Here is a 72,089-nt window from a genome sequence, read left to right as displayed (position 1 = left end):
CTTCTTAGGATCCACTTTTATGCCTTCACCCGATACAACATGCCCCAAAAAGGCAACTGAGCCTAACAAAAATTCATATTTTGAAAATTTAGCATATAACTGATTGTTCTTCAAAGTCTGAAGCACAATCCGAAGATATTGATCATGCTCCTCTTAACTGCTGGAGTAAATCAAGATGTCATCAATGAATACAACCATAAATGAATCCAGATAGGTCTTGAACACCTGATTCATGAAATCCATAAATGTTGTTGGGGTATTTGTCAACCCAATTGACATCACTAGGAAATTGTAATGCCCATACCAAGTCAGAAAAGTTGTCTTAGGGACATCAGATGCCCTAATCTTCAATGGATGGTAACCAAACCTCAAGTCGATCTTTAAAAACACCTTGTCACCCAGAAGCTGATCGAATAAGTCATCAATTCTTGGCAGTGGATACTTGTTCTTGATAGTAGCCTTGTCCAACTGCCGATAATCTATACACATCCGTATTGAGCCATCTTTCTTCTTTACAAATAGTACTGGTACACCCCAGGACGAGACACTGGGTTTAATGAATCCTTGATCAAGAAAGTCTTGTAATTGCTCCTTCAATTCTTTCAATTCCGGCGGGGCCATATGGTATGGTGGAATAGAAATGGGCTAAGTGCCTGGAGCCAAATCAATACAGAAGTCTATATCTCTGTCGGGTGGCATCCTCATCAAATTTGTAGGAAATACTTCTAGAAATTCACGAACAACTGGTATTGAGTCCATAGAAGGAACATATGCACTGGAATCGCGAATATAAGCCAAATAGGCTAGACACCCTTTCTCGACCATATGTCGAGCCTTCATATAAAAAATAACCCTGTTGGTAGAATGATCAGGAGTTCTTTTCCACTCTAACCGAGGTAACCCGGCATGGCTAAGATCACCATCTTGGAATGAAAATCCAATATAGCACGATAAGGTGACAGCCAATCCATACCCAAGATGACATAAAAATCTACCATATCAAGAAGTAGAAGATCCACACTAGTCTCAAGACTCCCAATAGTAACCACACACGAACGATAGACATGATCTACCATGATAGAATCTCCCACCGGAGTGGACACACACACAGGATCACTCAGAGAATCACGAGGCATCATCAGATATGAAGAAAAATAAGAGGACGCATAGGAATAAGTAGATCCTAGATCAAATAGAACTGAAGCATCTCTATGGAAAACTGGAATAATACCTGTAATCACGGTATCGGATGACTCGGCCTCAGGAGTTGGGCCCCACCACTATGAACTACGTCCCTAGGACAGCCTCTAACTGGCTGGCCTCTACCTCTAACGGCCTAACCTCCACCTTTAATGGTCTGACCTCCACCTCTAGCTTTCTGACCCCTACCTCTAGCTGGCTGAGCAGACAGTGAAGTAACCGGTGCTGGAATCATAGAACGAGAACCCTGCTGCTGCATGCTGCCCTAAGACCTGTGGAAAAATCTAGCAATGTGCCTCGGATCACCACAAGTATAACATGACCTCGGCTATTATGACTGTTGACCCTGAAATTGTCCTTGTCGACCTGAGTAACCACCTTGGAAACCTTGGATCGGAGGTGCACTAATCGGAGTTGGTGGTGCACTGTAGGATGCCTGGAGTGCTGAATGAAACGGCTTGGGTGGATGACCCCTACCAAAATTACCCCTGCCTCCAGATAAGGCACCACTAAATCCACCAAACTGTCGAGGCCTCTTATCAGACTCCTGCCCTCTTTCCTGTGCAAGAACCATCTCGATCCTCCTAGCAACATTAGCAACCGCCTGAAAGGAAATCTCACTTTCGGTCTCCTTGGCCATCTGAAGCCTGATAGGGTGAGTAAGTCCCTCAATAAACCTCCTCACTCTCTCTCCCTCAGTAGGAAGTAAAAGGAGAGCATGACAGGCTAGATCCACAAAACGGGTCTCGTACTGAGTAACAGTCATATTGCCCTGCTGGAGACGCTCAAACTGCGTGCGGAAATCCTCTCTCAATATGATAGGGAGGAACTTCTCTAGAAATATCCGTGAGAACTGCTCCCAAGTCAGTGTAGGCGACCCAGCTGGTCTGGTCTACATAAAATCTCTACACCACCTCTTGGCGGAACCCGTCATCTAAAATACAGCAAAATCGACCCCATTGGTCTCAACTATACCCATATTCCGCAGCACCTTATGGTAGCAGTCAAGATAATTATGTGGGTCCTCAGAAGGTGTACCACTTAAGTGAACTAGAAAGAGCTTAGTAAACTTATCCAGTCTCAATAAGGCCTCAGAAGACATGGCGGGCCTATCACCGGCCTATGCCGCAACACCTGGCTAAACTACCCCAACTAGCGGGGCTGCTGGAGCCTAATACTGGGGAGACATCTGCTCCGGAGCGGGAGTAGTGGGAGTTTGTGCTCCTCCCCCAGCCTGTGAGATGGCTGGTGCTACTGGAAACGTACCATTCTAGGCCACGCCATCCATAAGACTCACCAAACGGACTAGAGCGTCCTGAAGCACTAGAGTAGCTATGAATCCTTCGGGGGGACCTGAACTGGTCCAACTGGTATAGTCTGAACTGGAACCTCCTCCTGAAGATCCACCTGAGGTTCTACAACAGGTGCTGCTGCTCGAGCTCTAGACTGAGCTCTACCTCTGCCTCGGCCTCTAGCACGACCTCTACCTCTGGTCATAGTTTCCATCTGGTGCTCTAGTCCCTGTCCATCGGTAGATGTATTACATTTTCTCACCATCTGCGAGAGAATAAGAATAGAATGGTTCAATCATCGATGATAGAATAAAATCGCACGACAAAAAAAGAAATAAGTGATATTGTTCCTAAACTTTATAGCCTCTAAAAGATAAGTACATACATCTCTATACCGATCCTTCAGACTCTACTAAGTTTGCTCGTGACTCGTGAGACCTAAGTAACCTAGTGCTCTGATACCAACTTGTCACGACCCGAAATTTCCACCTTCAGGACCGTGATGGCTCCTAACATTTCACTTGCTAGGCAAGCCAACATTAAAATGATCTTAACCATTTTTAAGAAAATTACATTAAATAGAAGTCAATTACTAAAATAAAGTGCGGAAGATCATAACTATCGAATCATCAAAATACATCCCCAAATCTGGTATCACAAGTGCACGAGCTACTAGAATAATACAAATAAAGGTCTGAATAAAATTCAAATTATTTGAAAGATAATACACAACTAAGATAAGATAGAGGGGGACTTCAGAACTGCGAACGATATGTAGTTATACCTCAAGTCTCCTCGGAGTAGCTAAATCCGAGCACGTCTATGGTACGCCGCTGGGACCAACTCCAAAATCTGCACAGGACGTGCAGAGTATAGTATGAGTACAACCGACCCCATGTACTCCATAAGTGTCGAGCCTAACCTCGACAAAGTAGTGACGAGGCTTTGACAAGACACGTATGTAAATAACATGTACAAGTATATACAAATACGAAACAACAATAATACAATAAATAATAATTTATAAATTTGGGAGGGAACATGCGAAGGGGAATGATATAGAAATTTCAGCAGGAGGAGTGTCACGTAATAGCCAATTAATTCATCAACAATAAAATGAGCAACTGATAATATGAAAATGGCATGGCACCACCCTTCGTACTTTTACTCTCATTTCTCCCATAAACTGATAAATAAATAATAATAATAATAATAATTGGCACGGCATCACCCTTCGTGCATTAACTCTCTTTTGGCACGGCATCACCCTTCGTGCTTTTACACTCTCTGAAAATGACACAGCATCACCCTTCAAGCTTTAACACTCAAAAATGGCACGACAACACCCTTCGTGCTTTTACACTCTTTCTCACCATAACAATGATAGTATAAATTATAAAATAAAACAAATAGCATGGCATCAACCTTCGTGCTTTTACACTCTTCCTTACCATAAAAATAATAATATAAATTTGGAAGAGTATTTAAATACGGGGATATACACTTATCAATCAATTCAATATCAGAATACCGACTTCATCTTCCAAAATATTCAGCAATAATTAAATCAATAATATTTTCATGAATAATGATCAAATAATCAATAATAAACTTAAGCGGGAATATCTTCATTAAATAGGCAATTATTCTCGATAAAACAATTCCACCCACATGCTTTGAATCAACCACAATGCATAAGTACTCGTCACCTCACATATACGTCGTACCCGCACATTAAATCACGTAGCAAATAGGCAAATAAGTCATACTCCCTCAACTCAAGGTTAACCACGACACTTACCTCGCTTTGCAACCAAATTCAAGATTTCAATAAACCTTTGCCTCGCGAATTCGTGTCCGAAATCCTCAAATCTAGTCATAAACACTTCAATATATTCAATACAAATCGTAGTAATTAATTCCATATGAATTTACTAATATTCCGGATTAAAATCCAAAATTCATCTCAAAAATCAATAGTGGTGCCCACGTCTCGAATCTCGAAAAAATTTACGAAATCCGAACTCTCGATCCGAGACGAGTACAACCATACAAAAATTATTGAATTCCGACTTCAGATTGGCTTTCAAATCTTCATTTTACATTTTTGGAAGATTTATAAAAATCTAATTTTTCTTCCATAAATTCACGGATTCATAATGTAAATGAGTATGGAATCATGAAATATAATCAATATAGGTTAAGGAACACTTACCCCAATGTTTTTCCCGTGAAAATCGCCCAAAAGTTGCCTTACCCGAGCTCAAAATCTTGAATAATGAAAAATTGGACGAAATCCCATTTCTAGAACTTAAGTTCTGTTGTCCAAGGATTTCTTCTTCGTGAACACGACAGCACCCTCGCGTTTGCGAAGCACATTTTGTGCTGCCCCAGATTTCTTCTTTGCGAACGCGAGGGCAATCTCGCAAACGCGATGCCTTGCCAAACTTGGCCTTCGCGAACGCGAAGCCTAATCACCCGGTGCCCGGCCAGGCCTCGCCCTTCTACGCAAACGCTCCCACGCGTTCGCGATGAACACTGTCGTTTACCCCTTTGCAAACGCGGTCCCCTCTTCGCATACACGAAGTAAATTTTGCCTGCCTCTAGTTCCTCTTTACGAACACGAGACACCTATCACGAACGCGGAGAAGGAAACTAGACAGTGCATCAGAAAAATTCCAGCAAATTTCCAAGTCCAAAATTCAACCCGTTAAACATCTGAAACTCACCCGAAGCTCTCGGGACCTCAACCAAATACACCACCAAGTCTTAAAATATCATACGAACTTACTCGGGGTATCAAATCATACTAGTTTATAGATATGTATAATGTAGTCTTGTCCCACATTGGAAAAAGAGTAATAACTCCTTGTAGTGTATACCTATAAATAGGACCTCTTGTATTGTATTTATTATCCAATATCAATAACATACTTCCTCCCGTTCCTTCTCACATGGTATCAGAGCATTAGTGCGAAAAGATCGTTGTGCGTCATTCCAGCGTTAACCGGGAAGAAAGAACTTAGTCATCGTGTAATATTTTTCGGTGACCTAAGGCTTGTCTAAGTAAAAGTCATTTTCTGATGGTGTTGTGTTAAAACCAACACCACCACGAGGTAGATTACCCTCCAACGACCAACCCCTGCAAATTTATCCGGCAGAAAAGCCACCATGCTCCTCCACGCGCCGGCAACAGCAACTTTTCCTGCGAGGGTTTTGGCCACTTTCCGGCCACTTTTCGCAAAGCTTCTTCAGGATAGCCTGCTCTCCTCAAAATTCTGAGCCTACCCATCTAATTCAAATCAAATCCCGACTACTTTTATATTTTCCAGCGTGAACAGTGACCTTTACGACCATTTTTGAAAATATTTCTTCAGGACAGCTTGCTAGCAAGGTAATTCCGAGTCTATCCATCCTGGTTACGACAAATTCCGACAACTTTGGAATTATCCAGTGAGCTACAGTGTTTCCAGCGTGAACAGTGTTTTCGGCGCAGAACAGTGTTCTGTTTTCCTACTATAAACAGTATTTTTCAAGCTATTTCTTCAGTTTTCTCACACGAGTTACTTATTTCCACTATTTCAAGTTAACCATACTACTACAAATTGTAGCGACATGAGAACCGATGCTTTGAATATTCGGATGGTTTCTTTAGTAGATTATATTAAGTTCCTTCAGTACAAAGCATGTAAACAGACATCTTCTGAGATAGCTTCTGTTGTTCAAACAGGTAATAGCGTGACTTGTTTCTCCCAATCTTCATCCTCTGAGTCTTGGGTCATCGATTCAGGTGCATCAGATCATATTTCTATTAACAAATCTCTTTTCACTACTATTTTGTATTCTCAATCTCTTCCAAAAGTCACAATGGCCAATGGGTCTCAAACCATGGCAACTTCAATAGGCCAAGCAAGCCCATTTCCTTCCTTACCTTTAGATTTAGTCCTTTATGTTCCTAATAGTCCTTTTAATCTCATAGTTGTTAGTCGCTTAGCCAAATCACTTAAATGCATTATTTTATTTATTGATGACCAAGTTTTTATACAGGAACGCAGTACAGGACGAATCATTGGTACCGGGCGTGAATCAAACGGACTTTATTACCTTATCCTTGCTAAATCACATGGACTCACATCTTGTCTTCCTTTTACAACTTGTCATGTTACTGATTCACCAGATTTATTACATAAACGGTTGGGACATCCCAGTTTGTCAAAACTTCAGAAAATGGTATCTGGTTTATCTCACTTGTCAGCTCTAGAGTGTGAATCATGTTAACTCGGTAAGCATACTCGCTCTCATTTCTCTCGGCGTCTTGATAATCGAGCAGAGTCACCTTTTACTTTAGTCCATTCAGATGTTTTGGGTCCTAGTCGGGTCAGTTCCACCTTGGGATTCCGCTACTTTGTCAGTTTCATTGATGATTATTCCAGGTGCACTTGGATATTTTTGATAAAAAATTGATTTGAGCTGTTTTCTTTTTTCCAGACCTTCCACGCTGAAATTCAAAATCAATTTGGGGTTTCTATTCGCACATTTCGTAGTGATAATGCCCGAGAGTATTTGTCTTCCCCATTTCAGCAGTTTATGAAATCTCATGGGATTATTCATCAAACATCTTGTCCGTACACATCTCAACAAAATGGGATAGCTGAAAGAAAGAATAGACATCTTATTGAAACTTCTTGTACCCTACTCATACAATCTCATGCTCCGTTGTGCTTTTGGGGGGATGCATTTCTTACATCTTGCTATCTTATTAATCGTATGCCATCTTCAGCTATCCAGAACCAAGTTCCATTCTTTGTCATGTTTCCCCACTTACCTTTGTTCTCTCTTCCACCCCGTATCTTTGGAAGTACTTGTTTTGTCCATAACCTTACTCCAGGAACAGATAAGTTAGCTCCTCGTGCTCTTAAGTGCATATTTTCGGGTTTCTCGAGAACACAAAAGAGGTATCGATGCTACTCTCCTGACCTCCAGCGGTACCTTATATCCGTTGATGTTACATTCTTTGAAACCCAATCATACTTCATGGGTTCAGGTCATCACTTAGATATTTCTGAGGTACTACCAGTTTTATTTTTTGGAGATTCAGTCACTCCAGCTCTACCACCTATAGCTCCAGTTCCACCACCTACAGCTCCAGTTGTAGCTCCACCACCTATAGCTCCAGTTCCTCCACATAATCCAGTTCAACCTTCTACAGCTCCATCACTCTTGAATTATCATCGTCATCTACATCCAGTATCAGTCCCAGGTGATTCACGCCCCACATCAGATTCTGCACCTACTGTGGCCTTATCTCCTCTTAGTCAATCAATTGCACTCTGCAAAGGTGTACAATCCACACTTAATCTTAATCCCCACTATGTTGATTTAAGTTATCATCGTCTGTCATCACCTCATTATGCTTTTATATCTTCTTTGTCCACTGTTTCTATCCCTAAGTCTACAGGTGAAGCACTATCTCATCCAGGATGGCGACATGCTATGATTGACGAGATGTCTGTTTTACATGCGAGTGGCACTTGGGAGCTTGTTCCTCTTCCTGCAGGTAAGTCTACTGTTGGTTGTCGTTGGGTTTATGCAGTCAAAGTCGGCCCGGATGTCCAGGTTGATCAGCTTAAGGATCGTCTTGTTGCAAAAGGATATACTCAAATTTTTAGGCTTGATTATAGTGATACTTTCTCTCCCATGGCTAAAGTAGCATCTGTTCGTCTCTTTTAGTCCATGGATGTTGTACGCCATTGGCCTCTTTATCATTTAGACATTAAGAATATTTTTCTCCATGGTGATCTTGAGGAAGAAGTTTATATGGAGCAACCACCTGGTTTTGTTGCTCAGGGGGAGTTTAATGGTTGTGTGTGCAGATTGCACAGGTCACTATATGGTTTGAAACAGTCCCCTCGATCTTGGTTTGGTAAGTTCAGCACAATTATTCAGGAGTTCGGCATGACTCGTAGTGAGGCTGATCACTCTGTGTTTTATCGGCATTCTACTCCTAATATGTGTATTTATCTAGTGGTTTATGTTCATGATATTGTTTTTACTGAAAATAATCAGGATGGTATTACTAATTTGAAGCAGCATCTCTTTTAGCACTTCCAAACTAAGGATCTGGGCATATTGGAGTATTTTCTAGGTATTGTGGTCGCTCAATCCAGCTCAGGTATTGTTATTTCACAACGAAAGTATGCCTTAGACATTCTCGAGGAGACTGGAATGATGGGTTGCAGACCTATTGACTCTCCTATGGATCCGAATGCTAAGCTTCTGCCTGGATAGAGGGAGCCTCTTAGAGACCCTACGAGATATAGGAGGTTGGTTGGAAAATTGAATTACCTCACGGTGACTAGACCTGACATTTCTTTTTTGGTGAGTGTTGTAAGTCAATTTATGGATTCTCCCTATGATAGTCACTGGGATGAAGTTATTCGCATTCTTCAGTATATAAAGTTAGCTCCAGGCAAAGGATTACTATTCGGGAATCGAGGCCACGAATATATTGTTGGGTACACAGATACTGATTGAGAAGGATCACATTTTGATAGACGTTCTACGTCTGGATATTGTGTTCTAGTAGGAGGTAATTTGGTCTCGTAAAAAAACAAGAAACAGAATGTAGTTGATCGATCTAGCGCCGAAGCCGAATATCGGGTTATGGCTATGGCAACGTGTAAGTTAGTTTGAGTCAAGCAATTGCTCAAGGAGTTAAAGTTCGGAGAAATCAGCAAGATGGAACTGGTGTGTGATAACCAAGATGCTCTTCATGTTGCGTCAAATCCGGTGTTCCATGAGAGGACTAAATACATTGAGATCGACTGTCACTTTGTAAGAGAAAAAATACTTTCAGGAGATATTGTTACAAAGTTTGTAAAATCGAATGATCAACTAGCAGATATTTTCACTAAATCTCTTAGTGGTTCTCGTATTAGTTACATATGTAACAAGCTCGGTACATATGATTTGTATGTACCGGCTTGAGGGGGAGTGTTAGTTTACAGATATGTATAGTGTAGTCTTGTCCCACATTGGAAGAGGAGTAATATCTCCTTGTAGTGTATAGCTATAAATAGGGACCTTTTGTATTGTATTTATCATCCAATATCAATAACATATTTTCTCCCATGCCTTCTCACATCAAACAACACCAAAATTACAATTCACACCTCGATTCGGACTTTTGATTTTCAAACTTTTCAATTTGCAAAACTCGTGTCAAAACATTTTAAACGAATCCGGAATAACTTTAAATTTGGCACACGAGTCATAAATGACATAACTGAGCTATTTAAATTTTTAGAATCGGACTCCGACCCCGATATCAAAAAGTCAAATCCGTGGTCAAACTTTTGGAAATCTTTAGCCTTTAAATTACTAGTTTCCATTAAATGGTCATAACTTGAGCTATGAAACTCTAAATTAAATTCCGGGCATACGCCCAAATCTCAAATCACGATACGGACCTACCGGAACAGTCAAAATATTAATCCGGGTCTGTTTGCTAAAAATATTGACCAAAGTCAACTTAATTGAGTTTTAAGGCTCTATTTCACATTTTAATCCATTTTTCATATAAAAACTTTCCGAAAAATTATACGGATTGTGCATGCAAATCGAAGAATGATGAATAGTGCTATTTGATGTCTCAGAACACATAAATAATTATTATATTTAAAGATGACCTTTTGAGTCATCACAAACATACATATTAAAAATAAATTTCATACAACTAATTATATAATATACAACTTATTTATAACCTATCCAGAATTTTCATACATTATTCTTACCCAGTTAAATACAACTATAACATCATACAACTTAAATATAATTTTTATACAAATTTTATACAATATATCCTTTGTATGTATTTTGTATATATTTTATTTGTGGTGTGTTCTTCAACTTCTTCTTCGAATTTCAATCTGAAAATCCAGCCAAATCAAATCTAAACTTCACCAAATACCCTAAAAATCGAGATATAAACTTCATAGAATATTCTCAATCATTTGTAATAATACCTAATCCAAACAAAAAATATTTTTTTTAAATCTGAATTCGAATTTAAAGCTTTGAAGCTTTAAAATGGCTGTCAATGGTGGAGAGTCAAACACCTTCAAAATTTATTGATTGACAATTTCAATTCGAACAATCCAGCCAAATAATTAATATACATTACTGCTTGTCCGCCATCGGAACACCAAGAAGAAAAGAGGAAGCCCAGAAAAGCTCCAAACTCCAGCCATGGCAAAATTCAAATCGATAAAAACTTAATCCATTTATTCGTCATTGTTAGAGAAAATTATGAGTTTTAAAAGAAAAAACCTTGTAGAATCGGTGTAGAAAGAGGGTTGATTTCAAAGAGAAAAAGAGGAAAATTCTTTAGAAAAATTGGGGTTTGTCTGGGTAAGTAAGGAATTGTGAGAATGTTTCGGGATTTACTAAATTAAAAGGCTACAATCAAGGGATACACATTTAAAACTAATTTGTATATAATTGATAAATTGTATATGATCATGTAATTAAGTTGAAATTAGGGAAGATAAGTAAGTTTCATATGTCGTATAAGTAGGTAAAAATTCCTTATTCAATTTGATGATGGTACCCTGTCACTTTTTTCGCTAAATATGGAGAAAGCCCAGATACCTATTCGAATTCGAATTTCTAGTTTGAGCCAAAAAGAACTTTAAATTCACCGATAGGGTAAAAGTGATAATTTACCTATTAACGCATATTAAAATTTACTGATAGGGTAAAAGTATCTGTACATTATTGGTGTATAATAATTAAATCAATCTATTATTATATGTAATTATAGACTCTTTGATAATTCAAAAAAATGTAGAAGTTAATACGAGCTTCCGTAATGGATTGGTAGTTGCAAGTTCAATACGTGTAGATTGGGGACCAAATATCACATTTTATTATTTCTTGGGTAGTGGCCTTCTCTCGATAAGGCCAAACAATTAAAGATATGGAGTAAATGAAATTAGTTAGGTTGGTTGATAATTGTTAGAGTGCCATATATACAAGACGGAGCAGACATAAAAACTTAAGAAATTTAAGGAACAGATATAATTGTGGAGTACTAAACATTATTGGATGTTATTGCATTTTTTATTTTTTTATTTAAGATATAAGAGTACAGATAGATCTTTATAATCTTTTATAAAGCATTGTAGAGGCTAGATAGGTATCTACGAGAGCTGCATATATCTACCGGTACTAGTGAAGGTTGGCCCGCTGAGCACGATTTTCTTTTGTAGTTTCTGTTTTTTTTTAATTATTTGTCTATACGTTAAATAATTGATTCAATATAAAGATTATTAATAAGTTTTATATTTAATATATGTTCGCGAGATATTGATATATTTAAGTAGTTATATGATGTATGGTCTTTTTTCTAACTAGTGTTTTGTGTTTTATACCGTCAATCTCTTTACGACAATATTGTTTGTTTCGACATATTTTTGCTTTCTAGAAACGATTGGTTGTTATACACCTAAATAAAAACACGTAGCATTTTTTTCTATGTTTGAGAAATTGACAAAATACAAAGCGTCACCAACTTCAGCTTTTAATTTCTCATATTTCAAGTTCACGAGAACTTTTGATGTTTCAATTTCCTCGTTTGCACTTACAAAATTATTAACGTTATATCTCCAATAAGAGAAAATTGCTTACTTTTTGGATCCAACCACATATAACATATGAATCTTATTATAAATGATATATTATCGTAGGTTTTTTTATGTAGTTTCTATAATTTTAAATATCATTTCAAAAGATGTGCTTATTTGCAACTACAATCCCTTGAAACTTTCTTATCTACCACTTTGAAAAAATAAAGTGTTTCAAAATTCGTACCGTTTCTCAAATAGAATAATATATTATATATATACACTTTTTATAATTTCACTATATTTCAAATAATTAGTAAATCTAGAATAATTTTATTATCTAACTAAGAATATACTAAACATCTTTGACATATATATATATATATATATATATATATATATATATATATATATATATATATATATATATATATATATATATATATATATATCATGGGGAGCATTTGAATTTTTAATTAAATTAGTGTAAAAGCATATGCTATATTATAATTGACCATCTTTTCATATATTATGCTAGCTATATTATTGTAAGTCTATAATATAAGATTTTACCTTAATCCATTAAAATAAGAATCTTTAATGTATTTTAATGTTATTTATTTATTCGATCATTAAATATATTTGTAAATGAATATAAGGCTTATTTTAATCGGATCAGTGTAAAGTTTTTACAAAATTTATTAACGTTATTTCTCCAATAACAGAAAATCGCTTACTTTTTGGATCAAATCACATATAGCACGTGAATCATATTATAAAAAGATATATTATCTGTCACGACCCAATTTCACCTATAGGTCGTGATGGCGTCCAACACTACACCTAGGCAAACCAACTTAATAAATTAAGCATATATTGACAAAATTTAAAACCCAAAAAAATAATAAAATCCAAATTCTACCAATGTATGTGCCAAAATCTGGTGTCACAAGTGTATGAGCATCTAGTAGATTATACAAAACCTCAAATACTGTCTGAAATAAAAATAGACATAATGAAAATACGAGAGACACTAGTAGCTGCAGAACGGCTCAGAAAGTGCAGCTCAGCACTATGCCCCTGGATAATGTGGGTGTAAGACGATAGGTCCCCCACTAGTACTTGTCTCAGGTCCTGCACAAAAAAAATGTGCAACAAGTACAGTATGAGTACGAAAACAACATGTACCCAGTAAATATCAAGCCTAATCTTGTGAGGGGGAAATTATCCCATAGGGATTAAATTGAATAATTGTTGCTAATTGCGGGGGCTACGTACGTACGAGGTGACGAGAGTCCGTGCGTAGCTACTATAAATGCTAAAGTCCGGGTAGTTTAGGACTCAAAACATAAATTATTTGTGTAAATTGTATTCCCTGATTAATTAATATTAAATTGATATATATGAATATATTGTGAATTGTTAGATAAAGATATTAAAGGATGAAAATCTCATATGCTTGATTTTCTGTTTAAATCAATAAATTATTAAAAGAAATTGTTCTTCCTCCCGAATTTATCTCATAATAAATATACTCTCCTTCCAGAGGTACATAAGAAAATGTCATCCTTTCTTGTGGAGCGGGCCAAACGCCTCGGCAGCATAAATGCATCTATGGATCGCGTCGCACGTCCCTCGGCAGTGTACATGACACTCTGGATCGGGTCGTACGTCCTCGGCAGAAATCATGCTTAATAATAATAATTACACGATACTTTAATATCTTATTTCACATTGCGAAGCTAATTGATAAATTAAAAAATTCTTAGAATTTAATGAATTATTATTCTTGCTTGTTAAAGAATTAATTGTTATTCATGTAAATAATATTTAATTGATAAATTGGAAAGTATTTGAATTGAAGAAATTTAATTAATATATTGAGAATTGTTGCATTTGAAGAAATTTGATTATTTCCGCTGATTAAATAAATTATTTTAAATTCTGTAAATTATATTGATTTAAATATCCTAATTTTATTCCAATTATTATTATTGACTCATAGTGAGTGTCAAAGTCGACTATCTCGTCTCTACCACTTAGAGATTAGGCTTGATACTTACTGGGTACACGTTGTTTTCGTACTCATACTGCACTTGCTGTATATTGTTTTTCTGCAGGACCCGAGGCAAGTACTAGTGGGGGACCTATCGTCTTACACCCACGTTATCCGGGGGCATAGTGGTGATCTGCACTTTCTGAGCCGTTCTGCAGCTATTAGTGTCTCTCCTTGTATTTTCATTCTGTCTATTTTTATTTCAGACAGTATTTGAGGTTTTGTATAATCTACTAGATGCTCATACACTTGTGATACCAGGTCTTGGCACACACATTGGTAGAATTTGGGTTTTATTATTTTCTTGGTTTTAAATTTTGTCAATATATGCTTAATTTATTAAGTTGGTTTGCCTAGATGTAGTGTTGGGCGCCATCACGACCTATAGGTGAAATTGGGTCGTGACAACATGGTATCAGAGCACTAGGTTCACGTAGGTCTCACAAGTTATGAGCAGGCCTAATAGAGTCTAGCGGATCGGTACGGAGACATCTGTACTTATCTTCGAGAGGCTATAGGGTGTTAGGAAATTTTCTTTCTTCATATTCCATCGTGAAATTGATGTAGTTCTAAATATCCTTCTCTTATTCTCTCACAGATGGTGAGAACGCGCTCAAATAAAGTTCTAGACCAGGGAAGAGCTACTCCCCCAGTTGCTAGAGGCCGAGGCAGGGGCCGAGGCCGAGGGAGGGCTCCAGCTCGTGGTAGAGGGCGAGGACGTCCCAGGACTGTTCCAGTTATGCCGCCAGTAGGTCCAGCAGAGAACCTCATTATTGAGGAACAGGATGAGGTGCCTGTGGCAGAGCTACATCCGGTGGATTTCACATCTGCACCGGGATTTCAGGATGTCATGGGTTGTATGCTGCAATTCATCGACAATATGACTCAGGCCAGTTTATTTCCGACAGACCCAGCCACATCTCAGGCGGGCGGGGGAGCACAGACCCCTACCGCGCAGGCTCATGGACAGGCAGCTGCTGTATATCAGACCCAGGGTGCACTACTCGTGGGTGGAGCCCAGCCAGTGGCAGCAGCTACACCTGAGCCCAGGCCAGTTGTAGCCGCCGATCCTCATAAATTATTGGACAGATGGACTAGACTACATCCTCATGTCATTGGTGGGTGAGCGACATGAGGATCCACAGGACTTCATTGATCGGTGCAAAGTTAGACTGTACAACATGAGGATATTAGAGTCTCATAGGGTAGACTTTGCTACTTTTCAGCTAGAGGGCAGAGCCCGTAGATGGTGGCAGTCTTATGTTCTTGGCAGATCAACAGATTTTCCTCCCACGACTTGGGGTAGGTTCACCCATATCTTCCTGGACAGGTATATTCCACCATCCTAGAGGGAAGAGTTGCAGTTTCAGTTTGAGCAGCTCCAGCAGGGTCAGATGTCAGTGACTGATTATGAGGCGAGGTTTTCTGAATTATCTCTCCATGCACTTATGATACTCCCTACTGAGGCGGAGAGAGTGCGGAGGTTTGTAGCCGGTTTACATATTGGTATTTAGGCCACTATGGCTCGAGAGGTTGAGATGGGTACTTCTTATGAGCGAGTTGTGGAGATAGCCCGGAGGATTGAGGGTGTGCGTCAGCGGAGCCGAGAGTAGATTATGAGAGATAAGCAGTCCAGGTACTCTGGAGAGTTCAGAGGTGCTCCGTCTGGGGACAGAGGTCAGTTCGTGAGGGGGCAGTCCAGCAGACCCCCATTTCCAGCACCACCACCTCCTCGAGGTGCCCCAGTGCGACCTTATCTCAATGTTATACCAGAGAGTTCCTACCGCCCACCAGCTATTCAGGGTCCTCCTAGTGGGTATTCAGTTCCCCAGGTCCAGACACTTAGTCAGCAGCCCATCGCACCGAAGAGTTGTTATGAGTGCGGGGATCCCAGTCACATGCGGAGGTTTTGCCCCAGGCTTCGGGGTAGACCAGTACAGCAGGGTCAACAGCCTATGCTTACCGGACCAATTGCTCCACCAGTAGTCCGACCACCAAGAGGTGGAGGACAGGTGTCTAGGGGTCGTCCTAGAGGTGGAGGTCAGCCAGGCAGAGGCCAGCCAGTTGGCGCTCCAGCTTGGTTCTATGCTTTTTCGGCTAGACCAGATACAGAGGCCTCAGATGTTGTGATTACAGGTATTATTTCTGTTTGCGGCAAAGATGCTTCAGTATTATTTGATCCAGGATCCACGTATTCATATGTGTCATCTTTATTTGCTCTATTCCTGGGTGTTTCTCGTGAGTCCTTGAGTACTCATGTTTTTGTGTCCACTCTTGTAGGTGATTCTGTTATTGTGAACCGGATCTACCGGTCTTGTATTATTACATTCTGTGGTTATGAAACTAGAGCAGATCTCTTATTGCTCGAGATGATCGATTTTGAAATTATTCTAGGTATGGACTAGTTATCTCCATATCATGCTATTCTAGATTGTCATGCCAAAACTGTTACCTTGGCTATTCCATCTTTGCCTAGGCTGAAGTGGAAGGGTTCGTCGGTTAGTTCATTTAATCGGGTTATTTCTTTTATAAAGGCTCAACACATGGTTGAGAAGGGTTATTTGTCTTATCTAGCCTATGTTCGGGATACTACTGCAGAAATTCTGGCTATATATTCAGTGCCAGTAGTTCCGTAGTTCTCCGATGTATTTCCTTCAGATCTTCCAGGTATGCCAGCCTATATATATCCCACTGTATTGCATGGCTCCGAAAGAATTGAAAGAATTGAAAGAACAGCTTGAAGAGTTACTAGCCAAAGGATTTGTCAGACTGAGTGTATCGCCTTGGGGTGCACCGGTATTATTTGTGAAGAAGAAAGATGGCACAATGCGAATGTGTATTGATTATCGCCAATTGAACAAAGTTACTATTAAGAACAAGTACCCATTGTCGCGTATTGATGACCTATTTGACCAATTGCAGGGTGCTAGGGTGTTCTTTAAGATCGACTTGAGGTCGGGGTATCATCAGTTGAAGATTCGAGATTCGGATGTTCCGAAAACTGCTTTCCATAATAGATATGGTCATTATGAATTTCTGGTAATGTCTTTCGGTTTAACTAATGCTCTGGTAGCGTTTATGGATCTGATGAACAGGGTATTCAGGCCAGATATTGATTCTTTTGTCATTGTCTTCATTTATGACATTTTGATCTACTCGCGCAGCAAGGAGGAACATGAGCAGCATATGAGAGTATTGCTTCAGACATTGCGGGAACAAAAGCCATACGCTAAGTTCTCTAAATATGAGTTCTGGCTAGAGTCTGTAGCATTTTTGGGACATATTGTATCGGGCGAAGATATTAAAGTTGATCCCAAAAAGATTGAGGCAGTTCAGAATTGGCATCGTCCCACTTCGGCGACTGAGATCAGGAGTTTTCTGGGTTTAGCAGGTTATTATCGTCGGTTTGTGGAAGGTTTTTCATCTATTGCAGCACCTTTGACCAAATTAACCCAGAAGGGTGTTCAGTTCCGATGGTCCGATGATTGTGAGTCAAGATTTCAGAAACTCAAGATAGCATTGACTACAGCACTAGTGTTAGTGTTACCTTCCGGTTCGGGGATGTATACAGTGTATTGCGACGCTTCACGCATTGGTTTGGGCTGTGTATTAATGCAAGAAGGTCGAGTTATTGCATATGCTTCACGTCAGTTGAAGCCCTACGAGTAGAATTATTCGGTACATGATTTGGAGTTAGCTGCGATTGTTCACGCCCTTAAGATTTGGAGGCATTATCTTTATGGGGTGTCCTGTGAAGTTTATACTAATCATCACAGTTTGCAGCATTTGTTCAAGCAGAGGGACTTAAGTGTAAGGCAGCGCAGATGGCTGGAATTACTAAAAGATTATGATATTACTATCCTATATCATCCAGGTAAAGAAAATGTAGTTGCAGATGCCCTGAGTAGAAAGGCAGAGAGTATGGGTAGTTTGGCTTTCATTTCAGCAGAAGAGAGGCCATTAGCTTTGGATATCCAGTCCTTGGCCAACAGACTTGTGCGGCTGGACATTTCAGAGCCTAGTCGAGTTCTTGAATGTGTTGTAGCTCAGTCTTCACTATTTGAACAGATCAAGGCTCGCCAGTATGACAACCCACACTTAATGGTTCTTCGAGAAACGATATTACGAGGTGGTGCCAAGGAAGTTACTATTGGTGCAGATGGTGTTTTGCGACTCCAGAATCGTCTGTGTGTTCCTAATGTGGATGAACTGAGGAAAAAGATCCAGGAGGAGGCACACAGTTCTCGGTATTCTATTCATCCAGGTGCTACGAATATGTATCATGACTTGAGGCAGCATTATTGGTGGTGACGAATGAAAAAGGACATAATTGAGTATGTAGCTAGGTGTCTAAATTGCCAGCAAGTTAAATATGAGCACCAGAGGCCAGGTGGCCTACTTCAGCAGATGACTATACCGGAATGGAAATGGGAACGCATCACTATGGACTTTGTAGTTAGGTTGCAGCGGACCTTGAGGAAGTTTGATGCAAATTGGGTGATTGTTGACAGGTTGACCAAGTCGGCACATTTTATTCCTGTTGTGACTATGTATACTTCAGAGAGGTTGGCCCAGATTTATATTCAGGAGATAGTTCGGTTGCACGGGGTGCCAATTTTCATCATATCAGATAGAGGCCCTCAGTTTACTTCACATTTCTGGAGAGCAGTACAGAGTGAATTAGGGACCCGTGTAGAGCTCAGCATATCCTTTCATCCGCAGACCGATGGGCAGTCAGAGCGGACAGTTCAAATTTAGGAGGATATGCTCAGGGCATGTATCATTGACTTTGGAGGTCAATGGGATCGTTTTCTGCCTTTGGCCGAGTTTGCTTATAATAACAGTTACCAATCCAGCATCGAGATGGCTCCATTTGAGGCTTTATATGGCCTTCGATGCCGTTCACATATCGGATGGTTTGAGCCCAGTGAGGCTAAGTTATATGGTACTGATTTGGTAAAGGATGCCTTGGAAAAGGTAAAGTTGATTCAGGAACGACTTCGTACAGCACAGTCAAGACAGAAGAGTTACGCGGATCAGAAAGTGCGTGATTTATCATTTATGGTAGGTGAAAAAGTTCTCTTGAAGGTTTCACCGATGAAGGGAATTATGAGATTCGGAAAGAAGGTCAAGTTGAGCCCAAGGTTTATAGGCCCATTTGAGGTGTTGAGACGAGTTGGAGAGGTTGCTTATGAGCTTGCATTGCCTCCCAGTCTATCGGGAGTTCATCCGGTTTTCCATGTATCTATGCTCCGGAAGTATCATGTTGACATATCATATGTGTTGGACTTCAGCACAGTTCAGCTAGATAAGAGTTTGGGTTATGAAGAAGATCCATTTGCCATTGTTGATAAACAAGTTCGCCAGTTGAGGTCCAAGAGGATTTCTGCAGTAAAGGTCCAGTGAAGGGGCCAACCAGTCGAGGAAGCAAATTGGGAGGTCAAGGAAGACATGCGGAGCAGATATCCACACTTATTCAGCACTCCATGTACAATTCTAAACCCGTTCGAGGACGAAAGTTTGTTTAAGAGGTGGAGAATGTAATGACCCAACCGGTCATTTTAACCTTTAGAACCCCCTTCCCTAAAATAAAACTTCCCGTATGTACTTTTCATGATTTATGACTTGCGGGGATGGTTGGTTCGGGATATGGAAGTGTTTGGATTTAAACCGGAACACTTGGTTCTTTAAGTTGGCCTTAAAGTGCTAAGTTTGACTTCGGTCAACATTTTAAGAAAATGACCCCGGAATAAAATTTTGACGATTCCAAAAGCTCTGTATGGTGATTTTGGATTTAGGAGCGTGTTCGAAATTTTATTTGGAAGTCCATAGTTAAATTAGGCTTGAAATGGCTAAAATAGGAATTTAAGTTTAAAAGTTTGATCGGGAAGTTGACTTTTTGATATCGGAGTCGGAATCCAGTTCTGAAATATTTTCATAGCTCCGTTATGTCATTTATGACTTGTGTGTAAAATTTGAGATCAATCGGACTTGATTTGATAGGTTTCGGTACCGAATGAAGAAGTTGGAAATTTTAAGTTTCATTAAGCTTGAATTGGAGGATGATTCGTGGTTTTAGCGTTGTTTGATATGGTTTGAGGTTTCGACTAAGTTCGTATGATATTTTAGGACTTGTTGGTATAATTGGTTGAGGTCCCGAGGGGATCGGGTGAGTTTCGGACGGCTAACGGGATCATTTTTGGCTTTTGGAACATTGTTGATAGCTGCTGGAAATTTTCTTTTGATTTCCTTATACGCGATCGCGTGGATTGGGTTGCGATCGCGTAGGCTTAATTTGGTAGCTGAGAATTTGTTCTATGCGATCGCGTGGGCAAGTCCGTGATCGCGTAGGTTGGGTTCAGTTGTGCTATGCGAACGCGTGGCTAAGGCTGCGTTCGCGAAGAGGAAACGAAGCAGACGCTGACCACATGCTTAATGCTTCGCGATCGCGTAAGGAGGCTCGCGATAGCGTAAGCTTGCGGAGACTGTGCTTCACGATCACGTGGGACATTCCGCGATCGCGTAGGGTTAATGTTTGGGCAGTAAAATTTGTGTTACGCGATCGCGTGAGGAAGTTATCGCGTAGAAGAAATCACTGGGCAGAGAGTTTAAATTCTGAAAATTTTTAACGATTTGGAGCTCGGATTTAGGCGATTTTTGGAAGATTTTTAGAGAAAATAACGGGGTAAGTGTTCTTAACTCAATATTGGTTAAATTACCCGAATCCATCATTATTTTTATCATTTAATTGGTGAATTGAGTTGGAAAAGTTTGAAAACCCTCTTGGATAGATTTGAGGATTTGAGGGCCGAATATTTAGCGGAATTTAGTGATTTTTGTATAGGTAGACTTGTGGTTGAGTGGGCATTCATATTTCGTAACTTTCGCCGGATTCCGGGACGTGGGTCCCACGGACGAATTTTTAATTAATTTCAGAATTTTTATTGAAAATATAGCATTTTCTTATAGAATTGATTCCTATAATTTTTAGTGATTGTATCGAATTATTTTTGGCTAGATTCAAGCCAGACAGAGTTGGATAATCGTGGAAAAGGCCTTCTAGTGGATTAAATTGGAGCATGACGAGGTAAGTCTCTTGTCTAATCTTGTGAGGGGGAAAAATTACCCCATGGGGATTAAATTGAATAATTGTTGCTAATTGCGGGAGCTACGTATGTACGATGTGACGAGAGTCCGTGCGTAGCTACTATAAATGCTAAAGTCCGGGTAGTTTAGGACTCAAAGCATGAATTACTTGTGTAAATTGTATTTCCTAATTAATTAATATTAAATTGATATATATGAATATATTGTGAATTGTTAGATAAAGATATTAAAGGATGAAAATCTCATATGCTTGATTTTCTGTTTAAATCAATAAATTGTTAAAAGAAATTGTTCTTCCTCCCGAATTTATCTCATAATAAATATACTCTCCTTCCGGAGGTACATAAGAAAATGTCCTCCTTTCTTGTGGAGCGGGCCAAACGCCTCGGCAGGATAGATGCATCTATGGATCGCGCCGCACGTCCCTCGGCAGTGTACATGACACTTTGGATCGGGTCGTACGTCCTCAGCAAAAATCGTGCTTAATAATAATAATAATTACACGATACTTTAATATCTTATTTCAGCTTGCGAAGCTAATTGATAAATTAAAAAATCCTCGGAATTTAATGAATTATTATTCTTGCTTGTTAAAGAATTAATTGTTATTCATGTAAATGATATTTAATTGATAAATTGGAAAGTATTTGAATTGAAGGAATTTAATTAATATATTGAGAATTGTTGCATTTGAAGGAATTTGATTATTTCCGTTGATTAAATAAATTATTTTAAATTCTGTAAATCATGTTGATTTAAATATCCTAGTTGTATTTCAATTATTATTATTGACCCATAGTGAGTGTTAAAGTCGGCTATCTCGTCTCTACCACTTCGAGATTAGGCTTGATACTTACTGGGTACACGTTGTTTTCGTACTCATACTGCACTAGCTGCACATTGTTTTTGTGCAGGACCTAAGGCAAGTACTAGTGGGGGATCTATCGTCTTACACCCACGTTATCCAGGGGCATAGTGGTGAGCTGCACTTTCTGAGCCGTTCTGCGGCTACTAGTGTCTCTCCTTGTATTTTCATTCTGTCTATTTTTATTTCAGACAGTATTTGAGGTTTTGTATAATCTACTAGATGCCCATACACTTGTGATACCAGGTCTTGGCACACACATTGGTAGAATTTGGGTTTTATTAATTTTTTGGTTTTAAATTTTATCAATATATGTTTAATTTATTAAGTTGGCTTGCCTAACTGTAGTGTTGGGCGTCATCACGACCTATAGGTGAAATTGGGTCGTGACATTATCGTAGGTTTTTTTATATAGTTTCTATAATTTTAAATATCATTTCAAAAGATGTGCTTATTTGCAACTACAACCCCTTGAAACTTTCTTATCTACCACTTTGAAAAAATAAAGTGTTTCAAAATTAGTACTGTTTCTCAAATAGAATAATATATTATATATACACCTTTTATAATTCCACTATATTTTGAATAATTAGTAAATCTAGAATAACTTTATTATCTAACTGAATTTGAGCACTGACTTGGACATAATGTTATCAAGGTAGAAAACTTTTTTTGGTTAGAAAAACACTCTAATAATCATAAAAAATCAAAAAAAGCTTAATATAGATCATGGGGAGCATTTGAATTTTTAATTAAATTAGTGTAAAAGCATCTGCTATATTATAATTGACCATCCTTTCGTATCTTATGCTAGCTATATTATTATAAGTATGTAATTTAAGATTTTCCTTAATCCATTAAAATAAGAATCTTTTATGTATTTTAATGTTATTTATTTATTCGATCATATTAAATATATTTGTAAATGAATATAAGGCTTATTTTTATCGGATAAGTGTAAAGCTTTTGATAGTTCTAAAATCAGCACATTACTCAATTTGATTATGAGCCGTAGAAACAGGCTCTTGTGGAAATGCAGGATAAGGTTACGTACAATAGACCCTTGTGGCTCAGCCCTTCCCCGGACCCTACACATAGCGGGAGCTTAGTATATCGGGCTGCCATTTACTCAACCTGGTTATAGCTTATGGCAATCTATAACCTTTTGTAGGGATTGAAGTTAAGCTACATACGGGTAGTCGTAAAGAAACCAGGAGCGTTTTGGACACTAATCCTTAACAACCACATTTTTAATCATATTCAATTAAAATTTTCAAGTTAAAAATAGTTTATTTACCATCGATACTAAAAAAATCTTCTAATAATTTTAAGATCTTTCACTAAAAGATGTAAACAAGTTAAAACGAACATATAAATTCACAGTTCCTTTGCATGGTGAAGTTTCTAATGAAAAGCCTTGGAGTAAAAATAATTAATAAAAATCTCAAAAAATAAATACAATAATTAAATTAAAAATCATTTGAAAGGATACTCAAATTGAAACGTCCAAATTACAATAACAAAATTAGGGTTTTTTGTGTTCAATTCATATCCTCACTCTTAATTTCTTAGGTAAAATTTGTCTAAATTTTGCCTTACAAGTTTATGGACTTGTTTTCATAATTTAAATGTCCTAAATATTTTGTAATAGTCTCTCATCTTCTATAGTATTAGGGAATTCATCTACCACAAATTAAAAGTTTTATCCTAATACAAATGATGTAATTTGTTATTGTGAAGAAAAAAAACCAATATTGGTAACAATATTGCATTAATGTAAAGACAATTAATCTCTCATTTATTTTTAAAATTAATCAAATTGAACTTAAAATAAATTTTGATAATCAAACATGTGAAATTAATAAATTGTTAAGCGAATCCTTGTGAGATTTAATATGCTTAAGTCCAATAAAATTTTCTTCTAATCTATTTATAAAATATTTACGCAACTTGTAGTTATTTTGCAAAAGCCCGTTTTGGAATTTCTTTTTAATGTGCATGGTTTCCAAAAGCATTAGTCATATAATTCACATATAGTGGTAATTCAGTATATATTATGTAATGACCCAACCGGTCATTTTGACTTTTAGAACCTTGTTCCCCTATATAAAACTCCTCGTATGTGCTTTTATTAATTTATGACTTGCGGGGATGGTTGGTTCGGGATTTAGAAGTGTTCGGGTTGAAATCGGAACACCGGTTCCTTAATTTGGTTTTAAAAGCCCAAATTTGACTTCGGTCAACCTTTTGAGAAAACGATCCCGGAATCGGGATTTGACGGTTTCAATAGGTTCGTATGATGATTTTGGACTTGGGCGTATGTTCAAATCGGGTTTTGGACAATCCGGGAGCGTTTCGAAGCTTAATAGTGAAAAATCAACTAATTGAAGGTTTAATGTTCTTTAAATTTGGTTTGGAGTAAGTTTTGGAGTAATTAAAGTCAGTTTGGAATTCCGAACCTGAGAATAGCTCTGTATGGTGATTTAAGACTTGCACGCAAAATTTTATGTCATTCCGAGTAGTATAAGTATATTTCGGCACGATCGGAATAAGTTTAAAGAATTTGAAAATTCTAAGTTGAATCAATTTGGTTTGAGGTATGATTCTTAGTTTTGATGTTATTTTACACATTCTGAGGGTTCGAGCGAGTCCGTTTTATAATTTCAAACTTGTTGGTACATTCGGGCGGAGCCCCGGGGGCCTCGGGTGTTAACCGGACGAGGCTCGGATCGATTTTGGACCTTGGAGCAGCAGCTGAAGCTTCCAGCTTCTGCTGCAACCGCACTTGCGCTTGGCCAGCCGCGTTGTGAGGCCGCAGGTGCGAAGCTTGGCGCGCAGAAGCGAAGGCCCAAGTCGCAGAAGCAGACTCGCGAAAGCGGTCCTGAGGCCGCAAATGCGGAACTTGGCCAGGCGAGGGAAACTTGCACCTGCGAGGCTTTTTCCGCAGGTGCGGCTAGACCTCCGCAGGTGTAAAAATGCTACTGGGCAGAATGGTTTGAAGGGAACGAGGCTCAGTCATTTTTAGCCCGTATTTCCTCCATTTTTGGGCGATTTTGGAGCTTTTTGAGAGAGAATTTCAACTAGCAACTTGAAGGTAAATTAATTCTACACACCTTGAGTTAAATACATAGTTTATTGGGTAGATTATAACCTGTAAATCTTGAAAATCAAGGGTTTAGATGAAAAATCTAGGTTTTGACAAAAATGAGATTTTAACTACGAAAATGGTTATGGAATTGGATGGAAATTGTATAATTGAGTTCTTGAGATTATGGGTAACGTTTTTCTCCCAAAATTTCCATAACCCGGACACGTGGGCCCGGGATAAATTTTAAGGATTTACCATTTTGGATAGGGTAATTTAATTAATAGTCTAATTTCGAATTTCGAACATGTATTAATTATTTTATATAATATTTGGATAGTTTCGGATTTTCCGTCACCGAACTGGGATTTTTACGCGACATTGTGATTGGTAAGTGAGCTTTGAGACACGGTAAGTCTCTTGTCTAACCTTATAAGAGGGAATTTACCCCATGGATGATTTAAATTAATAATTATTGCTAATTGTGGGGGGCTACGTACGTACGAAGTGACGAGAATCCGTGCGTAGCTACTAATATTGCTAAAGTCCGGGTAGTTTAGGACTTAAATCATGAATTACTTGTGATAATTGTATCCTTATTTAATTAAAGCAATAGAATTATGTTGCAAATTGTTAGAGAAAATGGTAAAAGATTGAAATATCACATACTTGAAATTTTATTCAGAATATTTAACTATTGTAGAAATTTGTGCATCCTCCTGCGTTAAATCTCAAAAATGTAAATATATATATATATATATATATATATATATATATATATATATATATTCCGGAGGTTCATAAAAAATATCTTCCTTTCTTGTGGAGCGGGCCGAACGCCTCGGCAGTATAGATGCATCTATGGATCGCGCCGCACGTCCCTCGGCAGTGTACACGACACTCTGGATCGGATCATACGACCTTGGTAGAAATCGTGCCTAATAATAATAATTACACGATACCTTGATATTTTAATTGTTGCTTGTGAAGTTAATTGATAAATTAAAAATTATTGAAATGTAAGGAATTAATTATTTCTGCTTATTAAGAAAATTATTGTTGTTCATCTAAAAATCATGTTTAATTCAATATATTCTATAGTAATATTATTGACCCATAGTGAGTGTCAAAGTCGACCTCTCGTCACTACTTCTTCGAGATTAGGCTTGATACTTACTGGGTACACGTTGTTTACATACTCATACTAAGGTTGCTGCATTTTTTGTGCAGGACCTGAGACAGGTACTATCGGAGGACCTATCGGTGCGCACCCACGTTATCCAGAGACTTAGTTGTGAGCTGCCTTTGTAAGCCGTTCTGCAGCAACTAGTGCCTCTTCTTGTATTTGTGTTCTCTCTATTTTATTTCAGACAATATTTAGAATTTTGTATAATCTACTAGATACTCATACACTCATGACACCAGGTCTTGGCACACAATAGTAGAATTTGTGAATTTAATTATTTTACTTGGGTTTTAATTTATCTTATTTTCTCATATCTTTCTTAATTTTTGAAATTTCGAAGAGTTTGATTACTCGAAAAAATTTTAAAGAAATGAATATATGTTAAATCATTAGTTGGCTTGTCTAGCTGGGATGTTGGGCGCCGTCACGACCTATATGTGAGCTTGGATCGTGACATATTAATTACAAAAACATAAGTAAAAAAAATAAAATAAGTGTGTACAGTAGTTAATAGAGGGAAGTATTACATCACTACTTATTTTAAGAGAGAATAAGCAGTATTCAATAAGTTTTGCACTGGCAAAGTATGTTCTTAGGCTAAATACCCTTTTTCAGCACAATGAAAATTAAAAATGAATCTGTACTCCCATTTTCCAAGTTGAAGCAAAGAACACATAAAAGCACCAATCTTTTATGAGATTCAGAAAGAAAAAAAAATAGACAACAACCCATATTCTAAATCATCAATCCAAATATTCTTACACCATTAATTCAAATTTTTCTTTTTAAAAGAAAAAAAGAAAAACACCAAACAGCATGATCGTGAAAAAAAGAAGGTAATTATAATAACATAGAAAACACTCACCACAATAACCAAGAAAAGATTAACGGCAACACATTACAGAGAGAAACAGTTTGGGTGGGGCCCTGGGCTTTGGGTACACGTGGGAAGTACAAAGTAAGCGAGCAAAAGCTATTGTATGGGAATGTGTGGTGGTGAGGGCAATTTAGTCAAAGGCCATGCAAAATGTTATCTACGAGCTCGGTAAGATTTTATTTTGACCAATCATTATGTTTCATTTTAACTGACATTACCATATTACCCTTTAAATCCCAAGCAGACATGTCGTCCAGCTGTCTGCTAACTCCCCCTTATTAGATAGTAGAATTAAAAGCTCGTATGAACTACAATGAGTAAAAAAATCATAGCTTTTTTAAAGGGATCTAGCTATAGAGCATTCAAAAGTGACATTGAATTCTTAATTTTTCATGTTGGTGAGCATGGTATTAAATTCTATAGATTAACTTCTATATACGAATATTGCAATATATATATATATATATATATATATTATTAAGTTACCTAAAATATAATTTAGTCCATAAAATAAAGTGAAGCTGATAACATGAAAAATAAGACATATTCTCACGTATTATTTCAATATATCTTACATAGTTTAATTCAGCACACGAAGTAAAAAAGAAAGAAGAGTTTTTAAACCTATAGTCTTAAACATGTTATAGCACCTACTTGACTTTTGAAACTTGGGGTCTCTTAAACACGCATTAACATTTGTGCACTATAAAAGTTTCATATTAAGACTCAAATGAAAAGATAACATTAAATTATTCTCAAATATAAATATGTATAATTCTTTTTTGAAATGATAGGAAATAATGTCACATAAACTAGAACGGATTAGAGTAATATCCTGGGTAGAGCTAGGAAGGCGAAACGGGTTCATCTCAATCCCCTTTCCTGAAAAATTACATTATATATAATAGGTCAAACTTATTATTTTATGTGTATATAGTAGATGTTGAATGCTCTTGACTTCTTCATATATTTATTTTTTTATATTTTGAATTTCCTTTGAAAAAATTCTGACCCCATTACTGAGTATTACCTCACAAACTTATTAAAATATTAAATCCAATCATGCATGATTCCTTTTATCCAAAGGAGGTAGTTAGTGACTATAAATACTACTGCCCTAAGTAGTGGGAAAGAACTGAAAAACACTATAAAGACAACTCTGAGGGAAGACAAGAATTTTGCAGTAAATCATCAGAAGGAGACACACTCAATTCCCCACAAGCCCAAAAAGATGTCACAATGTGAGAAAGATTTGGAAGCAGAATTGGAAGTACTGAGAGAGACTTTTAAATCTGGGAAAACTAGAGAAGAATCTTGGAGGAGGACACAGTTAAAAAATTTGCTCAGATTTCTTGAAGAGAAAGAAGATGACATCTTCAAAGCCCTTAAACAAGACTTGGGAAAACACCAAGTTGAAGCTTACAGAGATGAGGTAATGTATTTTTACATTCTCCCTCCATCCCAAAATAAGTGTCGTTTTTTCCTTTTCGAGAGTTAAATTGACAATTTACTATGTTAAAGGGCAGCCCGGTGTACTAAACTCCTCCTATGTGCAGGGTCCGAGAAAGTATTCGGACCACAAAGATCTATTGTACGCAATCTTATCCTGCATTTTTGCAAGAAGTTGTTTCCACGGCTCGAACCCGTGAAAATATAGTTAAAATTAAAATTTAAATATTCAAAAATTATACGAAAATAACTACTCTTATAAATTATATAGTTTTTCTCATATTAATTTGATTAAAAATTAAATCTTAAAATATTAGTCAAAGTTCACGTATAGTTTATTTTCGAGAAGTGAAAAACACCAAGTAATTGGGAGGGAGGGAGTATATGATTAATTGGGTGGTAGTAACTATTTTTGAAGTTTTTATATTCATATAGTTTTAGCAATATTCACAAATAAAGATAACTTTCTAATTCAGAAGCCCGATTTCAGTTTTGGAGACAAAATCAAAGTTATGGAGTACATTACAATAGAATTCGAAAAAGTTTAATATAGGTCTAATACGTGAGTGTATACGTGGTAAAGTTTATAAAATAGTTCTGTCTTAATTTTTCTTTTAATATATTTTAAAAAGAATGCTACATTCTCCATATTAGTATATTTAAAATTCCAACCCTTTCATTTTATCCCAAATAACACTCCCTTATAGAAATGATATGTTATGCTATTAAGATCACAAGATTCAAAGATTATCTTTGATATCTTATACATATTTTTACCTTTAGTTTAGGATCACAAGACTTAAAAATTTTTATTACATTTTTATAATGGAGATAGGCTAGAGACAAGTGTGAAGTCCTTTTTAAAGACAACTAATGCTTGATTGGATATTTTAATTTGTTTTGCTTCACATTAGATGACAAAGCGAAAAAGAAATTAAGAAGAAAAAGGAGGAGGAAGCAATGGTGAATTAAACTAACAACATGCCGTTTCATGATGTAACATGAAAAATAAACTTACATTATTACAAAGCAAAAAAGGTATGGGTAGAATTATTATATAAAATATAAGGTAAAGGAAAAATAAAATTATTTAATAATAAAGAATGACAAGATGAGAGAAAAATACAACATGACAATGCGATCGCGTTAAATCAATCGTTACATAAGGTGATAATTTTTGTCTTTACGTAACAACGACAAAAATTAATAGGGAGCTTCCTTTATTTCATGACGGTGAAGTAAAATCAATATCATGATCTTTATTATATGATATATGATATATAAGGACGAGTTGAAAGGACCTTTTTTTTTTTTCCTTCTTGTCCACGTGTGGCTAAGATTAAGCCGTTGGCCTTATCATGCAAGTGGAAAGAGGGCATTAATTTTGACACAATTAGTTAGGGGGTGAAGTCAGAAGTGACAACCTAATTGAATCAATAGCCCTCCAACTTTGGCAAGGACCTTGTGAAGTCATTCATAAACATAGCATTAAAAACCCCATGGTCAGGATAACAATATCTTTATGATCCTCTGCACATCATTTTGACTTTTTTTTTGGTTGGGGGGTTAGTTTGGAAAGAACTCTTCTACTTACTAACTTCTGTAGTATTTTGGCATGATATTTTTTAAACGAAAAATGGAGAGGGTTAAGCTATGGTTTGAAGCAGTGGCATAGCCAAAGAATTTTAACGAGATTTCAAATTCGAGATTCAAAGCTACAATCTCTAAAAGAATAGTAAGGCTCAGCCTATTATTCCTAAAGTAACTTTTATCCGTTGAGTGACGCCCCACTCACTAGGATCACTAAGGTCGTCTTTCGCCGTTGCTCGATGGGTGTGTCAAGCTCCCTGATCTTCCTTTGTACTCGAGGGCCAATTTTCATCCGGCCCGAGGAAACCTTTGCACACCTCTGGTACCTTTTGGAAGGTCTACGCCTCATAAAACTATCTAACTGAGACTGTCCATTGGCCCATAAGTCCTGACACAAAGTTATAATTTTAGACCTTCCAGAGTGGTATATCGACCGAAAGCAGGGAGAGAGGGAGCTCTTACTAGTAAACAAAGAGGACCTCTTTAGAATAACTTTTGAGTCACACTTAGTGTTATGTAAAAATAACTTTGAGAGAATTCAACAAATATGTATACAAAAATAAATCGTATTTTTTACCTTATTTGCTGATTGAATAGACCCTTTCAGACCATATAGCTCCGGCCCTCATTAGGAGGTAGGAGAATGCATAATTTAATTAACATAATTATCATAGTGAGTAAATATAGCAATTCCATCTGAAGAAAGAATTATCTATATTTTTTTCTGCAGATTGGAACATTAATAAAATCTGTGAATTATGCACTGGATGGCTTAAAGCAATGGATGTGTGGCAAGAAGGTATACTCTGTAAAATAGACTTGCATTAGATGAATATTTTGAACTTAGTTACCTTGTATCTAATCTAAAGCTAAATATTGTTATTTGATTCACAGGCCAAATTGCCAATTGCTGCATTCCCTTCTTCAGCAGAGTTGGTTCCTGAACCTCTTGGTCTAGTCCTCATTATTTCCTCTTGGAATTTTCCTTTTGGTAAGCTTTTTTCTCCTTTCAATTTTAATTTTAGTTTTTCTCTAGCTTTGTCAGAAAATGATGAATTTTATGATTATTATTACTCAAGTTAGCAGAAAATTAAAAATTTAAAAATTGTAGTTCTCTTTAGAGATTATGTGTTAAGTGGCGTTCTCTCCCTAATACCTAAACAGAGTAGTTCCATTTTGTAGTTAATCGTAAGTTGGTATGTCCGTATGCGAAAAAAACTCAGACATGCTCAAATAACATGTGATATGTATATTGTTAGTGAAAATATAATTAATTACCGTTGACAAATAAGATGAAGAAAAATAAATAAATTTTATTTATGTTGAGGCGCAGATTTTTCGGTCTCTTTAAGGAGATTCAAGCTCACCACATCAAAATCCTCACTAGTCCAACAGTAATCTTCTTGACTTGTCCCCTCCAGAATACAACATCGTGTAACTCGAACAAACTCTGGACAAGTTGTTGAGTGAGTCCATTACTTAAACGGTCGCTCAATTTTTCGAAATTATCTACCAAAGTCATTTTTCTTTCGTTTGTAATAGCAATGTCACTTAACCATGCATATAGCACTCAGAATGTCACTTAACTATGCCTATAGCACTCGGAATGTCACTCAACCAAATTTATCAAACTTTAGATTGACAAATACCTATTTTACCCTTTAAATTATCAACTTTTTATCTTCTAATTTTTTTTTTTTGGTTTTGCTTTTTTAATATTATGATTTTTTTCTCACATTATAGACTTACCTATAGAACATAAATATTATATTTAAAAATAAAAAGTAAAAAATTCTAGCATATATAATATCGAAATAATAATATAATTGAGTATAATACTCAAGAATATGTAATGTCTATTACAAAAATATCTTTATTTTAAATAATTATTTTCTATAGTACGTGCATGTAATATATATTTTAAAAAATTTATTTTCTTTCATTCTCAATTGTGTAAATAATATTTTTAGTTTTTTTTGTTAATATCAAAATTATTATTACGAATAAATTGTTCTAATTAACTTTCTATTGTGCTCAATATTTTATTATTCCAACATTGTATATGCTTAAATACTATTTTAATTTTTTTAATTTTATAAATTAAATTTATTTTTCTAAGGTAAGTCCATAATATAAATTAAAAAGAGAAAATATATTATATTAAAAGGCTAAAAAATAAAAAGAAGATAAAAGCTGATAATTTAGAGGTAAAATAGGTATTTGGCGATCAAAAATTTGAAAAATCTAGTTGAGTGACCTTCTCAGATCTATTAGCATAGTTAAGTGACTTTGTTGTTACAAACGAAAGAAAGATAACATTGGTAGATAATTTCGGATAGTTGAGTGACCATCTGAGTAATGGACTCGTTGTTAAGTCCAAAGTTCCACCACTTGGAACACCTTCCTTCAACAAAAAATATTCTCTTTTCTAGAGAATAAGTTTGAGACGAAGATTTTCTCCTTCTGTTAACTCTCTTTTTCACTACATCAATTTTCCTTTTTTCATGCACACTACAATATTTTTTCATGCCAAACACAAGGAAGAAATACCACTATTTATAGGCAGGGGAAGATCTATGTATGGAGTTGGGGATGGTACGTCACTCGATCGCTCAAATAAAATCTTGTATATGTACTAGTATTTTCCTCAAAAATTCTACATAAGGAATGAATGGCACCCCGAGACACTAAGAAGTCGTTTGGTAGTTGGTTAGGAGAAAAGTTATCCATGTATTGGGGGCAACATAATTTATACAATATTTGGTAGCCATTAGTTATTTTGTACAAAATCCAGCATAACTAATACCATGTTTGGTTGTCATTTTACAATTCTACATAAATAATACATGTATAAGTTATGATTTAATCTGTGTATTATTTTATGCGGGGTAGAAGATAGAATAACTAATACATGTATTAGTAATACATGAATAAAATATTAAAATGATAAATTTATCCCCCATCATTTTACACATAAAGGCTTTCTTCTATAGATTGATCTGTATCAAACCCTTTGGAGAACAAGCATGGAGATAATGATGCTTCACTGCTAGGCTCTTCCTCTTCTCAATCTATTAGAGACAAAATCAGTAAATAAGTATTTTACTTTAAAATTTATATAATGTATATCAATTTGTAATACAACAAACCAAATATTCAAAAAAAATAATCCCTACGTAACTAATACATGTATAACTAATACATGCATAACTAATCCATTCATTACTTATTCCTGCATAACTAATACTTGCATAACTAATACATGTATAACTAATACTTGCATAACTCTAAGTAGTAACCAAACGACCTCTAGATGGATATAGGTGATATGGTTGAAGTGCTGAAATTCTATTTAAAGGACCCAGGATCGAGGCTCACTGTGATTTGTTCCTAGTTATTCCTTTTGTTACCTTATCCCCTTTCCTTTCTTTTCTTTATGCTCCTTTTGTTAATTGTTCTTATTTTTTTCATCTTTGTTATTCACTTATTTGTGCAATCTCATTTTTATTATTTATTTATTTGCTTCCTTTATCTTTTTCTGGATCTTTAAATTTTATTTGAATGTAATTTTTATTATTTTCTCTTTTTATCCATTTGTTGCTATTATATTAATTTTAGAGATTATTTTAGAGTGATTGAAGGGTGCGTATGATATAATGCATAATTTAATTTTTTTAAAATTGGATTGAAATTCAAAATGTACCAAACCAAACTGAAATAATTCAGAACGGATCAAATCGACTAAATATACATCTTAATTTAATTTTTTTCGCTAGTGATCGTTTTGCATTAGATAGTGGCACCCATAGCTATCAAATCCTGGACCTGCCTCTGTTTATAGGTGTAGAATCTCTTCCATGAAGTAAATAATAAGGTAGTGGGATAATAAAATTATAGAACATAGTTGAAGGTTATAAAACTTAATCTTTAGTGGGTAATTAATGATAGATCATGGCATTAATAGTTTGTCACGGCCCAAAATCTACCTAGTCATGATGGCACGTAACTCAACCCGTCAGATAAGCCAATTAACAACTATCCATTTCAATTAATATTTAATTGACTCTAATACACTCCCTAAAGACTGGTAGTACAAATCATGAGCTTCTAAGATTAGAATTTACAAAACTGGGATGAAATAAATACATCATCTGTTCGAAATCTACATAAACAGATTTTTATAAATCTAAGGCTACCATGAACAAGAGGCAGCTACTACTGGAACACAGATACATCTTAAAATCCACCTCTCGTCGATTGCATCAACATCAGCATCCAATATCTGCACGCAAGATGCAAAAGTATAGTATGAGTACAACCGACCACATGTACTCAATAAGTAACAAACCTAACTTTAGGTTAAAAGTAGTAACGAGCTGGAACAAGGATTAGGGTCCAGCACCAATAGCCAACAACAATTCATAACAACATAATAGAAGTAATAAAAGAAGTAGCTCATAGATAAAATGCTTAGCTCGTTCACAGTTCTAGAAAAATAGTCCTGCTTTTCAAATATATTAGTGAAAACCCAAATCATTTACCGAAATCACCAAATTTATGAGTAAGTTTGAAAACTTTGATTTTTCCCAAAACTTTCAACATGTAAATGTTTCATTTTTTAAAAAGGCGTGAGAAAAATACATCTTTATGCCTACATGCCAATATGTATGAGAAGTCATGAATGACGCAATATCATACAGCATGAGGAAAAATGCATCTCTATGCATGTATATCAGTGTGCATGTCAATGTAATACGACTCAATGATAAAACCATATGCATACTCTAAGAGTATCATTTCACTCAGTCCTCTCAATCGCACTCAGTAGGTACCTGCGCTCACTGAGGTATGTACAGACTCCGGAGGGGCTCCTTCAGCCCAAGCGCTATAACAACCCAATCATGGCATAAATCAATAAAACATGCTGCAGCGCGCAGCCCGATCCCATAAATATCCTCACCATCAGGCCCTCGGCCTCACAATTCATCAATCTCTCCAGTCTCTCGGGCTCACAATGTCATGAAAATCGGCAAAAATTGATGATATGATGAAATCAATAAATAGCAACAGAGACTGAGATATGATATGAAATGAATGAACATGACTGAGTAAGAAGTTACAATTTAAACAAATAATTCGATAACAGAAATGACCTCAGTGGGTCCCAATAATACCAACATTTGCCTAAGCATGATTTATAAGATGAGTGATAGCTCAATTTCTCTAACACATAAAAATATATGGAAAAATATAAGTTAATTGACTATACAGCTCTACGAAATCAACCGAGTCTCGATTTCTACGGTGCACGCCCGTCACCTAGCATATGCATCACCTCCAAAGAATTCACATAACACGTATAATCAGGGTTCATACCCTCAGTTCCAAGATTAGAGATGTTCCTTATCTCGAATAAACCGAATCCATTGTCGAGCAAGCTAAACAATGCTCCAAAAATTCCATTCTGTGCGTATCAACTTCTGAACGGTTTGAATCTAGTCACAATTAATTCGAATCAGTCAACACAAATTATAGGAATTAATTCCATATCAAAATATTAATTTTCCCATAAAATCCGAAATTACACTCAAACATTGCCCCGTGGGGCCGACGGAGTCCCATTTTCAGATCTTAAACATTCTGTCCAGGACTTTCTTCTTCGGGAACGCGGCCACTTCCTCGCGTTCGCGGAGCACAATTTTGTTTTGCCCAGTTTTCCTCCTTTGCGAACGCGGCACCTCCCTCGCGTTCGCGAAGCACAAATTGCCACTACCCCACAAGCCTTCTACGCGGACGCGAGGAGCCTCTCGCGAACGCAATGCATGACTGACCCACCTCTTCTCAAACGCGACCTCGACTATGCGAACGCGTAGAATAAATGCTTTGGGGTCCCAGCTGCCTCTATTTCCTCTATGTGAACAAGATAACTATCTCGCGTTCGCGATGCACCACTGCCCAGACATTCGCGAACGTGGCTCCCACTTCGTGAACGCGAAGCATAAATCCTCACCTGCCACCCACTCCCCTTCGCGAACGTGGGACTCCCCTTCGCGAACATGGGACTCCCCTTCGCGAACGTGGAACTCCCCTTGCGAATGCGAAGAAGGAAACCAGCACCTGAAACACCAGATTTTTTGCAATTCCAACAAGTTTAACTCTAGTCTGTTAACCACCCGGAATCCACCCGAGGCCCCCGGGACCTCAACCAAATATACCAACAAGTCCTAAAATATCATACAAACTTAGTGGAGCCTTCAAATCACATCAGACAACGCTAAAAACTCAAATCATACCCCAATTCAAGCTTAACGAAACTAAGAAATTTTAACTTCTACATTCGATGCCGAAACCTATCAAATCAAGTCCGATTGACCTTAAATTTTGCACACAAGTCATAAATAACATAACGGACCTATGAAAATTTTTAGAACATGATTCCAACCCCGATATAAAAAAAGTCAACTCCCGGTCAAACTTCCAACTTAAACTTACTATTTTCGCCATTTCAAACCTAATTTAACTACGGGCTTCCAAATAATTTTACGGATACACTCCTAAGTCCAAAATCACCATACGAAACTATTGGAATCATCAAAACTCTATTCTGGGGTCGTTTACACATAAATCAACATCCGGTCAACTATTTCAACTTAAGCTTTAAACCTTGAAACTAAGTGTTCCAATTTATTCCAAAACCTCACCGTACTCGGACCAATTTCCCCGGCAAGTCACATAATAATTGTAAAAAATAAATTGAGCAGTAAATGGGAGAATATAGTTGTAATACTCAAAATGACCAGTCGGGTCGTTACATAGTTACACCAAAGATAATGACCACTTTCTTGCCAGTTTATAGCCATTACCTCACAAGAAATAATGCACTTTAATTTCAATATTAAAATGCACATAATACCAACATATATAAACGTTCTTCAATTAACCATGATTAAATGGTGAAAACAGCATGGGCTAGCCTGTTTTCGTCTTGGTAATCAAAAAAATAGCCAGCATTTGCCAAGTCATTAAAACATAGCCCCTATTTTATGTGATTATAAAATCTAGACAAAAATATCCTAGCTGACCACTTTACCTAAATATGGGTAATGTCATGCACCAATAAGGTCGTGACATGTGTCATTAAAATAAAAAAATAAAAAAATAAAAATAAAATTACACATATACCCTCATCTTCTTCAACCTCATCTCTTCCACCTCCATCTCCTCCTCCATGGACCACCCGAAATATTAGAACACATAATTCAACCCAAAACCTAGGAGCCCAAGTGATTTAATCCGAGAAATAAATAAAAGCATCAAAAGCCAATAAGTCATGGCTCACACCACAGTATCATCATCACAACAAGGCCATTGTTAAAAAAAACGCAACAATGGCAAAGGTAGATCGAAAATAGAATAAGAATGGCCATCTCTCTACAACTCCTTGGGTGCCTGTCACGACCCAAAATCCCACCTGTCGTGATGGCACCTATATCAATACTAGGCAAGCCAAAAATCTAAATAAAATACCATATCTTTTAAATTTGAAAACAAAATAATTAAATTCAGCAGAAGAAATCTCACAATTTCAAATATAACACTCCCAAAAATCGGTGTCACTGAGTACATGAGCATCTAATGTGAATACAATGTTTGACTGATAAAAACCACTGCCTGAAAGTACAGAACAGTACAATAACTGAAAGAAAGAGAGACAAGGTCAACGGACGCCAAACAGCTGCCTTGATAGTCTCTAACTGATAGTACTCTGAGATCTAACAATCTCCGTGTCCGAAAGCACCTGAATCTGCACACGAGGTGCAGAGTGTAGTATGCGTATAACTAACTCAATAAGTAACAAGACTAACCTCTGGGCTGAAAGAAATGATGAGCTTCGCAAGTACAGTCCAGTAAAAATAATGGTACAGAAATGTAGGCATGCTTTCAACTTCAACAGTTATACTCAATACAAGTGAAATAGATCAATACTGCATGATATGAGGCATATGACATCTCAGTAGAAAGACCTCATGTCAATACTGGTCACAAATTATCCTTTCACTTGGTACTGTTTATGGCCAATCAAGCCCAGGGGTGTTCCAACCCGTATATATATATATATATATATATATATATATATATATATATATATATATAAACATCGACTGACAGTCCGTCACCTAGAACTGTATACGGCCAATCCATCCATGGGATAATTTATCCCTAAATATAAAAGATACTAACAAGATCCATGTCCAGATAACTCATTACAACACAAATAAGTAAGGCAAGTCCATGCCCTGGGAAAATCCATCCCAAATATATATATAAGCAGTAAGTAAGGCAAGTCCATGCCCTAGGAAGTCCATCCCGAATATCGATGATCATCTACGCTCACTGGGGGGGGGTGTACACACTCCGGAGGGGCTCCTTCAGCCCAAGCGTAATACAAAGCCAATATGGCCTACTGCAGGCGGGCAGTCCCGATCTGTATAATAACAAAGCCTATAAGGCCTGCTGCATGCGGGCAGTCCCGATCCATAAAATAGTAAAGCCAATAAGGCCTTCTGCAGGCGGGCAGCCCCGATCCAGAAAATAGTAAAGCCAATAAGGCCTGCTGCAGGCGGGCAGCCCCGATCTAGAACAATAATAATGTATAAAGCCATTCTGGCCTGCTGCAGGCGTGCAGCCCCGATCCATTTAATAATAACATATATAAAGCCAAATGGCCTACTGCGTTGCGCAGCTCAATCCCATAAATATCCTCATAATGGACAATTATAACCGACTGTGAAATATATATTTTTGAACAATTAATTCAACAACAACACAACCCTATGGGTCCCAAAATATTGGTACGTAGCCTAAACATGATCTTTAATAGGAACCTCAGCTTAATTTCTCTAACACGTGGAGAACGTTCAGATAATAACAATGATTCATTAATCTTACAACTGCACAGGATTTATTCAAGACACAATTTATATGGTGCACATCCACATGATCGTCACCTATCGTGTATGTCACCTCCAAACAATTTATATCATACCAAATTCGGGGATTCATACCCTCAGAACCAAGTTTAGAAGTGTTACTTACCTTCAAACCGTATAATCATTTACTCTGGTATGCCTTTGCTTCGTGAATTGGCCTCCAAATGCCTCGAATCTAGCCACAAATAATTCATTTCAGTCAATAAAAATGATAGGAATTAATTCCATAAGAAAATACAAATTTTTCATCAAAATCTGAAATTTCACCCAAAAATCACCTGTGCGGCCCACGTCTCGGAACCCAACAAAAGTTACAAAATCCGAAAGCCTATTCAACCACGAGTCTAACCATACTAATTTTACCAAAATCCGAACTCTACTCGACCTCCAAATCTTCAAATCTTATTTTAAAATTCCTAAGTTCAAACCCCCGATTTACACCTCAAAAACATGTAATCTAGTCGGATTATTCGATGATAATTCAATATTATGGAGTAGAAATGATCACAAGTGACTTACCTCAAGTTTACCTTGAATTCTCTCTCAAAATCGCCCCAAAACCCGTGCTTGAAGGTCCAAAAATGGCAAACCTTGGAACCCCCTATGTTTTTAACATTCTGTCCAGGATATTCGCACCCACGGTGATTTCATCGTGCCTGCGGTCTTTGCACCCGCGGTGATTTCTTCGCGCCTGCGGTCTTCGCACCCACGATGATTTCTCCGCGCCTGGGGTCTTCAAACCCGCGGTAAAATTTTTCGCACCCGCGGTGCCTGGCCAACCCATGCATTTTCGGCTTCCGCAACTAATTCCTCGCATCTACGAGCTCGCACCTGCGGCCCTTTTTCGCGCAGGTGCGATCACACCAGCAGCCCAGCTGCTTCAGCTCCTCCTCCAAATCCAAATTCGATCCGTTAGGCATCTGAAACGCACTTGAGGCCTTCGGGACCTCGTCCGAATATACCAACAAGTTCCATAACATAACACGGACCTACTCGAGGCCTCAAATCATATCAAACATCATCAAAACGACGAGTCGCACCTCAAATCAAAATCTATGAACTTTGAACTTTCAAATTCTATATCTTGTGCCGAAATACATCAAATCAATCCAGAATGACTTCAAATTTTGTACACAAGTCATAAATGACATAAAGAAGCTATTCCAATTTACAGAATCAGATTCCGATCTCGATAACAAAAATTCAACCCTCCCCTCCCCCCCCTCCCCCTCAAACTTCAAAAAAATTTAACTTTCGACATTTCAAGTCTAATTCCACTACGGACCTCCAAATAATTTTCTAGACACACTCCTAAGTCCAAAATCACCATACGGAACTATTGAATCATCATAATTAAATTCTGAGGTCGTTTACACATAAGTCAATATCCGGTCATTATTTTAACTTAAGCTTTAAACCTTGGAACTAAGTGTTCCAATTTATTCCAAAACCTCATCGGACCCGAACCAATTGCCCCGGCAAGTCACACAACAACTGTAAAGCCCAATTTGAGCAGTAAATAGGGAAACGGGGTTGTAATACTCAAAACGACTGGTCGGGTCGTTACATTCTCCCCCACTTAAATATACGTTCGTCCTCAAACGTGCCAAGAATTATTTCTACGCCATCAAATCACTGTTCCATCTTACCACACACGTACCCGGGGTGATCTCACGTCACCCTATTCTATATAAATTGTATAGGCTTGACAACACAACATAACTGAAAATCATTAATTTAACCTTAGCCCATAAACTTTGTACTTCAATTTCCAACATTCAGGATTTCTTTTCAAGACCCGAATCTCATATCAACACGCTGTATGAGTTTGAATACGCTGTACCAAGCCATAACCATAACCCAAGATATAATCATGTAACATATTACACAACTCGCATGCTCGCAACACCATTTTCGATCACAGTAACTACTCCAAACTAACCGGGTAATAGTATTAAACTCCATATCAAGCCAAACCTCATTCCAAAACCTTCGTACACTGCTGATGTTTAAGGAAACACATGGAATCTCATAATCAATTATTAGATCAACAAGTCATGGAGCTCTCTCGCCCCAACCCGAACCATAATCACTTTCTAAGCCGACTTTCGATATTATCCTTCCGAATATACTATAATCAAACATGATAGTACCCATTCTAGGTCCAATGGCCTTACGATATTAAACACAACTATCCCACTGACATGCCACACCAATACAACTCAAGACACAACTGCATAGCTTGTACCCAAAATGGAAGATGTCTCAAAGTAAAGAACCGTATTGCAAGTTCAACAAGCACCACCACAATTTCAATGCTATAAGCTCATTATATATAGTAAAACTAAGACACACGAACTTAATAAGAGTAACCAGCTCTTCTAGAGCTCACATTATCATCGGTCGCACGGATAACTCACGTGCTATAGTATCAATATCTGGACCCGTACGGACAACTCGCGTGCCAATAATATCAGTATATGGGTCTGCACGGACAACTCACGTGCCAATATTATCAGTATATGGATTCGCACGGACAAATCACGTGCCAATAACATAAATCGCCTAGCATGATCACATGCCTCCAGTCCCAGCATATCATACAGGATCAATTAACAAGTACATATGTATATGATAATGAAATAAGATTCGCATGCTCCTGGACTGATATAAATAACACGCCATAGCGTAAGCATGTGCAAAGTCTGCTATCACACTTCAAATTGGCAAGTTAACGCAGAAATAGTAAGTACCCCGTTTATTCAAGGGAATTAGCCTCTTTGTAACCTCAAATGTAGCCCAGGTAGTTATCAACAAAGGTACGAACACGAGAAACATTATAACTTTACGCTTAACAGTCAACTCTAGGCATATCATAGCCTAAGCATTCTTTCGAGTATGAATACTCGCCTCGATGCCCGCACATTGGCTCAAACCTCACATATATACACACTTATAGCGCGTAGCCATCACAAATAATTAGTGCAACTAGTGCCTCCACTGAGATAAAATAAAATACTCACCTCAAACAGGTCGCAACCCGAAATAATATACTTCTGAGAACTCCCAGTCTCCAAATTCATCAAACACATGAATCATTGTAATTGATCCCAACTCCAACACTAGAATGACTAACACATCTTCCACTCACGATCTTCCCACAAGGAATACTTTCATAATTCTTCTGTGCCACATAGAAATAATTTGAATATCATCAGTCTATCAATCAGGTGAGTACTACAATACCAATGGATATCCGTAAGTCAAAACACAATGCGCCTTTTGAAATACGCACCCTTCTCAGGGATTATCGAGCAGTTATAACATTCATCTAAATATCTAAAACTGGCCATTCTGTCCAAAATTCGTGATCTTCCTTTCAAGAATGAACTGCCACCTTGTATATGTAAATCTAAATCTGGCACAACATATCACATCTATCATGTGAAAGGCACAAGAATCTCATTATAAACTCTAAGTCACCAGCAAATTACATACCCTATTAGTTAGAAACCTCTCTCGAGAGTCATCTACTCTGCTCAAATCTAATTTACTCCGCCCCAAACGGGCCGAAAGATATGTGCTCCTTTAGCACGATCAACATTCAAAGAAGTAACCCTACCTTAACACGACCAATCGAAAGGTACGAACACGAGAAATAACAATTTAATCCTCTCGTGTGCGCTACATCCTTCAAAATAATAATTTAATCATCTCATAAAGTGCATTATAACCCGCATTAAATAAATTTCCTTACTCAAGTCATCCCCGATCTCAACCTCTGCAAGTCGTAACCAACCCACAAGTATGCCTCAAACAAAAACTAAAATTTAACATATATCCATAAAATTGAATTGTCAATAGCAGACTCCCCCACTTGGACCAAAGCCATAGATCAAAATACTTGATAACTCACAATACCCATACTTTATTACTGCCTTAATACCGCAGTCAGTTCAACAAAAATTCTTCTCAAGCTCAAGACACACCAATCATAAAATACCTCAATCATCCGCTAAATCTCGCATTCATTCTTTTAACACTCAAGACAACTTTCTCAACCAGATTCACATTCAAGTCTCAACACATACACCCCGCTGGCACAAATGAAACTCTCTATTCACATCACAAGGAACACACTTACATAATTTACTGCACAGGGGATATCCCACCAGCTTTGTCTCAAATTGGCATCTTGCTATACCCTTTCGCAGCCACAATTACCATGAAATCACTTAATCTTTCTGAGTCCAAACTCATTAATCACACACGAAAATTTAATTTGCCCCAAAATTTAACAACGTGAAAGATCTTTCAAAACATTCACAATCGAGATTGTATGTCACATCAAAATGAAAATAAAGCACCCAATGGCCTTCCTTTACATTTTAAGAAAACACTTCTCGTCACATTCAAAATGTCTTAACACATCCCGCAGTTACATAATTCTCATCACAAAGCCATTCCATCGTTCATCGAGCCACAAATTGCACTCGCAGTGACATTACCGGGCATATGAGTCTAAATGTACAGATTACAACTGAAGCTACCGAGCCTAAGCTGCGGTATAAACCAGGCCTCAAGTCCTCCAGACTGGCCCATCACCAAAACACAGAATACACATCTTGAATCTCGTCCATAAAATCACAAGTCGGCGATGTACAACTGATACCGAGTGCTCATATGCGAATACGAATACGTGGAAGGAATTCAAAGTGTTATGTTTCAAGCTGAATCAATTCCGCACGATAGAATATAAGAAAGTGGAATTTTCCTAAGGGTTCTGCAGCCTCTCGAAGATAATTACAGAAGTCTCTGTATCAATCCGCAAGACTCTACTAAACCTGCTCATGAATCGTGAGACCTATGTCACCTAAAGCTCTGATACCAACTTGTCACGACCCAAAATCTCACCTGTCGTGATGGCACCTATATCAATACTAGGTAAGCCAAAAATCTAAATAAAACACCATATCTTTTAAATTTGAAAATAAAATAATTAAATTCAGCGGAAGAAATCTCACAATTTCAAATATAACACTCCCAAAAACCGGTGTCACTGAGTACATGAGCATCTAATATGAATACAGTGTTTGACTGATAAAAACCACTGCCTGAAAGTACACAACAGTACAATAACTGAAGAAAATAGAGACAAGGTCAACAGACGCCAAGTAGCTACCTTGATAGTCTCCAACTGATAGTACTCTGAGATCTAACAATCTTCGTGCACGAAAGCAACTGAATCTGCACACGAGGTGCAGAGTGTAGTATGAGTACAACTAACTCAATAAGTAACAATACTAAACCTCTGGGCTGAAAGAAATGTTGAGCTCCGCAGGTACAGTCCAGTAAAAATAATGATACAGAAATGTAGGCATGTTTTCAAGTTCAACAGTTAAACTCAATACAAGTGAAATAGATCAAAACTGTATGATATGAGGCATATGACATCTCAGTAGAAAGACCTCATGTAAATACTGGTCATAAATTATCCGATCACTTGGTACTGTTTATGGCCAATCCATCCCAGGGGTATTCCAACCCGTATATATATATATATATATATATATATATATATATATATATATATATATATATATATATATATATAGCAGTAAGTAAGGCAAGTACATGCCCTGGAAAGTTCATCCCGAATATCGATGATCATCTACGCTCACTGGGGGTGTGTACACACTCCGGAGGGGCTCCTTCAGCTCAAGCGTAATACAAAGCCAATTTGGCCTACTGTAGGTGGGCAGTTCTGATTCGTATAATAACAAAGCCTATAAGGCCTGCTGCAGGCGGTCAGCCCCAATCCATAAAATAGTAAAACCAATAAGGCCTGCTGCAGGCGGGCAGCCCCGATCCAGAAAATAGAAAAGCCACTAAGGTCTGTTGCAGGCGGGCAGCCGCCCCGATCCAGAATAATAATAATGTATAAAGCCATTCTGGCCTGCTACAGGCGGGCAGCCCCGATCCATTTAATAATAACATATATAAAGCCAAATGGCTTGCTACGTTGCGCAGCTCAATCCCATAAATATCCTCACAATGGACAATTATTACCGAGTGTGAAATATATATTTTTGAACAATTAATTCAACAACAATACGATCCCATGGGTCCTAAAATATTAGCACGTAGCCTAAACATGATCAATAATAGGAGCCTCAGCTCAATTTCTCTAACACATGGAGAATGTTCAGATAATAACATGATTCATTAATCTTACAACTGCACAGGATTTATTCAAGACACAATTTATATGGTGCACATCCACATGCTCGTCACCTATCGTGTATGTTATCTTCAAACAATTTATATCATACCAAATTCGGGGATTCATACTCTCAGAACCAAGTTTAGAAGTGTTACTTACCTCAAACCGTGTAATTATTTACTCTGGTATGCCTTTGCTTCGTGAATTGGCCTCCAACCGCCTCGAATCTAGCCACAAATAATTTGTTTCAGTCAATAAAAATGATAGGAATTAATTCCATAAGAAAATATAAATTTTTCATAAAAATTTAAAATTTCACCTAAAAATCACCCGTGGGGCACACGTCTCGGAACCCGACAAAAGTTATAAAATTCGAAAGCCCATTCAACCACGAGTCTAACCATACTAATTTTACCAAAATCCGATCTCAACTCAACCTCCAAATTTTCAAATCTTATTTTCAAATCCCTAAGTTCAAACTCCCGATTTACACCTCAAAAATATGTAATCTAGTCGGATTATTCGATGATAATTTAATATTATGGAGTAGAAATGATCACAAGTGACTTACCTCAAGTTTTCCTGGAATTCTCTCTCAAAATCTCCTCAAAAACCGTGCTTGAAAGTCCAAAAATGGCAAAACTCAGAACCCCCTCTGCTTTTAACATTCTGTCCAGGATTTTCGCATCCGCGGTGATTTCTTCGCACCTGCGGTCTTCTCACCCGCGGTAATTTCATAACGCATGCGGTCTTCTCATACGCGGTGATTTCTTCACGCATGCGGTCTTCGTACCCGCGATGATTTCTTCGCGCATGTGGTCTTCGCACCCGCGGCAAATATTTTCGCACTCGCAGTGCCTGGCCAGCCCATGCATTTTCCGCTTCCTTGACTAATTCCTCGCATCTGCGAGATCGCACTTGCGGCCCTTTTTCGCGTAGGTGCTATCACACCAGCAGCCCAGGTGTTTCAGCTCCTCCTCCAAATCCAAAATCGATCCGTTAAGCATCCGAAACTCACTTGAGGCCCTCGGGACCCCGTCCGAACATACCAACAAGTTCCATAACATAACACTGACCTACTCGAGGCCTCAAATCATATCAAACAACATCAAAATGACGAGTCGCACCTCAAATCAAAATCTATGAACTTTGAACTTTCAAATTCTATATCTTGTGCCGAAATACATCAAATCAATGCGGAATGACTTCAAATTTTGCACACAAGTCATAAATGACATAACGAAGCTATTCCAATTTATAGAATCAGATTCCGACCTCGATATCAAAAAGTCAACCCCCCTGTCAAACTTTTCAAAAATTTAATTTTTGGCATTTCAAGTCTAATTCCACTACGGACCTCCAAATAATTTTTCGGACACACTCCTAAGTCCAAAATTACCATACGGAGCTATTGAAATCATCATAATTAAATTTCGAGATCGTTTACGCATAAGTCAATATTCGGTCATTATTTTAACTTAAGTTTTAAACCTTGGAACTAAGTGTTCCAATTCATTCCAAAACCTCACTGGATCCGAACCAATTGCCCCGGCAAATCATACAATAACTGTAAAGCTCAATTTGAGCAGTAAATGGGGAAAAGGGGTTGTAATACTCAAAAAAACTGGTCGGGTGGTTATAGTGCCATATCTACTGAAGCTTATTTATATCAACAAAGATATAAACTGACTATTTTCATTTATAGCTCTCTTCCAAACTTTTGTTTATCATTCCCATGGCGACATGGCTGTCGCCATCATCACCAACTTTCAGAATGAAAAATTCAGCCTCCTCTTGAACGTCAGAAGCTAAGAATCATAAATCTGAGATAGATAATCGCAAAATCAAAGGTAAAAGCACATGTACGCGATAGATGTAGCAGAAATTACTCACAAGAAAAAAAAGTTGTATTAATTAAAAATTTTGCGATGACAAAATTTTATTAAGTGTGAATGAAATCAAACATATAAAAAAGGAGGTTAGAGAAGAAAGATATTGAAAGTTTGAGATTAATGCAAAATATTTATATTTAAGAGGAAATTAGAGGTACTGATTTTAAGAAAGAAATAGGAAAGAAGGGATTTGGGGGTGGGGGTGGCTGGCTGAAGAGAGATAGAGGAAGGGTGGGGAAGATGAGGGAATTGTTGACACGTGGCATTAAATAAATAATTATAGAGTATTTTTATTGGTAGACGCATTTCTATTGTGGTGTTTTACACCTACTGAATCCGGGTCAAAGAAGGTGTGTATTAGACACACTTTCAAAAGGTTGAGTGTATAATATTATTTTTGCCCACAAAAAATATGTAACAGAAATTTGGTCCATTGTTCAAGTGTCTATCTTATGTATTTTGCATTTATTTAGGACAAGAATTTAAAAAAGTAATAAGCTGGGACAGATCTGAATGATACAGTCCCCAAATAGTCTTTGCGCCAGTGGACATAAACGAAAGCATGAAAGAAATTCCAAAACAAACTACCCATTTACTTAACTCTTGAAATTAAATTTATAAACACTCAATACGAATAAATATTTTCCACTGACATAATCTATTGCCCCGCCTTTGACTTCTTAAATAACAAAAGCCAATAGGAATTGATAACGTCAAAGCAAACGTTATCCTACCAAAACAATCAACCATGTTAATGTTGTACATCATGTTTGTAATTCACTAATTTGCACCATAATAAGGATTCATTAATTTCTATGACAAGATAATTTTCTTCTAATCAAGTCTTTAATTACTTTTTTATTTGTTCATTAAACTTAGGGTTATCATTGGAACCACTAATTGGAGCAATAGCAGCTGGAAATGTGGTTATTTTGAAACCCTCAGAGCAGGCTCCTGCCTCTTCATCAGTGCTAGCTAAGACAATCTCCAAATACTTGGATAATAAAGCTATTAAAGTCATTGAAGGTGATAATTCAGTTGGTGACAAACTGTTGCAGCAAAAATGGGACAAGATTTTCTTTACAGGTTTGAACTTTTAGTCACTGTATTACAATGTAATTGTGATTTTACTTAATTTTTTGGTTAAAACTTTTAACCAAAAAATTAAGTAATAAAATAGGAAATTTATATATATATTATGTGTATAAGAAAAAATGATAAAATAGGATATTTTTGTGCCAGTGTTGATTCTTTTACCCCCGGTAATAAAAGTGTTTGAAAAAATAGCCCGGGCGTCAAATTTTAAAGCACGCTAGCCAAAATTTCAGCAACTTATGGCCGTTGTTAGATTTTGTGGAAAAATCATGGCGATCACCAAAATTTGCAATATTGCGACTGAATTTCTGGTGCTTTAAAATTCTGGCAATTGCTGGAATCACTTCCCAAAACTCTAACTAGCGTGAATCAAAATTCTAGTCAGAGGCTATTTTCTCAAAACTTTTTTTATCAGAATCAAAATTTAAACGGTAGTCCTAAGAAAATTCATCCAACATAATTTTTACTGTGTATAATCAATGTATAATTAGTGTTTAGTTAGCTCAGTCACTCTTAAATGGTTACAGGGAGTACAAAAGTGGCTAAAATTGTAATGGCCGCTGCTGCGAAGCATTTGACTCCTGTGACCCTGGAATTGGGCGGAAAGTGCCCTGCTGTCGTTGATTCACTCTCCGGTTCTTGGGATACAAATGTAAACTCCCTCTCCTTTTCTTTTACCATCCAATTTAGTTTCTGTTTCTTTTTATAAAAATATTAAAGGATTTTTAATATTTCTTACTCCCTTCGTTTCAATTTATATGTGACTCTATTCTACTGATGGAGAGTTTAAGAAAAAATAAAGATTTTTGAAATTTGTAGTATTAAATATGTCCTTATTTTTATATGGATATAAGATTTGTCGTAAACATGTCATAACATTTGTGTGAGTATCAAAACATTATCGTTAAGAGTAAAATGTGAAGCTAAAATTAAATTATTTCTAATTTTTTAAAAAAAAAAAAAAAAATTGGACAAACTATAAAAGAAATAGGGTAACATAACTGAAACGGAAGGACTAACTCTTATACTGTATCTGCATTTGTTTTCTCTTATTTTCATATTTTCGCCCCGGCGTAGAGCGTGCAAGCAAATACATATCGAAAAATATTATTAGTAATAAATAAAAGTACCATGATTTAACAAGTTTAATGTATGCAAGATGTCATACGACTCAATTTGATATTATAACAGAAGATCTTGAGTTTGAATCTGACCATCAATAAAATATTTCTTGTTCTTAGCTTAAGAAAAAGAATATGGTGCAAGTTGTGACACAAAGAAAAGATTAACACAATATGTCTTATTTCTTACAATTTAAAAAATTTGATTGTCCATATTAACACTTTAATATCAAAAATATTCTTTTAAAATAAGTCACACACACACACACACACACATATATATATATATATATATATATATATATATATATATATATATATATATATATATTGTGTTAAGTTAGAATAAGAAATTGCTACAAAAATATCGTATAAAAATAAACTTTTCTTTTACACATGATCAGAAGAAAGACGGCTCACATAAATTGTGTGAAGCAGGTTTTGCTTATTTTATTTATAAATTTTGTTAGTGAATTCTTCTTGGCCCTTGCTTTATTTATCGTATACTGGTTTTGACTAATATCTGTTTTTTTTTTTCTTTTACTTTTTCATAGATTGCAATGAAAAGAATTCTTTCTGGGAAATTTGGGGCTTGTGCTGGCCAAGCATGCATTGGAATTGATTATATCCTAGTCGACAAGACGTATGCCAACGAGTTGGTACGTATTAGAAATTGCTGCGGTTGCGCTGTTCAGATAAGTTGATCGTTTATTATTTCTTTAATAATTAAAATAACATAAATTCAGGTATTATTAATAGTTTCATAACATCGCTAATGTACTAATGATAATGCCTCTTATACATGCGTAATGCGTTGCAACGTGAAAAAAACTCACATTTTATATTTGTATGAAAATAAAATTTTCTCATTAAGGCCATATAAACTCTAAGAAAGTACGTACTTTTTTTTTCTCACATATAAGTCATTGAATCTTAAGAACTGTATAATAGTAAAGTCACAAAGCTTAACCTACTGTAACAAGTAAATTTCTGACATACTAAGAAAATTCATGACTAATAATTTTGACGAATACTATTGCTTTCTCTTGAAATACTAATAATTTGCATGTTAATATTTGCAATAGGTAAAATTGATTAAACTTGCCATCCCAAAAACATTTGGAGAAAATCCAAAAGAATCACATTCGATTGCGAGGATCATTAATAGAACTCATTTCTTGAGGTTAAAGAATCTTTTAGATGAGCCAATGGTAAAATCTTCAGTCGTACATGGAGGCTTAACCGATGAAGATAATCTGTGAGTAACTTTTTCCAACATTTTCATTTCAATCTAGTCAACTCTTTGAAAATTTATGATTTTTTGAACTAGAGTTTTGATATCCAAATCTTTGTAGTATATTGTTGTCTATTGATCAAGTAAGTTTCTTTCTTTAGGTTAAATCACCCGCACTTATGGGTTGGAATTTGAGTCCGAACCCATTTGACTCGCCCAATCCACTCAAGGTTGGGCCGGTCATTGATCCGTCAATTTGTTGAATCTTGACTCAATCCATTTCAGTCTATTTAAAGTTGGGCTGATTTTTAACCCAAATTGATACATAAGTAACTTTGCTAAAATATTTTTAAAATAATTTTTTTTTGTTTGATATGTTATATATGACCATAACAAAAGAAAAAAGTCTTATTGATAATTAAACAATCGATAAGAAAATACAGCACATTAATTAAAGCTTGATAAGAGTTGGCCGGATTGGGTTATGATCCAAATTTTAGTCCATCTTGACCTAGCTACTCTCAGCCAAAGTAACTGTTGGGCGGGTCATTGACCCATCCATTTATTGACTCAGCCTATTTTGACCCGTCCAAAATCAGTCCAACCCGCTCATTGATACCCCTACCCATGCATAGAACCTTGTAAGGTTTTATTAATAAACCACAAAGGAGAAATATAAGTAATCAGGGTGAAACCTTACAAGCATATATCAGCATAATTCATAATTCTTCTTGGCACTTTTTAAAGTATTGATTAGAGGAAATAATATAGAGTAAGAGTTGACAATTTTTAAAGAAAAATATTTCTCGCCCATAAGTGAGAAAAGCCATTTTTCACTTTTGATAGAAAATATTTTCCTTGAGAAATATTTTTCGATAACGGAACCTTTATAGAACCCCATAATTGAAAATATTTATCAGTCCTTTAATTTGTCCCAAACACACTTATATATAATAAATAGTATATTATCTTTTGTTGCTTTAAAAGTTGCCAAATTTAATGCACAAGTTCGAATGCAGGTTCATTGAGCCCACAGTATTACTGGATCCTCCGGTGCAAGCTGCAATTATGACAGAAGAAGTTTTTGGTCCATTGCTCCCTATCATAACTGTGAGCATACATTACATATATATATATATATATATATATATATATATATATATATATATATATATATATATATATATATTTCTTTTTTTCAATACTATCTAGTTCTCGCAAAAAAAAAAAAAAAAGATAAGAAAAGACACATTATGTCTCTTAGTTTTTGAAATACTTGCATTGCCCCCTTGAACTTGTGAATATAAAAGTTTAACTTATTCAACATTTTCTTTTTCTTTGTTTTGGGTCTACAAAAGGCAACATTTGTTCTAAGGTGAATTTATTTTGTTTTATTAGTTGGATAAAATCGAGGACAGTATTGAATTTATCAATGCAAGGCCTAAAACACTTACTATATATGCCTTTACCAAAGACGAAGCACTCAAAAAGAAGATTATAAGCAGAACATCTTCAGGAAGTGTGGTGTTCAATGATTCAATCATCCAAGTAAGTCCAGCATTTACTATTTTTCTTTTTTAATTTAATTGTGTTGTCGGGAGCCTTGGCGTAACTGGTAAAGTTGTTGTCATGAGACCAAGAGGTTACGGTTCAAGTCGTGGAAACAACCTCTTGCAGAAATGCAGGGTAAGGTTACGTACAATAGACCCTTGTGGTTTGGCCTTTCCCTGGACCCCGCACATAGTGGAAGCTTAGTGCACCGGACTGCCATTTTTTTAAGGAAAAATACCAGTTATATCCATTTATAAGTAGCTTATTATAAAAATTGATTAATTCATAAAATATTACTAATATTAATCATTTAACTATTTGTAGCCAAAAAAGGTTAAATTTTTGCTTTCTTTTGAGTGGGTGTTATTAGAATAGGTTGGGTACATCTTAAAGAACTTGAATCTCAATTTTGGGATGATTTGGTAGAGTTTTGAGGTGGTTTGAATTGAAAATTCGAAGTAGAAGATGAACATGAAAAAATGATTGGTGTATCACATATGTATCATATTTATATCAAATGTGTATCACATGTATATCCATGTATACCTGTGTGTGAGATACACGTGTCGCAGAAGAATTTTTTGAACTCGATTTTAACTATAAATTTTGATATCAAATCAGTCCAAATCACCTCCAATCTTCCTCAAATTTTGTATATTAACTCGTCTATATGTTTTCAATGAATCTCAAACATACCCATTGAAAAAAGTCATTTTTTATATATGCTTGATTAGTTTTTGTAAGTTTATGATTAATTATTAGATATTGGTAGGTTGAGACTTTTTTGGGATATTTCTGTACGATCCCCTTTTTTAATCGTGTTGTCGTCGTGGTCGTCGTCGTCATCATCTTCTTCTTCTTATTTTGAATAGATTTAACATTAAACTAATTATCAAGATGACTTTGGTTATTATAAATGCAGTATGCAGCTGATACACTTCCATTTGGGGGAGTAGGGCAAAGTGGCTTTGGAAGGTACCATGGGAAATTTTCATTTGATACATTTAGCCATGAGAAAGCAGTTGTAAGAAGGAGCTTTCTTACTGACATCTGGTTTAGATATCCTCCTTGGAATCATAAATCACTTCAACTCTTTAGAACTGCTTATAGATATGATTATCTTAGTGTAGTTCTTATTACACTAGGACTAAAAAAGGCTTAGCGTGATGTTTAATTTATTTGCTTAATTGCAAATATTTGTATTTGTATTAAATTAGTTATCCGTCTTCTCTACCGTATTAAAAAAGTTTGATTTGTAATTTACATTTGAGTGACTAATGTGTTAAATTCTTCTACACCCGTTTATTTCTCTATTTTGAGAAAAACTTTGTACTTTTCTTGCTATTTTTATTATACAACAACAATAATAATAACCCAGTATAATTTCACTAATGGGATCTGAGAAGGATAGTGTGTATGCAGACCTTACAGAAATAACCATCCACACCAAAACTGTTGATATCGTGTATAAGGATGTGAGATCGGTTTTCGTTTTTGGTTAATGACTGCTTCTCTCTCTTCAGAAGACTAAAGTTTTTGATTTTCTCCTAAAAACCACACACAATAAAGATTGACATTTAGTTTGTGGATTAAACCACGGTTCCTAGTGAATTGAAGTTGGATTTATATCACGACCCCAATTCTCTTCGTAGGATATCGTGATGGCATCTGGTCTCTACGACTAGGTAAGCCTAACAGTTAATAATAACTTGACGGAAATAATTAACAAAATACTAAAACAAGACTGAATAACTGATATAAACTCTAGAAAAATAGAATCAACAACAATACACTCCCCATTACCGGTGAAACTGAATCATAAACTCTACAGAGTGAAACCAGAATATCTACTACATCACTGTGTGAAAGAAAATACACAGGACATAAGAATAAAAGAAGGCGACTCTGAGACTTGCGCATGCAAGCATACCTTGAAGTCTCTGTAAAGCAGCTAGCAGATGATCACTAACGACTAGCATGCACAAACGTACCCGGATCTGCACAAAAAGATGTGCAGAAGTGTAGTATGAGTGCACCACAATGGTACCTAGTAAGTATCAAGCCTAACCTCGGTAGAGTAGTGACGAGACCAGGTCAAGACACTTACTAGAATATAAATAAGCAATATGAAAACATAATAAGGATGAATAATGGAAAGCGAAGAAATAATTGATACGAAACAATTAACAGCATGAACTAATACCGGAATTGTAAGCACGGAAATAACGTAAATAAATTAGTAAAGAGAATCACGACGATCATATAGGGACAAAAAATTACAAAAAACAAAGAAGGACAAAACAACAAGAATCACAATGAGGTACCGCCTCGTGTACAATAAGGATCACCACCGAGGTATCGCCTCATGTATATGTATCAAGAATCACAATCGAGGTACCGTTTCGTATTCACAGTTCACAATCTCAATCACAATCTTTCCTTATACCGTCGTGTGAGCCTTACATTTGAAATAGGTTTTTGAAACAGTTTTTTCAAAATAGCTATACGCACTTTAGCCCACCTTATGACGCCGTGTGGATTCATGTAGTTCCCCTACAAGCAACACACACATAAGTCACACCTTATACCGCCGCATGCACATTAACTCCAAGCCTTATACCGTCGCATGCGCGTCAATAACGCATCATAATAATAACTTGCACCACAACTGCCCATATATCACAACTTGCCAACAATCAACAATATCAGTATTTCCACAATAAATAACCCACGGCTCCACCACAACGTGTACAAGAATATCAACAACCAGTGGCGGACCCAAGATTATCATCAAGCAGGTTCAAAATATAAATAAATAAATATACAAAGATGTTAACAAAATATATTTGTATTAAAAAGGTGTAATTTTCTCTCCCTAAATTATGTGTATAAAGCATTTCTAGTCTAAAAAGGAGAAATACATAGGGCATAGGAAAAAACAGTATTGTATATAGGGGAAAAAAGAGTGCCCATAAATGGGGCTGATTGGTTTCGAACTCATGTATTCTAGTCTAGAAATTTTGAACCCACATTGCCAATGGTCTAGACAATATCTTTGTGCTAAATGGGGTCAACAAAAATTATATTACAGCATTTGATAGAAGAAAGGTAAAATATACTTATATACACCGTGTTATTTTTCGACGAAGCGGGTTCAGATGAACCATCTTGACCCTACGTGGGTCTGCCCCTGTCAACAACAATAATGAATGTAAAATGCTCAATAAGGAAGAGGTTTCAACAATAACAATTTCGCCTCAACGTGATAACGGCTTTCAGAACTTCAACACCAATAGCTCAACAATGAGAGATAATGTATAACCACGTTATTAAATAACTCAGAAGGGAAGAGATAACGTGTAACAATGACTTCAAATAATGGAAATCAACAAGGAAAGAGATAACATGAACAATAACTTCAAGTAATGACAATCAATAATGGAAGAGATAACACGCACAATAACTTCAAATAATAACAATCAACAGTGAAAGAGATAATATGTAACAATAATAGAGGCAACAAGTTCAACTAAAGCAATAGAGTAATTTATCAATTAGGATGTAGAACAAGTGTTAACGAATTCATTTAAGGTATGTAAGGATAGACTAACACAAGTAGGACTAGATTGACTATGAGAATTTAGAACATGATACAACAATTCAATTAAAGCATGGAAAGAGTCTAAGTAGCCTAAACCGGTCAAATACCACATACAACTTGTGTACCAACTCGTCACCTTGCATACACGACTTTCACATAGCACAAATGAATTAATCAATACCAATCCTAAGAGGTAGTTCCCCACACAAAGTTAGGCAAGATACTTACCTCAACTAGGCCAATTCAACACTCAGAAATAGTTTTCCCCTTAAAATTCGCTTTCACATGGCTCAAATCTAACCAAAATCGACTTAATATCATCAAACAATGCTAGGGAATTAAATTACAATATAAAGCTAAGATATTTACACTTTTTCCAAAAAGTCAAGAAAAGTCAACCCGGGGCTCGCCCGGTCAAAATTCGGGTCCAATGGTAGATTCCGACTATCCATGAATCCACGAGTTCATATATGTGATTAATTTCAAAATTCGAGTCCAAATCGACGCTCAAAACTCAATTTCTTATTTTTCAAAAACTTGACAAATTTTCACTTTGATTCACATGATTTTGATGTTAAAATATAAGATATATTGATGGAATATGATTAGAAATAGATTAGAATCACTTACCCAAAATTTGTAGGTAAATATCTCCTCTCCAAATCGCCTCCTCCCGAGTCTAGGGTTCAAAAATGAGAGAATAAGAGATAAAATCCCGGCTTTCAGCCCTTATGTTCAGCTGCAATTATCGCAATTGCGATATGGGTTCGCAATTGCAAAGGAAATCTCTCAATTGCGGCACTGACAGGCCTGGGAAGCTCTTCGCAAATGCGAAGATGAGTTCGTAATTGCGAACCCTGCTGACCTTGCAAAAGCGACATATTTGTCGCAAATGTGAACTACCCAAAATCCTAGACGACTTCGCAATTGCGAGCCTCGCATCGCAATTGCAACACCTGAGGCCCCCTGCTAAGCTCGCAATTGCGACACCTGAAGCATCAGCACACCAGATTCCGTAATTTCAGTCCAAAATACTCTGAAACATGTCTAAAACTCATCCGAACCCTTGGGGCTCTAAACCAAACCTCCACACAAGTCTAAAAACATCATACGAACTCGCTCGCACGATCAAAACACAAAAATAACATCTCAAACTACGAATCGAATACTAAAGTATGAATTTCAAAGTGAAGTTCAAGAATTTCTAAAATTACAACTAAACGTCTGGATCCTATCAAATCAATTCCAAATGACGCCAAATTTTGCGGCCAAGTCTCAAATATATAACGGACCTATTCCAAGTCCCAAAATCAAATTCTGAGCTCGATAGCTAAAAGTCAACCTACGGTTAAACTTTTCAACTTCAAATTATCAAATTTCGGCAAATCAACAAAAATCGACCTATCGACTTTCAAAATCAATTCTAGGCATACGCCCAAGTTCGAAATCACGATACGAAGCTATCAGAGCCATCAAAACACAGTTTTGGGGTCGTTTTCAGAAAAGTCAAAGTTTGGTGAACATTTCTTCTTTAAACTTCTAAGTCAAGAATCAAAGGGTCCAAATCAACCCGAAAACTTTCCGGAACGAAACTAACCGACCCCGCAAATCATAAAGGAGTAACGGGGTACAATTATACAAAATGATCGATCGAGTCGTTACAATTTGGGAAACTCTTTTGGTGGGGAGTTCAACGATTCTTCTGCTGCATTAACAGATACGCAATTGTCGTTTTTGCCCCACAGTTTTAATCTTTCATTGACATCAGAGGTTGTAGTGCGTATTCTGGTTTAAATACAAGGTTTAATTATATATGCTTCCGAAGGGTTTCTGTTTCTAGTTTTTCTATGGCATGGCAGTTCCTGTTTATTGTTTGTTATTTCTTTTCGACACTGTGGCGTTTAAACCAAGTTCTGAATACAATAGAGAGTTTGTCTACTTTTGGTTTGAAAGATCACATTTTTTGAATGAAAATTGCTGCCTAAGAACTTGGGGAGAACTGAATTTTTCTTCTTTTTCAAGTGTCGACGAAGAACATAAAAAACAAATAGAGAGAGACAATATTTTTTTAATATACTAATTTGTAAAAGCCGCCTGTTCAACTTGTCTCCTATCTTCTAGATCTTCTCTGATATGCGGCAGTAGAATACAAGAAGGGGCGTATCTACCCCTATGATACAATAATTATTTGGTGAATTTCTACAGGTAAAATTGACCATTCAAATACACCCTTAACACGAATTTTATATATATATATATATATATATAAAAATCACTACAAAAATTTAAGAAGAATATAATATCGAACCTATATTTTCAAAAATATAATGGGTTTAAGTTTAAAGTTAAACCCGTCAAATATAAATTCTAGATTCACTTCTACACAGTAGTGCACCATTCTTTTGAAATCCTGAATCCGCGTCTGACAAGGACGACACCTTAATGTGTATAAGGGTTTTGTGACCCAACGTAAAGTTTATTTTGTGTTTAAGAAAAATTTTAGTATGAAACTTGATGTCAATTGTCAAATTCCTTATAATCCCTGGTGTTTTTAGGAAATATCATGATGGATCCAGATGCCTACAGCATTTTCTTATTTGGCATTTCTTTTGGTGAAACCTTTTTCAATTGGAAAAAGGTTATATATTGTAATTATGTGTGTCTTCCACTGTTATAATAATTTGACATATCAAATTGAGGAACAAATGTTATCTCATTGATCGTTACAGTCTTCTTTTACACAAGTGAAGAAACTGATTGACAGTTGTAAAAAATCCTTTTAAACTGTGCGTATATAATTATTTTTTTACAAAAGTCAATCGGATCATATTAATATAAAATAACTTAATGGTGCTTTTAGCAAACATACTTGGTCTGCTATGATATATTGAGAATTGACCAGTATTTGAACTCATTGTTTCTTAAGTGAAAGGATTTAGTCTAGGTCTTAGTCATTTTCTTTCACTGAGGTATCAGAGGCCCTAAAAGGGTCGAATATTTATAAAAATGTGACCCTGATCTTAAGTTTTCTTCTACGAGTTTTTTTGCCACATATATTATCAAATTGAATAGTTATAAAATCATTAGTTGTTCCCTTATTCCAAGTTCAAAAATGATAGGACGAGAATATGGTATTGTAAAGGGCGGATCTATAGCCTCAATTATGAGCACGTGAACTCATGGTCTCAGCATCAAACTAAGTATTTTATGTAAATATGTTTTTAGAATTAGTCTAATATTATCTGTTGGCACTTATGCTCCGAAAAGATTGAATGATTCACTTGGTTGAATATTGTGTTATTTACCTTGAGGAACATGGATCAATTCCCACTTATTACTTTTTTTTTATTTTTTTTTAGTGGTGCACTCATGCTCAACAAATCCTAAATCCGCCTCTTTGTACTAGGAGAGCAAGATGAACTAGAAGGTATGAAGCACATATGCAACCTAGAGAAGGATAATACTGCTAAATAATAGGGAGATCTCGAATGTTACAATACATAAATAAGAAAGATTCCCACGCCCGGTGAATAATGTAAGCTCATTGATTGATGATCCCATCCATATTTAATAGAGGCATATGACAATATAACTCTGACTCGCTTAAGATAGCTGACAATCAAGTTTGATAGGTATAAAAACGCCATGATTATAGTATCAAGCAATATCCGAGGGTGATATCAAATATAATTTCTCATGAGCAGTAAGTTCGGACAGTATTTCGGTCATTTCCTAATAATTAAAAATATTTAAATGTTAACTTGATCCACAGTGATAACATAAAATCTTTTGATGATGTTTCCCGTTGAACTTAAAAGATGAGTAGCTTTGTGTTGTTAAAGGTATACCTATTGCCTACATGGCAGAATTATGTAGTAGAAAGCTTTCAGGCATCAAGTATAAGAAAAATAGGAAAAAGAGTGGAAAAGGCAAGAAGACCGAAGATGAATCCTCTGAGAAAAATAACCTACCAAATTCCAAGAGGGAAAACGACATAACAAATAGAAAGATAAAAGTGAAATGAATAGCTGCAATTATTAGTACTTATTCTTCTTGTGTAATGTTTCTTTTCAGCAGTAATATCATGAAAAGTTCTCTAGAGAATATTTTCTATGGTTCTGGACAATTTTATGACGGCTTCTTTGTGTTAAATTATAATTGTTCTACTTATGACTATTATGTAGACCAATGCAATGAGGCATGATTTTCGTGTAACAAAGATATTGACTTATCACATGGCATGCCAGATATAATCACATAAGGCAAGTTCGAATGAACAGATTGGCCAAGGAAATACATTTAGGTTCTTTCTCTAAAATTTAAATGTCAATATGTAAAAATTATCTTGACACAAAGATTATACATAAATTATTTTAAAATATTGACGGCTGATTTCTCATTGCAATTAATCAACTTTGATGTTTGTGGTGCAATGAATATTAGGGCTAGGTCTAGTGCTTTGTATTTCATCACATTTATTAACGATTTCTCGCATTTTGCTTATATCTATTTGATTTCTCATAAATCTAAAGCGCATGAATACTTTAAAAAAAATATAGGAATGAAGTTGAGAATTAATTACAAGGCCTGGATATCATCAAGATAATTTGATTAAACATATAATGAAAAAGGAATTATCAGACAATAAACTATTCTTTATGCACCTTAGTAAAATAGTGTAGCAGAAAAGAGGAATAGAATATTATTGGACATGACAAGGTCCGTGAAGGTGCAGATAAATTTACCTATCTTCTTTTGGGTAGAAACATTATTTATTGAAACTTACATATTGAATAAATTGCCTTCTAAATAAAAACAAATCACTCCTTATGAGCTATGTACCGGTCATAAACCAAACCTGAATGATCTACAACCTTGGGGTTGTGCTGTATATTGTAAAAGATCATTTTAGCAAGTTTGGTTAAACCGGGTCAAAGATAAAAACTTATCTTTATAAGATACCCTAAACACTCTAAAGGAATATATGTGTTTATTAGTGAATTAGAGGACAAAAGTATTGTTGAAGTTGAATCACGGGCATTACGTTTCTAGAAAATGATTTCCAAAGAAGGGCGATATAAAGAATAAAGAGCCTCTTTAAGAAATGTTGAATTCAAATAGTCAACATCTAATACGTTTCATAATAAAATCGGTCAAGATCTTATTCTTGATCTGAGTGAGAGTGAGAGTTCTCCATCCTAAAATCCTTTTAATGAATCTGAATTTCAACTACGAAAGAATACCAGAAAAATGTACCTAAACGTACTAATGAGAATGAAGATTATATTGTCTTGGTATCTCCAACAGAAATAGATGAGCCAAATGCTATGGTCAGTGCATTATGGAGCTCTAAAGAAGATGAGTGAATGAAAGCAATGAAAGTAATATTAGAGTCCATGAAAGCCAACTAAGTATGGGATCTAGTTGGCCTTTTGCCTGTGCATAAAGTCATTGGGAACAAATGTGTTCTCAAAATTAAATGCAAAGAGGATGGGTCAATAGAAAGATACAAGGCAGATTGGTGGTGAGAGACTTTACTCAAGAAGCTGGAATAGATTATGAGAAAATATTTTCACCAGTCGTGAACTTTACCTTAATTTGCTTACTTTTGGCTATTGTTATACGTTTGGATCTGGAATTACACCAAATGGATGTGAAGATAGCTTTTCTCAATAGAGAATTGAACGGGGAGATTTACATGGAACAACTTATAGGTTTCATTGCAAAAGCTCAAGAAAAGAAGGTCTGTAACTTATATATATATATATATATCCTAAAGCAGTCTTCAAGGAAATAATATTTGAGATTTGATAAGGAGGTGATCTCATATGATTTTCCTATGATCAGTGAAGATCATTACATTTATGTGAAGAAGTCCAATAGAATATATGTAATTCTTTCTCTCTACGTGGGTGACATTTTAGTGCTGAAAATAATTTGGAGTATCTGAAAAATAATAAGTCATGGCTTTCATAGTCATTTGACATGAAAAATATGGGTGAGGTAAATTATATTCTTGGAGTTAAGATCCATAGATATCGTTCCAAGAAGTTGTTGAGTCTGTCTCAAGAAACCCATATCGAGAAAGAATAAATAGTTACAAACCCATGGATACTCCTAGAGAGAGGTGAAACTTTAAGTTTTGAAATGTGTTCAAAGACTTGAACGGAAAAAGAAAGATATGTTTCGAGTTCTATTTTCAAGTATTGTCGGGAATTTGATGTACATTATGACCTGTACTCATTTGTACATTTATTATATCATAGGTCTAATTGACAGGTATCAACACAATCCTAGAAGAGATCACCGGAAAATGGTGAAGAGAATTTCTATCACGACCCAAACTCCCATCGAAGTCGTGATCGCATTTAACACTACTTGCTAGGCAAGCCAACAATTTTACAATAAAAATAAAATCAAATAACAGAACTTAATAATCTCAACAGCGGAATAATCATAAAATATCTGAAACTAGCAACAATAACGCAACGATAAGCAACCCATTATCCGATGTCAACGAGTACATGTGCACTACAGAATCTCAAAATACTGAGTCAAATCGCCAATACAGAACTGTCTGAATGATAGAACAGTGATAACAGAAATAAACAAAGAGAACTTCAAGGTCTGCAAACGATATAACAAATACCTCGTTGTCTCCACAAGCTAGATCCGGTATGAACTCTAGCAATTACCACGCCTAGCAGTACCTGGATCTGCATATAAAGTGCAGAGTGTAGTATGAATAACACCGACCCTATGTACTCAATAAGTAACAAACCTAACCTCGGTTGAAAGCATTGACGAGCTCAGAAGAATGTCAGTATCCAACACCATTAATCAATAATAACACATGATATAATGATGACAGTAAAGTAAATGACTCAAGAGATATCATGTTCAACTCGTTCACAAATATAGAAAATTAGACATGCTCTTCAAGTATAACAGTCAAAGCCCAATCTTAATACTGAAAACACTAAAATATGAGTTTATCAAGGAAATTGAAATTTCCAAACTTTCAACAACAGGTAGGACATTTCATAACCATCTAGCATGAGGAAAATACATCTATATGCCTACATGCCAAATATACATATCAAGACAATAATATAACAGTGAAGCCATCAGGTATACTCACACTCACCATGCTCACGGTGCCTAGCATAAGTGCCCCTCACCATCACACACGCAAACACACTCAGCACTGTACGGTGCCTGACACAAATGCCCCGCACCAAGCACAAACATGACCCTGTGCCTGCACTCACTGTGAATATCTGACTACGGAGGGGCAGATCCTTTCCCAGGCGCTAGTCAGATATAAGCCAACAATCAATATCATATAGCCCAATCATGGGGTCTGGTGCACGTGTTGCCCCTAGTCAGTACAAATTAGCCCAATATGGGGCCTGACATACACGTCACTTCAACATCAATACCAAATCGGCTCTATGGCCCAAGCTCAGTCATCAAGTGCTCAAGTCCCAATTACCACATTTCACAGTACCTAGTTCAACAGTGTCACACATGCGAGGCATCAACAACATGTGAGGAATCATAATAAGAATACACTGAGACAGAGATATCATACACGTATATAGCATCATGACTGAGAGTATGTCAACAATTAAGGCAAACAGCTCAAAACAGCAAGAATAGCCATATCATGTCTCAAACAAATAAGCACACAGACTAGACATGATTTCTAATATGAATCATAGCTCAAATAATCATACAAGTAGAGAAAATACGGATATAATGAGGCATGAAATCAAACAAGTCAATAGTAGCCTAAAGTATACCCTGATAATGAATACTCGGTGTACGCACACGCGCCTACCACCTAGCACATGCGTCATCCCCAACACATCTCAAGTATCATAGTCTACTGGGATAATTACCCTCAAACCAAGTTTAGATATATTACTTATCTCAAAGTGTATTAATCAATACTCCAAAAAGCTCTTCCCACGCTAATCGATCTCCGAGCAACTCGAATCTAGTCAAACAACTTAGTATCATTAATAAAAGCCATAAAACACAACCCCAAACAATAAAGCTATGATTTGGATCAATTATGCAAAGTCAACCCTGGGCTCGTACCCCGGAGCACGTCAAAACTCGTAAATCCCAAACACTCATTCCAATACGAGTCCAAATATGTGTGTTTCATCCAAATCCAGCCTCAAAGCGACCATCAAATCATTAACTCCAAAATCATAGTAAACAATCCTTAAATTCTACCTTTATTTCATATAAACTAGGTGTAATAATCCATGGGTAATCAATATTTATCAACAAAATCGAGTAAAGATTACTTACCGCTTAAATTGTAGTGAAATTCTCTCCAAATATCGCCTATAGCCGAGCTCCACAACTCCAAATAATGTAAAATGACCAAACCCTTAAAATCATATAATCTGCCCGGCGATTCCGCATTTACGGTCCAAATCATCGCATCTACGATACCGCATCTGCGAGTCCCACTTAAAACCCGACCAACCGTATTTGCGGTCCTCATCGCAGAAGCACATCCGCTTCTGCGGAAACCCTCCACACCTGAGGACTTTCCCTCTGCCAGGACAACCTCGCACCTGCGCATCCATGGCCGCATATGCGATCAGACTTCCGCAGATGCAAAAACACTAGACTCACCAAATCTTCAGCAATGCTAACCCAATCCGAAATGATCCAAAATTAATCTGAAACACACCTGAGACCCTCGGGATCCCGTCTAGTCACACCAACAAATCCCGAAACATAACACAGGCCTATTTGAGGCCTCTAATCACATAAATCAACATCAAAACTACGAATCGTACCTCGATTCAAGCCTAAGAAACTAATTAACTTCCAACTTTCCAAAATGCATGCTGAACCACTTTAAATCAACTCGGAATGAACTCAAATTTTGCATACAAGTCCCAAATAGCACAATGGGCCTATTCCAATTCCCGAAAACACAACCAATCCAATATCAACAAATTCAATTTTCTGACACACCTATAAACCTTCCAAACTTTCAACTTTCCAGCTTTCGCCAAATAGAACCAAATCAATCTAGGAACCTCAAAATCCAAATTCGGACATACGCCTAAGTCCAAAATTACCATACAAACCTATTGGAACCATCAAAATACCATTTCGGGGTATTTTATATAAAAGTCAAACTTCGTTCACCCCTCATAACTTAAGCTTCCAACCTTGGGACTAGGTGTCCCAATTTAATCCAAAACTCCCTTAAAACCAAACCAACCACCCCCGCAAGTCACATAACAACAAATACACATATGTAAAGTATCAAATATGGGATACATGGCTAAAATACTCAAAATGACAGGAAGGATCGTTGCATTCTCCCCCTCTTCAACAAATGTTCGTTCTCGAACGAGTATAGAATCATACCTGGGGTATAAAAAAGGTGAGGATGTCTGCTCTGCTTCTCCTGCTCGATCTTCCAAGTAGCCTTCTCCACCAGTTGACCTCTCTAGTGGACCTTCACCGATGTTATATTTTTCGACCTCAACTTTCAAACCTGTCGGTCCAAAATGGCCACTGACTCCAAATCATAAGTCAAATCCTTGTCCAACTGCACCGTGCTGAAGTCTAATACATGTGACAGATCCCAATAATACTTCTAGAGCATGGAAACATGAAACACTAGTTGAACTCCTGATAAAACAGGTGGCAAGGCAAGTCTGTAGGCCACCTTTCCAACTCTCTCTAGCACCTCAAAAAGACCAATATACCGAGGGCTAAACTTGCTCTTCTTTCCGAACGTCATCACACCCTTCATTGGAAAAACTCTGAGTAGAACCTTCTCACCCTCCATATATGCCACATCACGAGCCTTTCTCTCCGCATAACTCTTCTGCCTGTACCGTGTTATACGAAGCCGCTCTTGAATCAACTTCACCTTCTTCAAAGTATCACGAACCAAATCAGTGCCCAACAGCCTAGCCTCCACAGGCTCAAACCAACCAACTGAAGAACGACATCCCTTCCCATATAAGGCCTCATACGGAGCCATTTGGATACTCGACTAATAGCTATTGTTGTAGGCGAACTTTGCTGACGGTAGAAATTAATCCCATGATCCCCCGAAATCCATGACACATGCTCGTAACATGTCCTCCAATATCTAAATAGTGCGTTCGGACTGCCCGTCCGTCTGGAGAGGAAATATTGTACTCAACTTGACCTGTGTGCCCAATTCACACTGCACTGCTCTCCAAAAATAAAATGTAAATTGCATGTCTCGATCTTAGATAATAAACACGGGCATACCATGAAGACGAACAATCTCACAAAGATAAATCTGAGCTAACTGCTCAGAAGAGTTGGTAGTCATGACTGGAATGAAGTGCGCAGACTTGTTCAGTTTGTCCATAGTGACTCATACTACATCAAACCTCCTCGAGGTCCGTGGAAGTCCAACTACAAAATTCATGGTGTTGTGCTCCCACTTCCACTCCGGAAACTCTAGCCTTTGAACCAACTCACCCTGTCTCTAATGCTCGTGCTTCACCTACTGAGAGTTCAAACACCGAGAAACATACCCAACAATATCTTTATTTATCCTTCGCCACCAATAGTGTTGCCTCAAATCACGGTACATCTTTGTGGCACCCAGATGAATGGAATACCGCGAACTATGGGCTTCTTCAAGAATAAGCTCTCGCAGTCCATCCACATTAGGCATACAAATCCGGCCCTGAAGCCTTAATACTCCATCATCACTAATAGTAACCTCCTTAGCATCACCATGCTGCACCGTGTTCCTTAGGACAAGCAAGTGGGGATCATCATACTGATGCACCTTGATGCGCTCAAACAAGGACGACCGTGATACAACACAAGCAAGAACCCTGTTAGGCTCCAAAATATCCAACCTCGCGAACTTGTTGACCAAGGTCTGAACATCCCAAGCTAACGGTCTCTCTCCAACTAGAATAAAAGCAAGACTACCCATGCTCTCAGCCTTCCTACTTAGAGTATCGGCTACCACATTGGCCTTTCCCGGATGATAAAGAATGGTAATATCATAGTCTTTTAGTATCTCTAACCACCTTCATTGCCTCAAGTTCAGATCCTTTTGCTTGAATAAATGTTGGAGGCTCTTGTGATCCCTGAACACCTCGTAAGACACGTCGTAAAGATAATTTCGTCAAATCTTGAGCACGTGAATAATGGATGCTAACTCTGAATCATGCACTGGATAGTTTTTCTCTTGGGACTTCAACTGACGCAAAGCATAAGCAATCACCCTTTCATCCTGCATCAACACACGCCCAATGCCAACCCATGAAGCATCATAATAGACTGTATAAGAATGTGATCCCGAAGGCAAAATTAGAACTAGAGTTGTAGTCAAGACAGTCTTGAGCTTCTGAAAGCTATCCTCGCACTCATTAGACGACCTGAATGGGGCACCATTCTGCGTCAATCTAGTGAATGGGGCTGCTATAGATGAAAATCCCTCTATAAAATAGCAATAATACCCAGCCAACCCAAGGAAACTCCGAATCTCTTTAGCAGTAGACGGTCTAGGCAAACTCTAAACTATCTCAATCTTCTTCGGATCCACCTTAATCCCCTAACTGGATAACATGACCCAAGAATGCCACCGAGTCTAACCAAAACGCGCACTTAGAGAATTTAGCATATAGTTACTTCTCCCTTAAAGTCTGGAGCACGATCCTCAAATGTTGCTCATGATCCTCCCGGCTGCGAAAATACACTAATGTATCATCAATGAAAACTATGATGAAGGAATTTAGATAAGGCTGAAATACATTGTTCATCAAGTGCATGAAAGCTTTTGGGGCATTGGTCAACGTAAAAGACATCACCAATAACTCATAATGCCCATAACAGGTGTATAAAATGGTCTTCGGAATGTATGAAGCCCTGATCTTTAACTGATGGTACCCCAATCTCAAATCAATCTTCGAGAATACACACTGAAGCTGGTCAAATAAGTCATCAATATGCGGTAGTAGGTACTTGTTCTTGATAGTAACCTTGTTCAACTGGCCGTAGTCAATTCACATCCTCATAGAACCATATTTCTTCTTCACAAATAGTACCGGTGCACCCCAAGGTGACACACTAGTCCTGATGAAACCCTTATTAAGCAATTCTTATAACTGCTCTTTTAATTCCTTCAACTCCACTAGTACCATGTGATATGGTGAAATAGAGATGGGCTGAGTGCCCGACATCAAATCTATACAAAAATCAATATCCCTATCGGGTGGCATGCCCGGTAGGTTTGCTGGAAACACATTTAGGAACTCCCTCACTACTGGAATTGACTCAACGTTAGGAGTATCAGCACTAACATCCCTCACAAAGACTAAGTATTCCAAGAATACCTTCTCAACCGTCCGCTGAGACTTCAAAAAAGACACGACTCTAGTAGGAACATGACCCAAGGAACCTCTCCACTCCTCCCTAGGAAACCCCGGCATTGCCAATGTAACGGTCTTAGCGGGACAATAAGAATAGTATGGTACGAAAATAGCCAATCCATACCCAAAATCACCTTGAAATCAACCATGCTAAGCAATAAGAAATCAACTCTGGTCTCATAACCCCCAATAGTAACCACACAAGACCGATATACACGGTCAACCCTAATAGAATCACCCACCGGTGTAGATATATAAATGGGCATATATAAATAATGACGAGGCACATCCAAATAATGAGCAAAGAATGATGACACATATGAATAAGTGGAACCGAGGTCAAATAACACTAAAGCATCCTTGTGTCACACAGAAACAATACATGTGATCACGGCATCAGAAGCAACTGCCTATGTCCTGGTGCGAAATGCATAGCAATGGGCATGTCCAACACCTAACTGACCTCTCCCTCTAGGGCGACCTCGTCTCGTATGACCTCCACCCCGAGCTGGCTGGGCGAGTGGTATATCAACTAGTGTGGGAGTCATAGTCTGGCCTTCCTGCTGCATGGGACCTCTGTGAAAATGGGGAAAATATTTCCTCATATGCCCCCCAACTCCCCACACTCGTATCAGCCTTGAAATTGGAATGACTGTGCGACCTGAGTTGGACCTCGTGAACTAGAATAACCGCTAGAAGAGCCCAGTACTGACGAATCTTGAACTGATGGAGTGAGATAATAGCTCTGAGCTGGGAGTGCACTGAACAAAGACTATACTGAAGCTCATCGGCTGGGTGTTGGCCAATGATAAAATGGTCTTCTAGACTTGCCCCTCACAAACCGACCTCGGCCTCTAGACAAGGCACCAGTAAATCCTCCAAAATGATGAGGCCTATTGTTAGAGGTCATCCCCCTAGCCTGACCTCTGATGCACTCGATCCTCTTGGTGATGTCCACAACCCGAGTAAAAGAAATATCATCCTCAGTCTCTCTGGCCATTTGTAAGACCATTTATAAACCTCTTGTAACGACTTGGCCGATCGTTTTAAGTATTTTAGCCCTGATCCCTTAATTATTTCCTCTTCTATGTTGTATTATGGTTATGTGACTTGATCGAGTAGTTGGTTTTGATTTCGGGTGAGTTTCAGAGTGAAATGGGACACATAGTCCCTAAGTTGGAAGTTCACGTTGAAGGAGTTGATCGTAGTTTGACTTTTGTGTAGACTACTCTAGCATAGATTTTTATGGTTCCAATAGCTCCGTATGGTTATTTTGGACTTAGGAGAATGTCCGGATATTGATTTGGAGGTCCGTAAGTCGGTTCGGCTTGAATTGGCGAAAGAAAGAAAGTTGAAGGTTTGGAAGGTTGCAAAGTTTGACCGGGAGTTGAATTTATTGATATCATGTTAGATTCTGATTCCAGAATTTGGAATAGGTCCTTCATGTCATTTATGACTTGTGTGCAAAATTTGAGGTCAATCGGAGTTGTTATGGTATGATTTGGCATTAGTTTTGGAAGTCGGATGTTCATAGTTTCAATAGGATTGAATTGGGTTGAAATTCGTAGAATCGATGTTGTTTGATATTATTTTTGGCCTCAAGCAGGTTCGTTATATATTTTGGAACTTGTTGGTATATTCAGACGGGGTCCCGGATGGCCCGGGTATGATTCGGATTGAATCCGAGGACCATTTTGAACTTGGTTGATTGTTGAACCACTGCTGAGTCCGGTGCAATCGCACCTGCATACTTTGGGTCGCAGGTGCGGCACCACCGAAGCAGCCATCGAGCCGTAGAAGCAAAAATGAGTCTGGCCAGCTGGGACCGCGGGTGCGGTCAGTGGCGCGCAGAAGCGGCTGGCCTTCCGTAAAAGCGCAAGCGCAGGTGTACTTAGGGTGCCGCAGGTGCGAGATTTCAGGAGCCTAAGTGATGGCCATGCTTGCGATGGAAATTCCATAGGTGAGGAGTCGTATATGCAGCTTAGGTCTTGCAGAAGCGAGAATCGCTGGGCAGAAAGAGGGTCTTCGAGGGTTTTATCTCATTTTCATCTTTTGGACCTAAAAAGCTCGATTTGTGGCGATATTTCAAGGGATTTTCAAGAAAATCATCGGGGTAAGTGATTCTAACTTGTATTTGGCTATTATACATGAATCCATCATAATTTTTGTCATCTAATTAGTGATTTGAGTTGGAAAATTTGGGGGGAAAATTATGAAACTTCTTAGACTAAATACTTTTGGATTTGAAAGGCGATTTGAAGTCGGATTTGAGTAATTCTTGTATGGTTGGACTCGTTATCGAATGGATGTTCGGATTTTATAAGTTTGATCATGTTTTGAGATGCGGGTCTGGGGTTGACTTTCTGAGTTGACTTTTTGTTTCTCTTTAAAGATTGCAACTTTATTGTTCGGAATAGCCTCCTATAGTTTGTATTTATGGTATGAAGTTCTTTTGGCTAGATTTGAGCCGTTCGGAGTTGGATAATTGCGGGAAAAACTTACTAGTGGATTGAGTTAGCATGTTTGAAGTAAGTGCCTTGCCTAACTTTGGGGGGGAGGGGGGGAATTACCCCTTAGGATTGGTGTTGTTTGTGTTAATTGTGATATGTGGAAGCCGTGTACTCAAGGTGGCGAGTGTGTACATAAGCTAAATGTGATAATTGACCGGTTTTAGCTATAGAGATTTCTTTTATGCCTTTAATTGAGTTGCCATAATATGTTGTATTCATCATCATTAGTCTATGTTCATATGCTTTACTTGACATCATTAATACTTGTCTTATCTCTTACTTGCTAATTGTCTTTACATGTTTAGTTGGAGCTATTATTCTCTCTATTCCTTATTCATTATTTAACCGTTGAGTTCCTTACTTGAAATTGTTATTTCTTGGAATATCTTATTATTGAATTTGGTATTGAGTTATAAAGGTCGTGATTCACATTGAGGCAAAGTTGAAAATTTGTTGAAATACTATTCTTGTTGAGTTATTCACTTTCGGTTGTTATTGTTGAAACTCTTGTACTTATTATGGTTGAGCCATGAGCTATCTATTGTGGAAACACTATTATTGTTGGCTTCTTTGGCAAGGTGTGGTATTGGGAACTTGAGGTGCGATTTGTGATATGTTGTGATATTGATACGCATGTGGTGGTATAAGGATTGGGGTTAAAACGCATGCGGTGAGATATGTAGGCTTGATACGCATGTTGCTAGTAGGGAAACTACTTGAAGCCACGGGGTGTGATAAGGTGGGCAAAAACGTGGGTAGCTATTTCGGGAAAATAATTTTCAAAACTAAGTGCAAGGCTCCCGCGGTGATTTAAGGAAAGATTGTGATTTGATTTGTGAAATGAGACTACGAGGCGGTACCTCTGTAGTGATTCGTGTTGTTACCTTTCAATTACCTCACTTGTGTTTGCTAGCATTGTTTCCTTGGAACTTTATTCTTTGTTTTCTTCCGTGATGTCTTAATTGCCTTAGTTCAATGTAGCTATTCTTGGTATATTTCTTCACTATTTCATTTCCATTGTTTATCATTATCAGACTGTTATATACCTGTTCAGTTTTCTTATTTATTCCAGTAGGGTCTTGACCTGACTTTGTCACTACTCTACCGAGGTTAGGCTTGACAC

At 37.0% G+C, this 72,089-nt stretch overlaps 1 protein-coding gene across 2 annotated transcripts; it reads left to right on the top strand.

Moving 5' to 3' along the window:
- The first annotated feature begins 28,418 nt into the window (after positions 1 to 28,418).
- Positions 28,419 to 53,734, top strand: LOC104104086 (aldehyde dehydrogenase family 3 member F1-like). 2 transcript variants are annotated; one of them, XM_070192249.1, is made up of 10 exons: positions 28,419 to 28,726; positions 31,064 to 31,132; positions 31,228 to 31,324; positions 48,318 to 48,524; positions 49,061 to 49,185; positions 50,209 to 50,313; positions 50,740 to 50,912; positions 51,908 to 51,998; positions 52,287 to 52,436; positions 53,362 to 53,734. In XM_070192249.1, exons 1-10 carry the CDS (start codon positions 28,526 to 28,528, stop codon positions 53,599 to 53,601), a joined length of 1,458 nt encoding a protein of 485 aa, XP_070048350.1. In that variant the 5' UTR covers positions 28,419 to 28,525; the 3' UTR covers positions 53,602 to 53,734. The 2 variants fall into 2 exon arrangements, with proteins under 2 accessions (XP_070048350.1, XP_070048354.1); XM_070192253.1 differs by lacking the exon at positions 28,419 to 28,726 and adding an exon at positions 30,369 to 30,478.
- Positions 53,735 to 72,089: the final 18,355 nt, after the last annotated feature.

This window comes from Nicotiana tomentosiformis, chromosome 1, assembly GCF_000390325.3.
Source record: "Nicotiana tomentosiformis chromosome 1, ASM39032v3, whole genome shotgun sequence".
Classification (NCBI taxonomy): domain Eukaryota; kingdom Viridiplantae; phylum Streptophyta; class Magnoliopsida; order Solanales; family Solanaceae; genus Nicotiana; species Nicotiana tomentosiformis.
This window is presented reverse-complemented; position numbering and strand designations above follow the sequence as displayed.

Bases quoted from the DNA above. Each gene is read 5' to 3' on its own strand.
- LOC104104086 (XM_070192249.1), top strand. From the start codon at position 28,526: ATGTCACAATGTGAGAAAGATTTGGAAGCAGAATTGGAAGTACTGAGA. The intron at 31,133-31,227 runs GTATACTCTGTA...TTTGATTCACAG, and splicing joins AATGGATGTGTGGCAAGAAG to GCCAAATTGCCAATTGCTGC. The intron at 49,186-50,208 runs GTAAACTCCCTC...ACTTTTTCATAG, and splicing joins CCGGTTCTTGGGATACAAAT to ATTGCAATGAAAAGAATTCT.